The 72,089-nt window shown below is 38.4% G+C and overlaps 4 protein-coding genes across 4 annotated transcripts; 2 read left to right on the top strand and 2 right to left on the bottom strand.

The window, feature by feature from the left end:
- Positions 1–24,556: 24,556 nt before the first annotated feature.
- Positions 24,557–25,357, top strand: LOC113332934. Its single transcript, XM_026579429.1, has one exon. It carries the CDS (start codon positions 24,557–24,559, stop codon positions 25,355–25,357), a length of 801 nt encoding a protein of 266 aa, XP_026435214.1.
- A 330-nt stretch (positions 25,358–25,687) lies between these two features.
- Positions 25,688–34,227, top strand: LOC113333346 (K(+) efflux antiporter 3, chloroplastic-like). Its single transcript, XM_026579856.1, has 19 exons — positions 25,688–25,936; positions 26,945–27,337; positions 27,647–27,748; positions 27,917–27,997; positions 28,334–28,435; positions 29,027–29,104; positions 29,534–29,602; positions 29,739–29,789; positions 30,440–30,553; positions 30,642–30,743; positions 30,829–30,963; positions 31,598–31,779; positions 31,851–31,986; positions 32,132–32,200; positions 32,292–32,393; positions 32,657–32,818; positions 33,102–33,191; positions 33,284–33,445; positions 33,694–34,227. The coding sequence occupies exons 1-19, from the start codon at positions 25,901–25,903 to the stop codon at positions 33,988–33,990; spliced, it is 2,463 nt and encodes an 820-aa protein (XP_026435641.1). The 5' UTR covers positions 25,688–25,900; the 3' UTR covers positions 33,991–34,227.
- A 258-nt stretch (positions 34,228–34,485) lies between these two features.
- Positions 34,486–36,391, bottom strand: LOC113333347 (ubiquitin-fold modifier-conjugating enzyme 1). The gene is made up of 3 exons (XM_026579857.1): positions 35,930–36,391; positions 35,759–35,820; positions 34,486–34,789 (listed from the first exon to the last, which is right to left on the bottom strand). Exons 1-3 carry the CDS (start codon positions 36,260–36,262, stop codon positions 34,660–34,662), a joined length of 525 nt encoding a protein of 174 aa, XP_026435642.1. The 5' UTR covers positions 36,263–36,391; the 3' UTR covers positions 34,486–34,659.
- A 496-nt stretch (positions 36,392–36,887) lies between these two features.
- Positions 36,888–41,312, bottom strand: LOC113332709. The gene is made up of 8 exons (XM_026579225.1): positions 41,227–41,312; positions 40,521–40,615; positions 39,937–40,004; positions 39,694–39,834; positions 39,121–39,162; positions 38,729–38,868; positions 37,730–37,831; positions 36,888–37,214 (listed from the first exon to the last, which is right to left on the bottom strand). The coding sequence occupies exons 2-8, from the start codon at positions 40,598–40,600 to the stop codon at positions 37,083–37,085; spliced, it is 705 nt and encodes a 234-aa protein (XP_026435010.1). The 5' UTR covers positions 40,601–40,615; positions 41,227–41,312; the 3' UTR covers positions 36,888–37,082.
- Between the last annotated feature and the right edge of the window lie 30,777 nt (positions 41,313–72,089).

The raw sequence follows: 72,089 nt of genomic DNA, 5'->3' as shown, positions 1-72,089 counted from the left end.
TCTTTCATATCGCCGTTTACAACTCCTCGAACTGAGCCGGCACACTGAACCCCCCAACCAACACATGACCTGCACGAAGGATATCAAAGGGAGGATCGAAGATAGCCCCAGGAACAACAGGTTGCCTTGCCAATGCTTCATCATAAACCTTGTCAGCTGCAAGAGTCCTTTCAGAAAAAGTCACCATGGATGCCTTATCAATGGGAACCGGCTCAAGAAGATCTTTAAGGGGAGTCGCCTCGACAATAACGATAGAAGATGTTTCTTCTCCCGCATTCTTCCGGATGTCTACTTCACTCTGAGTGTTGATTTCCATCACGACTTCGTTTACAAGCTCACTAAAGTTACCACTCAGGGAAGCACTCCGTCCAGTCGAACTTGCGCCATCTCTGTCATCTGGAAAAGGACCGGTATCACCAGACTTCTCAGCATGAGGATCAGTGTCACCAGACTTCTCAGCATAAGGATCAGTGTTACCAGACTTCTCAGCATGAGGATCAGTGTCACCAGACTTCTCAGCATAAGGATCAGTATTACCAGGCTTCCAAGCACAAAGGTAAATATCGCCAGACTTCTCACGAAGATCAGCGTTATCAGACTTCTCGTTCTGAATGCGCGCCAATCTTGTGAAAACATTCTCTTTCAGAATTCCCTGATTTCAAGCAAGGGTCACTCTTAGAAGAAATTACTCTGGAAAAATGAAGGAATCGACAGAAAGAAATTTGAATACCTGCATATTGGAGGAATTGAGGATCACCGAGCCACATGCCTGCTTCTTAGACCGCACTCCTGCTTGGGGACTGCAGTCGTCAGCTCTGGTTCGTTTACCTGGGAGTGGTTTTAATCGAGGATGCTCCTTCAAGACGTCAGAAGATGGCTCGCCGCGGGAATCTGTCACAACCTCCTCCGAGAATTTCTGGAAGGTTAACAATTGCTCCCTCCAAAATTCCTTATACCTGCTAGTTATCGTCGTATTTCTTCCGATAGGAAAGAAAGGAAGTCTCCACTGACGAAAATGTGTCAGCATTAAGAATATCTGGGAAAAGTTCTTTTGGAGCCTTCGACGGACGAAGAAATGGAACACCCTGGTCAATATTGTACGGAGTCACGATAAATTCTTCGTCAAATAAAGACGGGACATATCCCGGAGTGCAGCCTCGCAAGTAAATAAGTTTCCCAAGACTCGCGGTTTCGGCATCAGTACGCAACACAGCATCAGGAACAGTAGCAAAAGTCTTTGGCTGAACAATGGAAGGGTGGATCGGCCCCCATGGACGAAAATTTATGTAGGACACGTTGTCAAAAACATCCACAAGCTTCACACCGGTTTTTGGACGTCTCTCCTGCCAACGAAGTATTCTCGAACCACCATACAAACTGCTGAGTGAAGTTGCAGGAACAGGAGCATAGCTTTTGAAATGTTCCCACAAAAACGCCTGAAGAAAACCAATGTGGATATGCGACTCCACCTTCTTATACCCATTGGAAGCATGCATGTCCATCGCTAAGGCGTCCAGATGAGAATACAGTGATCCAAGAAACAAGGCACCTAGGGGAAGGACCTCACCTTTTGCCAGATTTATAGCAAACATGACGAGGTCACCTCTTATGGTCTTCCTTCCAGAACCGTCGTCAAATATGTCTCTAGATAACCACAAAGACAGGAATGCAATCATGCTGAGCTCGTCTTCCAACTCCTGACCGGGTTTCGGGTCTACAGGAGATCACTCTGACACCCACCAAGTGTAAAAGCATTTCATGTCTTTCTTCTCCTTCTCCAGATCATCGAATTCTCCCGCCTTTCGAAGTATAACGTTATAAGACCGACGTTCTGCATCAGTAAGTTTGTAAAAGAAGCTTCCAGCAACAGGCAGGTTTATCAACGCAGCCACACTTTCCAGAGAAATAGTCATCTCTCCCCATATGCATATAGATGTATGAGTAGAAGGACGCCACTGAGAAATGAAAGTGATCAAGCCTGCAGCATCTTTCTTAATCTGAAAAGTGGCGGACGCCATGACCGCATCAAGAATTTGCGCCTTAACTAAATTAGCCTTAATATTTTTATTACTCAGCATGCGTCTCATCCATCCTTCGTAAGAGCCCAGCGGAGTGTGACAAATCTTGAAGTCAATGGGTGAAGTCGAATATTCATTTCTCCGAAGACAGAACCTCATCACAAGTGCTGAAGAAGAGGATGAATCAACTTCCATATTTTCTGAACCAGAGCGCAAGACTGTCTTGTGACTAGGATGTTTCTTAATGTTCGGAAAAGGCACAGTGAACAACTCATCATCTATGTTCGGCATATCTTTGAAGATGTTAACACTCCCTGACTTGGCACCAGCATTATCTTCAGAAGGCATTTCAACAGGAGTCTTTTTGTTCATCCTACAAAAGACGAGAGAGTCAGTGCTTGTATAAAAAAGCATGAGATGTGTAGTCACACACGACAGAACACACATTCACGTTGGAGTACACAAGGCTGGTATTGGGTCCAAACACCGGTATTGAGCCACGTCAACAAATGAAACCGTTGGTCAATTCTACAAAGCCATGGCTAATACCCCCAAATGAGGTTGATATCACGTAGTCGAGCAGGTATCAGTCCACGCAAGAAAGATCGATATCATGTTAATAGGCTGGTACTGGGTCATGTCAAATCCGTATTAGTCAGGTCCGGTCAAGGTCACCAGTCTGGTATTGGGCCACATCAGCAAAAGACGAAGTCACAAGGTTGGTATTGCTCAAGTTTCAAGTCTGGTATTGATAAAGTCACAAGGTTGTATTGCTCAAGTTTCAAGTCTGGTATTGATCAAGTCACAAGGCTGGTATTGTTCAAGTTTCAAGTCCGGTATTGATCAAATCACAAAGGCCGGTATTAGTCAGGACATAAGGCCTGTATAATATAATAGGTGCAAGATCGTCCACGTTCAATCAATTACACGGTTTCACTTTGTTCATGGGGGTCGTGTCTACGAAATTCAAGGGAAAGGTTTTTCAAGCCATAACCTAAAAGCTAGGCTTTACATGCAACAATGGAAGAAAAGAAGCAAAAACAATATATTCATGGATTCACGTCTCGTTAAGCAATCCTAGCAAATATCGGCGGTTTTTGCTATCAATTTCGGTGGAAGAACTAATCATGATATATCTTGCCAAAGGGTTTTTACCTAAGAAATTAGGGTTTTTCCTTTTAAAAAAAACGGAAAACTTACCTTGCTTCGGACGGACGGCGGCGGCGACGACGGCAAGGTCCGGCGGCAACGTTGGCGGCGGCGTGAAGATCACGGACGGGACCTGGACACAACAACAAAAAATCGTGAGAAAAGAAAAAAGGGGTCGGCCCCTTTTATAGACAAAAAATTGGAAGAATCCCAATAGAAAAAGGATTCCTCTTTTTGGATTCTTCTATTGATTCAAACACCCAAGGAAGGAAACCGGTCCCACCAAAGGATTTCATGCTCGCATGATGATATTTTTCAATGATGTTGTAGTAATATGATTCGTTCACTCAGATTTGTTGAGAATTTTTTTTAAGACTTAATAAATAAAATAAGGAAAAAATATATATACACAATTTGTCACAAGATGAAGAGATGCTGAGACGCGGGATTCCACTACTTTTCATATTGTTATGGTTAAGTCATTAACTCTAGACAATATAGCTCAAACAAAAGAAGTTGTGACTCTAGTTTTTTGCCAAAAATAGATTTCGTAAAATATTATTTGTAAGTTAAAAGCATGACGCATCTAAAGTATATAGAACTAAGCATGCAGCATCTAACAAAATAACAAATAATTAATAGAAATCATAAAGCAATTAAATCTATGCAAAAAGTCAATAAAAGAATTAATTCATTTACCACAATCATGAAAAGTTGCTTCCTCCGTCGTCCCAGCGATGGGGTCTAGCTCCTCATACTCAAAACACGCTCAAAATAATTTTCCATAGCTCAAAAAGGTGTTTTATTGAAGAAAAAATATAAAGCAGTGTGTTTGTAACAATTATAATTGTTACAAAACCTACTGTTACAAATGAGTTGTTACAAAGTAGCTGTTACAAGAAAACTATAGCTCAAAACTGTCGCAAAACAACAGTCTTATCTGGAAGAAAACGTAACGGTTTTTCGACACTAGAAAACGACGGCTTTTTGCAGTCTATTGTTCTTCGTGTTCTTCTCTCATGGCAGCAACATCAACTCTCTCCAACTCTAATTCCTACACTCTGTTCTCACCCCTTACACTTCATCCCCCTCTTTGAGTCCCCATCACCCTATATACTCCACATGACCAAAATATCTCGCAGTAATGTCTCCAAATTCTCTCACAACAAAGCCATTACTCGGGAATATATTATTTCCAAAATTATGGTTTTATATCCTTCTTTACTTCCTTCACGCGTCTATTGCAACTAAGAGTCCTCCATACACGTTCAGTACACGAATTAGAGTCCCAGCAGCACACACAATTCATAGGAAATCCCGTGAAAAACTCTCCCACGAACGTGTAGCTCTGTTTGCTTCAATCCCACGATGCAGCCAATTCTAACCGAAAACATCGACCATACCATCCCTGTTTGGTCTAAACAGTCCCAAAGAAACCAAATCAAGTGCCCGAGTCTCATTCCAACGTGACCAAAATCTTAACAGAGTTTCCGCAGGAAGAAAACCCGGGAATATATTCAACCCTTAAATCCACTGTTCTAGCTAATTCTGGTACAAACGACGACCATTACCAGCTCTATTGGATCAAAATAGACAAACCCAATGAGTTTCAGCCCTTGAATCTCCCTAGAACACGATCAAAACTTCAACCCTAATTTTGTATGCGTCTGCACTATCTCCCGCCAAATTTGCAATTTGAAATGAAGAAGAAGATGTGCCCTGATCCAAAACACGGGCGCCTTTAACGGCATGGGGTGACCTTATCCAAAATGAGGGTGCCTTTAATACTTTTCTCCGGGGGTCCAAATAACACTTTTTGAGCAACTTTTTCCACACAAACGTATTTCTCCAAAAATGCCTACAAACACATAAAATACCAAAATTAGTACAAAATCGAGTGCCAACAATATATAGTATTGAGAACAAATTAGACACAAAATGTGTCTATCAAATACCCCCAAACTTATTATTTGCTAGTCCTCGAGCAAAACTAATAAAAAATAAAACCGAGTTAATCTCGGGAGGGTTTACCAGAGGTGTACCCACAAAACCATGACTTCTAATTGGTCACAAGTATCCAAAGAGCTATGAGGACAAACATATTCTCAACCTATCTCCAAGTAACTAAAATGCCAGAGAAATTAAAGGTACCATCTCTAAAGCTGACTAATGAAAAGGGGAGACACATTCGCAACACTGCTAGATAAAGAGATATCTGCTACACTGCTAGATAAACATTGTAAGATGCATCCGCTTTACAGCTGGATAAGATTAGGAGAGAGATAAAAATGAGAGGGACATATGCTACACAGCTTGACTAATTACGTGTGATGAGTTAAACCAGTGCTAGAAAGATCTTGTGCCATATTGAAAGCAGACTAACAAAGCAACCAAAATGCATCTTTCTTCGACTCTCTCACAGTGCTCAGTAGAAACAACGCCTTCTTCGGTCTTCAATTGTTGATGATAAACTCTCGAACCTCATAGAACCTTGACAATTAACTCTTCTCTTCGATTTCTTGCTTGACTTATAAATTTCTTCTTCCCTATGGCCTTATTGAACAAAACGTAACGATGATTTATTTATTTTTTAATTTTTTTTTTTCATTTTTTTTTTTTGGAAACAAAAATTACAAGACAACAATTTGCATGGCCATGAGAGAAGGACTTTCAAAACTTGGATCTTCGCAACTTGTGATGTCTTGGTATCATGGATTCTAACAACTTATATCATTTTCTCTTGTAACTTCAACTTTGATTTTTGAATTATTCTTTTCTATTGTTGCTTCTAAACCTAAAACGTCTTCAACTTTGTTCATAGATTTTGATGTCGCTCCGCTTGTTGATAAGTTTCTACTGAGAGAGAGTCGTAATCCAGTAACTATGATTACATTGTGAGGTTGCTTTGTCTTTCTGGAATTTCCTGACCTACTTTCCTTTCCATCATGGATGGTTAGGTCCATCACGGTTACCCTCAAAAAGGAACAAGTTCTCTCCTTAATTTCAAAGATCTCAATGTCTTTTTCTCTAATGTCTCAATAAGTTGTTATCCCTAGCATTCCAATTTCTATCTTTTCGGTGAGAAACAGTATGTAAACTTAGCTAACCGGATACCATGTGACGCTAGAAGTTTCAAAAGTGCAACTAAAAAGTTTCTCCCGTACCCCCATACTTAAATATAAGATTGTCCTCAATGTTCTAAAGATAATATTAAAAGCATATGAACAAGGAGAAACTGTTACCATTTGAAGCAAAAGAGTTAAGGAAAGATATTACCGTGTTGCATGAGATTGGGTTACCTCCCAAGAAGTGCTAAGTTTAAAGTCTTCAGCCAGACATCAGAAGGAATTAGTCACCTCATAGAATCATATAGAAGTAGCCGGAATAATTGTGGGTCATCTGGATCAAAAAGTGCTAACTACAAGAAGAGGAAACTGCAACAGACCAAGAAGATACCGAACATACCCTTATTTAAATTTTTGTTTAAGACAACTATCTCTAGTTGTGGCTCAGGTTCAGGCTCTATAAAAGGGTCTAAATAAAATGTTTTCATAGGCAGGACTTCCTCAAAAGAAGGATTCTTAAGATCAGGTTGTAGAGTCTGGAAATACTCAAGTAGGAACTTAGAAGCACATAACAATAACCTGAACAACTGCGGATCCTTAAATTCAATTAGACTTGACTCACAAAACTGACCACAATGAAAGAGTTGGTCTTCCTTAAGCAAATGTGTCGACTCTATTCTCCTAAAGTAATTAGGTTTAGTCTCAAAACTTAATAACCGACACATCTTAAAATCAAATGTTCCCACAATTGGAAGAAAAGTATTTGGTGAGAAAACAAAGTCAATCTTGGTAACATAGCCTAGGTTAACCACATCAACCAGAGGATGGGTTTCTAACAACTGAGCTTCCCTCTGGACATCATTAGGTTCAGGGAAAAGTACGAAGATAATCTTGTAAGATGGTTGAGGCACAAATGTCAAGTCCTACACGAGGGAACTTTCTAAGAGTTAAAGCACACGGAGATTGATAATCACCCCCAAACTTAGAGTTTTCTGTGTCTCTAGAAAGACTAGTCACAACTTCCCTAATTTCTAGGTCATTGGATTCCTGAAAATGGTCAATTGATTCTTCTAAGTCGGGTTCATCCTCACTCATTTCTACGAGTTCATTTTCTTTTTCTAAGTCTAATGTTTCTAAATTTCTAGACTCTAAAACAATATTCTCCGAATAAACTCGTTCCTCAAAACTATCATCGGCTTCGTAGACAGGAAATATTACATCATCTAAAACGGGGGTATCTCTAGTCAAATCCTCGTCCTTTTGAATAGGTGAATAATTAGTAAAATTATTTGGATTTGTACTAGAAACAGTACTATCATTATAAAGCTCAATTGGTGTAACAAATTCGTGATCACTTTGCCTACATATTTCATGTTCTTCATCGATCTATCCTCATCATAATCATCATTATAATAACATGAAAATGATCGAACCTCATCAAAACAAGTAGTGTTACCAATTCTAACCTCGTCATCTTGATTATGCAAATAACTATCCTCATTTTTAAGGGTATTATTGGAAACACTATATTGGAAAGTAAGATTATTTCGAGCAAGTCTTTCGTTCGTTTCAGCCATCAACTTGAGGGATTCCTCTATAGAAAGTTCTCTTTCGTCAAAAACTAAGTTATTCATTTCTGCTAACTTACGTGTTGACTCATCTAATTTACGTGTTGACTCTAGTAAAGAGGAATTATCAGAAGGATCATAAAAAGGACTACTTTTCAATAGTTTCATTGCATCCTCCAAAGACGAGGAACTAGTGTTATAGTCTTCTTGCTCGTATAACCGGTGAGCATGTGGATAGTAATTGGTCTCACCATGGTATGACCTGTAACCTTCAAAAGTTTCGCGTTCCCAATCACTATTCACACTATGGTCATAAAAAGGATAATGTCTAAGCTGCTCAGTCGGATACTCATTTTATTGGCTATTATAATACCAGTTCGACATCCTAACTGCAGGGGAATTCTAAACAAGCACAAAGAAGGCTGACTCGACCACAACAAGCCTATTTTATCTAGCAAACAAAAAGCATGATGGCTCCACTTAGATTGTTTCTAGACCAGCTTCTAATCCTTCGAAAGGGAATTCGTTACAATTTAAGCAAACCCCTCTGGAATCAATCCGAGTCAAAGCAAGTTGAATAGGGGCGAGGGAAGCTCAGTGGAGCTTTGATACCCAAGGCCTCACCGCTATTACAAGGCGGCGCAGTCACGCATTCAACTCACAGAAACCATCATGAATTTCTAAGTATGCTTAAAAGAGTAACCAATATTTCTCGAATGACTTTCCTATTAAGCTCGTTACCCTAACGGTCTCATTCTAGTCAAAATTTTAGGCTTAGGTTCGCGTTTGGTTTCGTTTTCCTAAGGAGGGCAAGAAGAGAACGGTGATGAAATCCGAACCCTTATCTTGTATGGCCAGGCCTTTCCCTTTACTAGGAAATTAAAACAGCCGTATTCGATTCCTCAACATATATGCATAAAAAATCATCCAGTAAACCGGAGATTCGCGGGTGGTTAGAATTTCTACCTCCCGTTCCAGACGGGGGATGAACCGTTGAAGTCGACTCAGGCCACAACTCCAATGTTGTGTACGAACCCGAGGGGCCGAGGTGATATCGTAATCACCGTCCTTCTCTGCAACTAGTTTATTTAAAATTACCCTTCCATAGGGTTTTTAAAAAAAATAAAAATGTCCAATGTCCAAAAATAAAAAAGTCCAAAAATAAAATAAAAATTACAAAAATAAAAACCTATTTACAGTTTCTAAAAAAAAATTAAAAAAAAAATCTTTATATACAAAAATATTCTTCTTCACTCCTCTTGAATTCTCCTTTTCTTTCCTTCTTTGGCTTAGCTTTTGTTTTCAACACTTTCTTCTCTATCTTTAGCTTGGCTCCAAATCTGAAAACAAACAAGAAATACCAAAAGGCGTAAAAAAGAACAAAAAATAATAAAAATGAAACCTAAAAACAAATCCGCGTCGGCGGCGCCAAAATTTGCAATTTGAAATGAAGAGGAAGATGTGCCCTGATCCAAAACACGGGCGCCTTTAACAGCCTGGGGTGCCCTTATCCAAAATGAAGGTGCCTTTAATACTTTTCTCCGGGGGTCCAATTAGCACTTTTTGAGCAACTTTTTCCACACAAATGTATTTCTCCAAAAATGCCTACAAACACATAAAATACCAAAATTAGTACAAAATCGAGTGCCAACAATATATAGTATTGAGAACAAATTAGACACAAAATGTGTCTATCATTGCACGGCGGTGTTTACATGAACAATTACTAGCGGTCGGTCAAAATTCTTCCGGGTAAGCTTCCTTTATCATGTCTTTCTCACATATGTATGTCACCATCTCATGCCTACCCCACAATAGTGTAACCATTATGTGCTAGGCAGGGGACTTAATGTTGATGGTGGATTTTCATTTAAGGCTAAAATTGTAAAAGCCAAAACTATGCGCTAACATCCTGCAAAGATAAAGCCACTGATAAAGTGGAGAATACTTCTTCACTATAAACTTATAGCATTACCAATTAATGCATGACCAGCCTTGTATTTCCAGTATTCTCATTATTGGTGCGGCATGACGACTGAGTCATCGCTCTCAGCAGAGCAACACGAATCTCCAAGCATTAAATAAGGAGGCATGTACGAAATACCCGTACATGCTATAACTCTCGGAGTGTTATACTACCCCGACTGAGCATCTGGACTGTCCGTATCAGTCTCAGAAACGATCATGACCATCCAACTTCACCAGCATGATAGGATGGCTTAGATCGGATCCATAACCCTCAGGCAGGTATTGGAGTATTCACCACCGACCCAATGCGGGCCCCAGATGGTCGGCCTCCCCAAAAGGGTAGCATGGATTGCCAAATCGTCCAGCCAAAGCAGCGCGGACGAGAAACCCTAATTTAGGGTCTGCAACACATTACTTGTGTCACAAAGCAGTCTCAACCATCCATCTTCGCAGTCATAGATGGAGGATGTAGATTCAAAGGGCCCAGAGCATGTCAACACAATCACCGTGGGCCCGCCTACATACATGACCGATCGGTCAGGACCAACTATAGTTGGTCGTTCCAGTTCGTGTGCCCAAACAAGGAATGACGCGCGGCCGGTGAAACCCTAATTAGGGTTTAAAAATCACGAGCGTCCATAATCGTCGTGGGCCCATCTATCTCCACACCCGATCGACCAAGGTATATCATGCCTGGTTGCCTTGATTCGCACGCCCAAACTAGGCGTGGTCACACCTCCCAATTGCAAACTAATCTCGACCACTCAACTTTGTCGGACAAATTGAGTGGCTTAGATCACGTTTCTATGGGACAATGAAATACAGGCGTGTACACCAGCCCTTCGTCTGCACACCAGACTAATCGGCCAAGACCGACCAGGCTTGGTCGTCTCAAAACGCGCGCCCGAAGTTGGCATGACGCGCGGCCTTTGCGGCACCGGATTTCTGTCGCAAATTGATCTTAACCACTCATCTTCACCGGACAAATCGAGTGGCTTAGATCACACTTTCACGGGACAATGAGGTATGGCCATGTACACCGACATGCCGTCTACACGCATGCATGATCGGCCTTGTCAAAATCGTGTCCCAAGATTGGATTCGATCAAGCTGAAGAGTGATGCTTGCGCACCTCTTCATAAACCCTAATTCCACTAATGGTCGCAGATGAGTGTAACGATCACTTGAAGATGGCTAGACATGCATCTATTTTAAGACCCTTAATCGTGACTTACTCCATTAAGACTGAAACCGGCGATGCTTCACTCATACTAAATACATTCAATGCATTAATGCATAGAATTCACATGATATTTTACAAGTATCAAGTTCCCAAATAACTTAGTTATTTAACCTAGCATTACATGCTACTTTTTGTGGGTCCCACGATCCGCACATTCGAGACATCAATCATGTCACAAACTGGGGGATACATACCGGGGTATTGATCTGGCGGTTTACAGCGTGCAGCGCACAACGCGCCATCACAAGAACGTGTCAGGAAGTCATGGACGGTTAGTGATGATGGGAGAAGTGGGAAAGACTGATCGTGTAACACTAACACACGCAACTCCACTACTCCATCACTCCACTTTTTCCACTTCCCATGAGAGACGTGGGTTAGGCTCAATGAATTGTATAAATAGTTTCTCCTCCCTATTTTCAAACAAGACAAGACAACAGAAGCAAGTGTTGATACAACCGTATTCAAACACCGGAACTGATAGCTTATATTCTGCAAGCCAGTTCAGCTTTCTGATACAAGTCGTACATAGCCTACACCTTCACAATCTCAACACCTTCTTCGCTTCCCTCCCTAAGATCAACCCCATCTCCTTCACTTTGTGACCGAAGCAAGTCTGGAACGGTCATTTCTTGGTTTAGGCCAGAATTGTATAGATTGATTTCTCGAATCACAAAGCACTCCCGTGCAGTGCCTTTGTTTATGGTTTAGATTCATTCCTCATCCACACACCCCAAATTACCAAATTCGCAGGAATAGTTTTCACCCATAAACAAAAGGTAAAGAATACATTCATTTACGTGGTTCGGTCATGAATGACCTATGTCCACTGAGGTTTTAGGTTATTTTCCATTGATGGAAGTTTGGATTTACGAGATAGAGTTTTACATGGTTTCTCTCAGTAGAGAGAAAACTCTAGAAATAATAAGTTAGAGAAGAAATGAGAAGATCTCTCACTTATTTTTGAAAGTGGGTTGTTATATTAAATACAAAGCGGTTATCTTAAGGAGACGAACTATAAAATTAAACTTATGTCCTTAGCTTCCATGCCTTGATTCGTGCAGATGATATCATTCAAACTTTCTCATCAAGTAATCTTTACGACCTTGAATTGATATGTGGCTCTAGTTGGATATCAATTTCATGTCGAGCTCAGTAAAGGTCGAGATCACATGTGGAGGTCGAGACCATAATGGAGATCGATCTCATAGGTGGAGCTCGAGCTATCAGTTATTGGTATATGTTGTATTTTGTCAGGATCAAGAATTCTTAGTAGTGATTAGTTTGTGAAATTGAAGAGTAAAACTTTATAAAGTAATGCTCGGTTGAACCCCACAAGTTTTGCTATCTCAAGCTTGTTATCAATGTTAGATGATGAAAACTGTTTCTTAGTTTATAGTGTATTAAGTCAAGTCTCGGACTAAGTAAGAACTTGATAGTTGAGTATTAGACATCACCCCGAAGAATGAAGATCGACGAAGACATTTGAAGAACTTCTATATCAAGTATGTGAAGACTGAACTATTCTATTTTACTCACTAGCTTACTATTTTATCTGTTGAGACTCGCGTATGACTTCTCGTATATTTACAAAAGAGAAATTTCAAATCAAGCTTGTCTCGTTAAAAATGTCGAAATATGATTCTAGCATAGATGTTCAAAGGTCCTTAACAATATTAGTTTGAAACAATTTATTGTTTGAGAATTAATTTGTGGACCAATTGAAAATCTCCCATATAAGTGATTTTATCATTTGATAATGTTTCAAACATCTTAAGAGATAAATTTATGAACTTTGGATATTTATGTTCAGGGTAGGTTGGCAAACCAGTTGCAAGCCATAGATATTTGATTTCAGTAATACAGGGAAGGTTGGTGAACTAGTTCGCAAACCACAAGTTAAGTTGGTACGAACCGTGGTGAACTAATTTTTTCGGTTATGGTATAAAATGCTTAAGGTTGGCAAATCCGGTTGGTGAACTGTGTCCATCAAAGTTTACGCGAACAATGTACGTCTGAGTTCTCGAGCCGAGTAAGGGTGGGCGAACCCGGTTCACGAACCATAGCTCCCTGACTTGTGAACTAGCCTTACGGTTCACGAACCGTCTCACCAACTGTCCCGGTAAAATCTAGTAGATACTCAAGGAGTTATTTTTTAAATATGTTTAACATTGTTATGACTCTCTTAAACACTTCTAAGACTTCATTGATCACTTAAACATTGCATCATGATTAAACTTTTAGGTGCTTTAATGAATATCAATTTGCTTATTGTTCACATGGCATATTTGCCAAACCAAACAAGTCACTATACACGACCTAAAGTGTTTGTTTGATTCTCAAGTTATCTTAGCTTGAATTCTAAGCAACCCTCAGTCTTAAGAATCAATAAATAGAAATGCTCTTTCAATTGGGAAATTTAATCCCTGGCACTTTGTGTCCTATTTGATAGCTAGAGTCGTCCTCTATGAACCTAGGTTTCCTTTAAGCAACATAATTAGGTTTAATACTAAAAACTTCGTTTTAGGGATTCGTGAAGGTAGGTCCGACTATCTTTACCTTCACAGTTCGTGTATCCTGATATTTATTTTCTGTTATCGAGGTTTTCGTAATCTCTTTCAAGCAAGATAGATAGAAATTACAAAGTTCTCTTCCTCTCAGACTTTGTAATTCCTCAAGATAGATATCTGAAAATCGATCTTAAGTGATCTTTTGAAGATTGTTCTTGAGAGGTGGTTAAGAATCTAGGATGCACCTTGGGATTCGTAAGTTCCGGATTTGTGAGGTTTGCTGGCTTGTCTATTACAAACAAATCTCCACATCTTAATCTCTCGATCTAAACGGAAATCAAATAGGATTATCTGTTAGAGGAAGATTGGTATTAAAAGTCTTCACTGAGGCTGGAACATCTCTTGGGCTGTAAAGGACGTCAGCTAAGGGAATCAAGTGTGGAGCCTTGTGAGGTTTAAGTGACGTAAGGACCGCGGTTATAACTAAATAGCTTGGAGGGCTGCTTCGGTCTCATCTTCATTCCAGTCCGAAGTCTGATAGTATGATAGTATCTGAAGTTGGTTAATACAACTCGATATTCAATCCGGACGAGGTCCCCGGGTTTTTCTGCAATTGCGGTTTCCACGTAAACAAAACTTCCAGTGTCTTGTGTTTTTCCTTTTCCTCATTATATTGTTTATCTTTAAAATTGGATTTACGCAAGTTGTACGTATTCAATCTTAGTAGATACGTCCATCTAATTATAATCGATTACGAGTTTTTTTGTATAATTCGTATCTTGAAACATAGATAACAAGTTTAATTACTTCGCAAAATTCCAATTGGATTATTTGGATACGACTAGATTGATATTGGATATTGATTTTTGATATCTTCCAAGTACTCTTCTTAAAATAAGGTTCACGGACTAATTGTCTTAATATACTGATTGAGAAGAGGTATAGATATAAACTTTATATGCATATTGTCAAGGATCATTAAGTTGGTCTATTTGGAATTGTATTAGGTCTTTTCCATACAGGTTGTCGAACGAAAAAGTTGGTGGTGTTTTTAATACCTACGCGTTTTCAAAACCAATTTATAATCTAACCCAATGACCAACAAGAACCCTAAATATTAATTAAAACATAAAATGAGTAGATTCACTATAGAAGGATAAAGTTGGTACTTTAAATTAAAAATCATTCTAAACTTATTTTTGCATTTAAATATTGCCTAAAAAATTAGATAAACTTGTTTTAAATATAAATAATATATATATATATATATATATATATATGAGAAAATAAACGTCCTACGTAAAGGATAACTCAATGATTGTATTTTGTAGTGTTTCATTTGTTCATGGTTTGTTATCTTGGATACAAGTGCATCGGTGATTCAATGTGGCCAAGATCAAGTATCCCTTCAACAGAGAAATGGATCTTGTGCTTTTGTGTTAGTCGCTATTGATAAAGAATTTTTGGAAAAATCACTCATCTCTCATATGAGAGCATCTTCTTTCCAAGAAGAAAACAAATAAAAATGGTCGAACTATAATTCGAGTATCATTCTTTCTCCAATCTCTGAGTACAAGAATTAAGTATTATCATTATAAATCATTCATTCTCTTCACAGTTTATTGCATTTTGCATCTTTCTTGTATTTGTTTTACGTTTATGGTATACTTGTTTTTCTTGAAAACCATCGTATAAAATTTCTTAATTGGAATAAAATATTGGTTTGGTTATTAAAATAAATCTCATCAATAATAATAATATTAAATAAATAAATATGAGAGATGATCGTCTTACATCTTTATTATCACACTATCTCACATTTTGGACGTCATTTTTGTGAATAAAAATCAAAAGGTAACAGAATTAAAGCTAATATTTTGGGAATATGTTCCTTTTACAACGCTCTAGGTTCCTATCAAAAAAATGAGTGTATTCCTAGATGTATAACACCTTAATCTACTACTTTGAAAATGAGTTATTAAAGTAAGATTGGTAGATTGTGAGGTTTAATATTTTGGAATGCATTCATTTTCTATAGGTATGTAGAGATTTGTAAAAGAAACATACCACCAAAATACTAGCATCTTATACAATTTGGTTTTTATTCATATAAAAAAACCTTTAAATAGTGAGATAGTGTGAGAATAAAAGTGTGAAGCGATCTCCCTCAATAAATATACTATAATTCTCACACTATCTCACGCTTTGGACGCCAATTTTTTGAATAAGACCAACGATAAGGGATTTGAAGTTAATATTTTAGGTATATGTTCCTCTTATAAAACTCTATATACTTACCAAAAATGGACACATTTCGAGATATATAACACCATCATCTACTACTTAGAAAATCATTTTTGATAAGTATATAGATTTTTGTGAGAATAACATATCATATAATATTAGCTTCAAATCGATTGCAGTTTAGATGTTATACTAAAAAAGACATTCGAGTGTGAACTTTAGATGTTGGCTACTTTTTTAAGGGAACAAGGGAACCAAGTTCAAATAAGTGCGGAGTTTGGTGTTCTCTCTCCTCTCTAAAAAAAAAAGTTTATTTTTAGTCTTCCGCCATGGAAAAGTAATCATCTTAGCTAACCATTGGGTGACTAAATGGTACATGAGCTATGAGGAGCGGATTGGAGTGTCTTGTGATTGACAAAAATGTGATAAATTATTTGTTTTTTTTACTTGTTTTCATCTTATTATTGCTTTAATTTGATTTCTCACTTCAGTCCGAGTAAGAATGTAAGTTGTGGTTCTCATTAACACAGATATTTCTCTGATTGTTGCTCTTGTTTATGATTTTGGAATCAATCTATTTTCCCCTTCTCTAGGTTGCTATGGGTATTGTTGCATTATATACAACAACAACATGGGCTCAGAGTCTTTCTGTCAATTTCTGAGGTTTTAAGCTTCTTCTCCCCTTTCTTAGGTTGTTGATTGGTATTGTTTGTAATTGATACAACGACAACAGGGGTTTTGAAGTTTCGAACCATCTTTTGCATGATCGCCTTAATCTTTCTTTTATTGCTCTTATGTGTGGATTATGATCCATTCATTCACGATAATATTGTTCAACCCCAATGAAGATTGGGTAGCTAGATTTAAGTTTGTTAGTCGTTTAAATCACAATGTTGATAGAGTTAAGTTTATCCTTTGGATATGTAGCCATCCACTTGTTTGATAAAAGTCCTATCCTTTGATGTTTGTTTTTAATCTTGTCCCTGGTTTGATTGGGTACTCATGCATCCTCTTCTGTCTTTCCCTTATAAATCCCTTTGTTTGTGGTATTTTTTAACTCCATTTCTTTCTAAAAACCTTTTTGAAGTTAACCCATTGTTTTAAAATATCATCTATCTTTATATTTAGATCTTCTGTTAGTGTGGTTGAAAACTTGTTTCTCTTTTTAATATTTAATTGGGATCTAAGAATTGTTTGTACTCTTAAGTATTTCAGCGTTATTGATCGTTGTTCAAGTGTATGTGCACTTGACGGTTTTTCTTTTTAAAAAATATCAACTCTTTCTTTGTTTGGTTCGTTTTATGGAACAAGTATACGTGCACTCTGTTTAAAGAAAAAGAAAATCCTTCAAATTCCTTTAAAAAAAGAAGAAGAAGAAATCTGTGAATTTGTGTATTATCGTTCATAAAATGGGTATTCGGCCAAGGAGGATGCAGAATTGATCAATAGAATGAATCTTCTTACTTCTATGGAGTGAAAATTGGTGTTACCGTGGTTTCTCTGGTCATATTATATGCTTTGGTCTGATATGAAATAGTGTGCGATTACATTCGTCTAAAGTTGTGTTTTTTAAAAAGTTAAAGAATCTGTTGTGTTCCTTTTGAAAGTTTTAAGAGTCAACTGAACATGAAAGGGACAATTTCGAGCATGAAGTAAGTTGTAAGTCAGTTAGTGCCTATATTATGGGTGGTTTATCGAATTACCATTACCATCCTTGTTTGTCCAGTCTTCTTCAGGAGATCTTACTAGGAGTTAATCTTATGTAGACTAGAAGTTGTCATATCTGCGTAAGTACTTTTTGTCATATAAATTTTTGTGTAATCAATTGAATGTTTTTTTCCATCTCCGGTCAATTTTATTCTGTGTAATGGCTAAACTTACGAGATGTGTTTTCGCCTTTGCTTGATTGTTTTCCATTAAGAACCAACGGTAACCTCCGTTGTTTTAACATTCTTATTTCTGCGATTTTACAAATTAATTTGAATAAAATCATCACCACTTGTTTGCAAGTCATAAAATCACATCTAAACCTCCGCTCCCCTGACCCGATAAAACCCAGAGGTAAGCTGACTTCATCTATTGATTTCTCTCCTTCATTTACCTCCCGTCTTAATCTTATTTTTATTTCGTCGTATTTTCTTTTATTCAATATTTTTTGTGTATTTTTCTGGTAATTCAATCTGAAGCGATTTCTACTGCTTTAACAAACAAGACTTTACAGCAGGAATACAGGTAACAAAAGCTTGAGGGTTGTACTCCACTCAAGCTTTTGACTCCTAACCCTTTATTCAGGATAGTCTGTTATTTTATCTTGAGTTACAGTTTTACAAAATTCGTATAATCTTTTGCATACATGATTAGATCTTATTTACTGCTTTCATTACTAAAACATATGTAGCTTGCTTTTTAGTTTAGGCTTATAAGCTGAGGTTTCAATACTTTTTTCTCAATATTCCCTGATGTTTTTAAAACCCCTAGTCATCCTAAAATCAAGCATATTATTAGTTTATATTTTGTTTTCACTCACAATTTGTTGTTGTTATATTACCTTATTTTGTTTTCTAGTACAAAACTTGTTAATGAAAATATTGGCTTGGAACACACAAGGATGTGGTAAAAAAAATCAGGCAGCATCTAAACCACTTAGTAAATACTGAAAAATCAGATGTTCTTTTTTTATCTGAAGCCAAATCTTAAAGGTGCTTAATGAAGCATGTGCTTAAGTTTTTCCCAAACACCTACATTGTTGACCCAAATGGAATAGCTAGGGGGATAGCAATTTCTTGGGTAGATGGTTTTCATTTCGAAATAGTTCAATGGAACCTTAACATGATTAATATCATTGTTAAAAAGAATTTCCATTCAAATGAACGACTTCTAACTTGTTTTTATGGTTCTCCGAAGCATGAATTTAAACTACAAATAATGGGTTACTTAGAGAACATTGCTAATCAAATTAATTTGACTTTAGCGCCATGGTTAATAATAGGAGACCTGAACATTATCTTCAACAGTGATGAAAAAGAAGGAGGTCTTCCTTTCAATAGGAAAAAACTGGAACCAATCTTGAATTTAATCCAAAGAACTGGATTTGAGGATATAAGTTTCAGAGGCAATATTTTTACATGGAGTAAAAAAAGAGAAGGGCATGCCAATATTAAGCAAAGGCTTGATAGGGGCTTAGCTAATGCAAAGTGGATTATAGAATTCACAGATGCATCTATTAAAAATTTGGTGGCAATAGGATCTGATCATAGTTCTATCTATCTTAATCTCTTCTATGGTAGTTTAAATTTAGTTCCAACTTTTAAGTTCTATGACACCTGGCTAAAAGAAGCTTCTTGTATAGAGGTTATAAAACAATACTGGAAATGTGTACTAGTCTTAGTACAATTAGATCATCAATCGATACAGAAAAGTAACTCTGATTCAAAGAACCAGCCTCAGATATTATTTATCAAATTCTCATTAGTTCTTACAAGCTCAGGGAAGACCAATTAAATACATTATTGGATCTAGAATAACCAACACACACGCGACGCGTAGAGAAGACGACTAACTAGATAACTAACAAAATCTTCAGGTAGCCATTGATAACTAACGAGTAGTAACTGTTGAGGCACACGCCGGAATGGATGAGGGCCACTAGACAAAATAAGGTATAGTCTATCCAGAGAGTATGACATTACCTCCCCCTTTAAGACATCCTTGTCCTCAAGGATAAAAAATCTGGAAAATGAGCTCTAATCACATAGAGATCTTCCCAAGTAGCATTTTCTGGAGAGGAGTTGGTCCAATGAATGAGCAGTTGTTGAACTTCATAACCATTTCTGGTGATAACTCTGGAGTCCAACTGAGAATGTGGAACCACCACCACCTGACCTTCATGGTCCACCACAGGAAGAGTTGGAGAAGGTACTGCAGACTGACTAATCTTCAGCTTCAATTGAGACACATGGAAAACATGATGAATCCTAGCTTCAGGAGGGAGATCAATTTTGTAAGCTACCTGACCAATCCTCTGCAAAACCTTGAAGGGACTATAATACTTGGCAGAGAGTTTAAATTTTTTTCTCAAGGCAATGGAGACCTGTCTGTAGGGTTGAAGTTTCAAATACACCAAGTCTCCAATTTCAAACTGTCTATCAACCCTTTTCTTGTCAGCATAGAGTTTCATCCTTTCTTGGGCATTTGCTAAATTTTCTTTAAGGGTATCCAAGACGGCATCTCTCTGCTTCAAATATGTCTCCACAGCAGCAACTGAAGTAGTGATGGTAGAAGGAAAGCCAAATGAGGAGGGGTATAACCATACAAGGCTTTGAAGGGTGACATTTGTAAGCTGGTGTGGTAACTTGTATTGTAGCACCATTCCGCTAAGGACAACCAGTAGTGCCACTTCTCTGGCTACTGACTAGTCATGCATCTGAGATAGGTTTCCAAGCAAGAATTCACCCTTTCATTCTGCCCATCAATTTGAGGATGATAAGAAGTGCTCAGATTGAGGCTGGTACCCAATGTGGTGAATAAATCTTGCAAAAAATTGCTGGTGAATACTCTATCCCTGTCAGAGACAATGGAAACTGGCAGTCCATGTAACTTGAAGATGTTATTCAAGAATACCTTAGCAACAGAGGCAACAGTGTAAGGATGAGAGAGACCTATGAAATGATTGTACTTTGTCAGCCTATCCACCACCACTAAGATAACATCTTTTCTCTCCCTTAAGGGAAGCCCTTCAATAAAATCCATTGAAATGTGCTGCCAGGCTTGCTCAGGTATTGGTAATAGCTGTAACAATCCTGCTGGAAAGGAGTGAGAATTTTTGTTTATCTGACAAACATCACAATTGTAACACAAGCCTTTAGCCCTTCTAGCTTGCATTTGCTCTTGAGTTAATCTTTTAATGGGTGGTAGAGTGGAAGAATTTGTGGAAGTATTGGAAGTATGAGTAGGAAGAGAAGGTTTGAAGGTGGATGTTGGGGATTTAGGTGTACTGGGAGTGGTGAAAATTGGTTTGGGAGGAAATTGAGTATGAGAAAAAACTATGTTGTTAGAAAAAGAATCAGTGATAGGTTTTGAAAATGTCTTAGTGGTTTTGCGATAAAGAGAGTACTTCTGTTCCTCTACACGAGCTAATGAAAAAGCCTCCATGAGAGATTGTGGATGAAACATTAAAACAGAACCACAGATTTCCTCTTTCAAGCCACTAATGAAACTTAGTATAAAATAATCCTCTGTAAGATATTGGTTCTTGCTTAGTATAAGGGCCTTAAGATTTTCGAATTGTTCAAAGTAATCTTCCACAGAAATAATCTGCATCAGTTTGTTGAAAGCTCCAACATAATTATCATTAAATGGGTTTTCAAAACGAGTACAGATACCAACACACAAGTCGTTCCAAGTAATAGCAAATTTACCTATCTGAAAATTTAAGAATCACTGATCTGCTGGACCATCAAGATGAAGAGAAGCTATACTTACTCGTCGTCCATCATCAATTTTATGGATCTGAAAGTAACGCTCACATTTTTGAATCTATCCTCTTGGATTTTCACCATCAAAGTGAGGGAAGTCGAGATTTGGCAGACAATAAGAGTTATGGTTGTCTCAGTGAGAAATTAATGACCCAAAATGAATTTCACCATGATGACCATTAGATCCAGAAGCTCTATTAGATTCACCACCATTGGGAGACACATGAGTCTAATGTTTCACTAGAAGTAATAGTTCAGATAGTTGATAATTTACCTGAGAGATTAGAAGATCATTAGCTTCAAACTTATCCTTGATATGAACATAATTTTCCTCCAGACGTTGGTTGAGTCTCGCCAATTTGTCTTCAATGGCAGAAAATTTCTCAGTAGTGGTTTCAGATAATTCACGCACAATCGGAACGCCCATCGTAAGATCAGAACGGATCTGATGCCAATTGTACTAGTCTTAGTACAATTAGATCATCAATCGATACAGAAAAGTAACTCTGATTCAAAGAACCAGCCTCATATATTATTTATCAAATTCTCATTAGTTCTTACAAGCTCAGGGAAGACCATTTAAATACATTATTGGATCTAGAACAACCAACACACGCGCGACGCGTGGAGACTAACTTGATAACTAACAGAATCTTCAGGTAGCCGTTGATAACTAACGGATGGTAACTGTTGAGGCACACGCCGGAATGGATGAGGGCCACCAGACAGAATAAGGTACAGGCTAGCGACAAAGTATGACAAAATGTTTTTCTGATTCTCCGGCTTTGAATCTAATCCAAAATATAAATATCTTGGGAGAAAATTTGAATTTTTGGAAAAAAATATTTTTGGAAAACCAAATAAAAGAATTAAACATCTAATCAAACAAATTGAGAATCTCTTAGCTAAAACATCTCAGGGGAGTATTAGTGAGCTAATAAACAAAAAAGGTTTGGAATTAGAGGCTTTGTACGACACTGAAGAAGAAATAGCTAAACAACAATCTAGGAACAATACAATTTCCTTAGGAGAAAGAAACAAAAAAAAAATTCATGCCACAACTTTAAAAAGAAGAAAAAGGAACAATATAGATTGCATTCAGGATAGAGATGATAAAGTGGTTACTTCTAGACATGAAATTAAAGATGTCCTCACATCTTATTATTCTGATCTTTTTTCTGAAAACTTCGTTAACACAGAGGATGGAATTTTTAAACATATTAAGCCCTGCATCTTTTTGGAAGAAAATCTAGCTTTAACTGCTATCCCAACTTTAGAAGAAATTTGGAATTCAGTGAAAATCTTAAGTCTAACAAATCACCTGGTCCAGTGGCTTCCCAGTGAGCTTCTTCAAACATAAATGGGAAACTGTAGGAACACAATTGATAGCAGTAGTACAAGATTTTTTCAAAAATAAACAACAACATGTGGATCCAAATAAGACTTTCTTGTTTTTAATTCCAAAGATTAAAAATCCCAAATCTCCTGCAAATTTTAGGCCAATTGGACTTTGTAACACTCCTTACAAAGTCATAGCTAAATTAATGGCTAACAGGTTCAAAAAATCTTTAGAAAACATCATTTCTCCCCCCGGTATGCCTTCCTCTCTTCTAGACAAATCTCAGACAACATTATTGTTGCTCATGAGATTGTCCATTCAATGAAGAAAAGTAAAAAGAAAACAATAAACATATGAGCAAAAATTGACATGTCTAAGGCATTTGATAGAGTTAATTGGCACTTCTTGATAAAAAATCTAAAGGCCTTTGGTTTCTCCAGCCATTGGAGTGAACTGATTTATCAATGTATCTCAAGTTCCTCCATATCTGTTTTACTAAATGGGAACCCCCATAAGGAGTTTAAACCAACTAGGGGGATCCTTTATCTCCCTATTTATTTATCCTGTGTATGGAGATTCTTTCTATACTCCTGTGTCATTTGGAATCAGTGAAACCGGTAATAGGTATCAAACTCACCCCAAAATCAACACCTACGTCTCATTTATTCTTAGCTGTAAAAATCTTCTAGAAGCCATTAATCCTTTTAGTAAAGCCTCTGGGCAAGTAATAAATTTTGCAAAATCTGGTCTGTTTTTTAGTAAAAACGTTCATAATAAACACCAAGGTATTAAAAAAAATATATCAGAAACACCCATTTAGGAGTACATTTATTCATAGATAAATCAAAACTTAAGTCCTTTGATAGCGTTATAGAAAAAATGTAATAGAGAGTTAAGAACTGGTTAGCAAAAATCTTATCCCAATCAAGTAAGATTGTTCAAAATAAATTTGTTCTTTCTAGCATGCCAATTTTTAGCATGGGCTGTTTTGTTTTGTCTAAAAAAATTACCAGAAGAATAAATGATATTCAGAGAGATTTTTGGTGGGGAAAACATACTAACTCTAAAGGTATTTACATAAAATCTTTTGATTTCTTATGTAAACCAATTGACCAAGGGAGGTTAAGTTTTAAAGGCTAACAAAGTGAACCAAGCTATGATTAGCAGGATAGCCTGGATATTTGTGAGTAGTCCTGATGATTTATGGGCTCAAATATTAAAAGGAAAATACTTTAAAAAAACATGAGCTCTTCAACCCAAAAAGAATCAACAACTTCTTGGATTTAGAATTGCATTTCACAAGGTATTCAGCATATAAAAAAGTATAGTGTTTGGGAGGTAGGAAATGGATTCTTTATAAATGTATGGGATGATAAATGATTACCAAATAGGGAACAAACTCTAGCTAGTTTTGTCCCTAGAAACTCTAATATAACACGTGTGGCTGATTTGATAAATCATAACACAAAGAAGTGGAATGAGTCTTTGTTACTTTCAACTTTTGATAGATTTTTGGTCAGTGAAATAATGAACATAAGATTATACACACAAAGGGATGGAAAACTGTAAAAGGATAAATTGAGATAGTTACTTACTAGAAACGGTGAATTTTCTGTTAAATCTTTATATGCAAAGTTACTGAATCCATCTAGCACCATCCCTGACAAAACAAAAAAGTTTTGGAAAGGATTATGGAGCATGGATACTTCGCAGAGAATCAAACTGTTTATTTGGAAATGCCTGTAAAATGCATTACCTACTAAAACAGAACTTAAAATCAGTGGACGACAAATGTGTTTTTTGTAAGACTGTTGTGGAATCTACTTTTCATATGTTCTTTGAATGTGACTATGTTAAAGCTGTGTGGAATCTACAACCAATGGCAGTTCAGGGAGTACCTCACAACTCAACTTCTATTAATACTTCTTTCTTGCATAAATATAATGAATGGTGAGCAGGAGATTTTAATTTCATCTCAATGACACTAGCTGCAACCAAGTGCTGGTTTATTTGGAAAGAAAGGTGTCTTCGGATATTTGAAGATAAATCTAGAACACCAATTCAGTTAGCACTAGATATATCAAAACACTATGAGTACTGGTATCCAATGACTTTAAATAGTTTGAATCAAACACAAGATAAAACTATCAAAGCAATACCACATTGGACCTTCCCAATCAAAAATACTTTCAAACTAAATTGTGATGCTTCTTCGTTATCTGAAAAAACTAATGCAGGTTTTGGTTTTGTTCTTCGTAATTGGACAAGAACCTTCAAAGGAGCAGAATCAGGCATCTTCAGGACTTCCACTGCTGAAGAAGCAGAAGCTCTAGCTCTTCTTCAAGCAGCTAAGTGGGCCAAACTACATAACATACAACATCTAGTCATAGAAGGAGATAACATGGCGACAATTAGGTATTTACAGGGGAAGGAATCAACTATCCAATGGCAAAGCATTGCAATTCTAGATGAAGTTAAGAATCTAGTAGAACAAATGATCTCTTTTTTGGGTTTCCAGTACGTAGACAGACGAGCAAACAAAGTGACAGGCCAGTTGGCAAAGAAAGGAAGAATAAGTACCACTGCAACTTCTTGGTTTGACCAAACTCCCTTATTTCTAATTCCAACAATTGCTTTTGACACTGTTAAAGCTTACGATTCTTGTAATATAAGTACAAACCTTGTATCAGTTCAAGAGGAGACTAATCTTACATATTCAATCATCAGCAGGACAACTCTATTTGAGCTCGCTCTTAATGAGAATGAATCAAATGTTTAGTCAACTCTGTTTCAGTAATATATTTCTATTTTCAAAAAAAAAAAAGAATAAGTGTGAATAAAAGTGAGCGATACTGCCTCTTTAAATTTTTAATTTTTGTTTTCGAAGCATTTAAATTTTTAATAACATGGTCGCTATCACATTATCCACAAAAGAAGAATAACAGGCGCCTATTTTCATTGGACGTTAAACACAATACAGTTTTCTCTGGAAAAAAAAACAAAATAAAGTCTGTTCGAATTTTCTCCACGCAAGCTTCCCAAGTCTTAACGTTTCTCTCAAACAACACTAAAAACATGTGGTCTACTCTCTCCCTTCTCTTCCACCCATACAAAATTGAACATACATATTACAATTTCTACCAATTTCATCCTCTTTTTGTTTTAGGGTATTCAAACAAGGAACAAATGCTCTTCATTTTTCCTTAGAAAATGAAATATTGTAGCTTCAGTAATAAACAATTCGATTCTGAAGTAGTTGTTTCCAATCAGTGATTATATTCAGTCCATTTGAGGATTTGGCTACAACATAGTGCTTGGAGCTATGGCAGCTTCATTGGCTTCTCCACAATTTCTTGAGGTAAATTTTTAACTTCTTTGAAATGGATCATTGGTTTTCTATAGTTTTAAGTTCACTTCTTGAATACTTAGATTAGCTCAGGTAATGTTTGTGGAGGGGTTGAACAATACTTCTTTACTGTATTTTGGTGTTTTGAACAAATCTCAGTCTAGTGTAGATATGTCAAATGTGGTACAGGGAATCATAGATTAAGTTGTTGTATGCAGAGTCTGATTTGTGGAAGCTTAGCTAACAACTCTTGACAATGAGTAGAGATTAGGGCAGAATTTCGACACGGCAACAGTTTATTTAACTCATTGCAAAATTTCTATTCCATACTTAAGCTCCAGACACACTTGCTCACTAAACACTCATGCGTTCCACTCTCCCACACCACCACTTTCTCTTACACAACCCAGGGTGAGGAGAGCTCTTGTATCTCACTCTTACTTGAGGAGGAGTCAACTCTACTTGATGCTTGAGTGATAACAAATGAGGACATTTCCCTATTTATACTCAGTCTTAACCGAATAAGAACTATTGAGAGAACCGATTTCCCAAGGCTAGATATTTCCAGCTCCTAACCTGCCTTTGCACTCTAATAATTCTTGAGATTTACCAACCCGGCTTAAATTTTGTTGGCTTCTCTTAGTCGGTGTTACATCTCAATATTGTACAATCAGAGTTGAGAATAGAAAATTCGACATGATGACATTGAGAGCCTATGCTGCTTATAGTAATAGTGGGGGCAATTCACTCAAGAGCCAATTGGCTTTGAGTTGGATGGAGACGAACTTTGCAAGCAGCAAAAATGCCTATTAGCTTATTAATGTATTTGGTATTGACAATGTAAGTGAAGGAGGCAGATAGTACTACTTCATGGTAGCTTTATTCTTATGTAACCTGTGCATACATACGGATTTACTTTCTCCCACAATAAATTTGATATTATATTGTTTTCCATGTTATTCCCCGTGCTTTGGGACATATCTGTTCTTACAAATGCTGATTTATGGCTATATCTTGCAGGGGCACGCCACCATGGATCAAATTAGCTTGACGAGGAAATACCCTAAGGCCTTTTCAAGTTCGAGCAGGCATTCCTTTTATGTCCAATCTTCTTATAACCAGCAAGTCGGTCATCTGTCATACAAAATAAACCTCAGAAAGAATCATTCCTCATTTATCCCGGGGAGTAGCTCTGGGGGCATAGCATTTTTAACTCCATATGTTTTTGGAAGGAGAGGTAGTAATAGTTGCCGACGCCTTAAAAAGGTCCAGAAAGGAAAATTCAAGATATGTGCTCAATATGATGTCGCCAGTGCTGTTGATGTCATTAATGATTTAGGATTCGACACTTTAACGTTCCTGGGCGTGACTGTTCTGATTGTTCCTGCATTCAAGCTCATTAAATCTAGCCCCGTAAGCCAGCTTTAACCTTTCCAAAAATTTTCTTTGTGTTTTTCTTGTATCTATGAGCAGACACTTCACACTGGTATGTGCTCTTGAATTGTCTTACATGGTTTGTTCATGTGCATGATCCATCATCATGAATATAATCCACACAATATTACCCAATCTTCGCTTCTGGTCGCAAAAAATTCGGTTACACGTATACGGCGTTTCGGCCCTTTAAATCATCCATCACAATTTCAAATTATCATGGTTTGAAGTTGTAATTTCTGTTTATAATTGCACATCCCTCAGTATATCACTATTTTTAATTTGCAGATTCTTGGTTTCTTTTTTGCTGGAGTTGTGTTGAATCAGTTTGGTTTGATTAGAAACCTCACAGATGTCAAGGTTCTTTCAGAATGGGGAATTCTTTTCCTGGTGAGTTAAAGTTCTTTTACAGTTTTTACTCTTACATGGTTTTATCTTTTGTGCATCTCTTCTTTTCGAAAACTAAACCTCCTCAAAATGGGATTATCTCCATAATATTCTTCATATTATCAAATCCTATTATGAAGCATGTGAATTATGTTATGACGTTCTTTTCAGCTATTTGAGATGGGTTTGGAGCTTTCGTTTGCAAGGTTAAAAGCCCTTGCGAAATTTGCCTTTGGGATGGGATTGTCACAGGTATATCATATCTTAACTACTAAATGTAGTGTGGACTAGAATTATGCACAAGTTAATACTACTGGCCTTGCATACGTTAGGCCTGTTTCACTTTAGCTCATCTAGATCAGAAATACTGAGAATGCTGCTTGAAGATTGGTTAGATTAACTTGTTGTTGGTTTTCTGAAAAGGTTACCTTGATTTATGTGTTCACAATTTGTTTACGAATTTTCGCCTTTGAGAGCTTTGGTGTGTGTGTGTAGAAATAAGCTAATACCTTCTTCCATCATTTTTATAAGTTTCTTAACTTAAAGCATTCTCTTATCTCTTTTTTTTTTTTTACTTTTCATGTGAAGGTTGTCCTGTCTACCCTTGCTTTTACATCATTTGAACTTCCACCAAATGGGGCTATTGGAACCCAAATTTTGCAGTTTCTATTCCACTCGAGATCGGATCTGGTAAGATAGAACTATCCTCTTTAGAATGGTATTTCCCAATTTGTAAAGCCTCATAGAACTGGGATCATTGAACAAGATAACAGCAAGAAGCAAGCAGTTCTATAAAGTATCTCCGGACTAGTTAAAAGTTTTGTAGGTTGGTAGTCTTGAACGGTTGGAAGAGGAAAATTGTAATGAATGTGTGATATAATCTGCTGAGTTCAGGCAATAAGGGATAGACATACACCTACATCAGAGTGTCCATTTTGTGTGTGTGTATTTTTAATATGTATAAATATGAGTTGTCATGTGAAAGTTGTGGGTTTTATAGAAACGTGAATAATAGATACTAGATACCCACCTTGACATCAAACCTCCAAACCATTTAACCAGGTACGGGATCTTTTTTTGTTTTCTGCTACTGATGTCGAATGTTTGATACTTCTCGAGGACAGGCATCATCATATGTGCTTAGTTAGTTGTCTTAGACAGAAGGTCGTGCATGCTACTGCATTAAGGTGTTGCACCTTAAAATTTCTTTTTTGATAGTTGTGACAACTGACGAACTATCACACATATTTTTTCACTTACCATGGTTTGTAAAAAATACAGGTCAATATCAGAACAATCGATGAAGCTATAGTGATTGGGGCTGCTCTCTCATTGTCGTCTTCCGCTTTCGTGCTTCAGGTATATAGATTCAGCCAGTGAGATTGACTTTGTAGAGCAATTAATTCTCAGTTTAACTTAGCCCGTTGGCAATGATTTTCGGTATATGAAAGAATGAGCGCTATCAATTTTTCGCTGGGACGGGATGAATGTCTTAATGTTTATTCTTATTTCTCTTTATGCATCACCGTGGAAGAAGCAGAAATACCAACTGACAAAAATGAGATTACAATAGATGCCGGTAGATCCAAAGTACTGTATGCATCTTCAACCTTCTGCTTCAGTCAGAAGCTCACGACATATTCCTTGATCATGATTATTTTGATCCAAAGTTGTCCATCCATATGAACATAGATATCCTTTCATTCACTTATATTGCAGAGATAGTAATAATGCTAGCAAGATTAGCTGTATCTCTTGTATAGATATCTTACTGTATTCACTTTATAGCTTCTTGCAGAAAGAGGTGAGCTCCCAACAAGATTTGGCTCAGCAACTCTGGGAATACTTTTGCTGCAGGTTCTTGCCAAAATAAATACATTCATTCTTGTTTGTTACTATTATATTTCTAGATTGGTTATGGATGATGCAAAGTGCTGAATTATAAAACAACAAGTCAATGACTGTTTGCCAACCAACTTGTTGATATTTGCAGGATATAGCTGTTGTTCCTCTCTTAGTCATCCTTCCGGTGCTAGAGACTCAGGTATGCAAACTACGTGCTAGTAATGTAACCTAACTGAACTATTGGTGAAGATAGATAGAGATATTCAGTGTATATGATCATGAGCATATCATGCCGTTTAGAACTCCATTTCACTTATTCCTCTTTTGTTCTCTTATTTGTAATATTGGTTATTTCATGAGATAGTCTTGTTTAGTAGCAGTTGAACTTTGACCACATTAGTTCGCAATTACTAAGTGAGCTTAGTCATCTAATTGAGATTACTAGTTCCTCAAATCCACTTCACCATCGTTCATGATTCCGCTTCCTAGACTTGCCGTTCATCTAGAGCAGCATTATCATCCAAACACGTTCTTCTACAGCTTCTAGTTGGTTATGAAACCTCAGCAAACAAATGCACTGTATTCTTATCCAATATATTTGGTGACCAGAATAGGAGTCTCGCTTCATTTTTCAGGTGTGACCATCAAACCGTTTCTTTTTCCCGGAAGTCACCACCAACCCTCAACATAAACATTTTGCAGAACAAAATCTATGTACACTAAGCTATTACTTCTTTGTTATTATTTGATAAAGAACTGAATACCTTTTTGCTCTATGGTACTCCTTGCTTTCTCTTCATATTCGTTAGTTAAACCACACACTCTGATGTTATTTTTTGGTATATGTAGAATCTGGTAGGGGAAAGCATTTTGCCGCAGCTTGCTGCTGAAAGCTTGAAGGCTTTACTGGGACTTGGTTTGCTTTCTCTTGGAGGGAAATTAGTTCTCCGGCGTATATTTGAAGTTCGTACACCTTACTTAGTTAGCTGCACACATAAACGTTGGTCAAGACTCTTCATACGAGATATTCAGGTCACCTTTTTTATCACAGGTGGTTGCAGAAACAAGGAGCTCAGAAGCTTTTGTTGCTCTCTGTTTGCTTACAGTGGCTGGGACTTCACTTCTTACCCAAAAGTTGGGCTTCAGTGACACGGTTAGCAATATGTTCATCTGGAAGGGAATATAGGATAAACATGTTTACATGTGGAAATAACTTAGAACTGGTTTTCACTGTACAGCTAGGAGCCTTTTTGGCTGGGGCTCTTCTAGCAGAGACTAATTTTAGGACGCAGATTGAAGCTGATATAAGACCTTTTAGAGGGTTACTTCTTGGGTTGTTTTTTGTGACAACAGGGACGTCCATTGACACACAGGTATTATACAACTCCATATGCATGTTGTTATGCGTACAAGACCTCATTTCTTGTTCTCGTGCATTTTTGTTTATATCTTTGTTACAAATTTAGCTATTAAAATGTGAAGAAGTGTGAATCATAAAAGAGAACATTGGCGTATATCGAACTATCCTATCCATATGTGTAGTGAATTGTCCATTTTTCCTATACACGCTAATATTAAGAACTATGCAGCAGCTATAGCGGAGTCGAATGAAAACCACCACAAACTTTTAAATTTTAACACCATGCCTCTGCATTATCTTTGGTATACTGAAGGATGACGTATTTCACTTTTGACATCTTCGGACTTTGGGTTAACTAGGTGCCTCGGACCCTTTGTTTCAGGATTTCCACTTATTAGGATCTACTGTTCAAGTAGACGAATGTGGAAAATTGTTAATAAAATTCGTTAGATAATACACATGCGCATAAAATTGTGCATTTCTGCTACTGATGTGGGAGAAGAAAAAATGTCCTCCAACTCCTCTTTAAGCTTTAATGGTTGATTTCATTAGAAAACAAAGATTATGTGTAGCGTGTCTTCCTATAAAATGAGCTCCTCCCGAATTTAAAATTAATATGTGTTCTTTCGTGGTTATCTGTTATACAGGTTCTGATCCGAGAATGGCCAAATATACTTTCGCTCTTGGCAGGTCTGATCGCCATCAAGACATTCATTATAACAGCGCTTGGCCCCCGTTTCGGACTAACTTGGCAAGAAAGTATTAGGACAGGATTACTTCTTTCCCAAGGGGGGGAGTTTGGATTTGTGGTATTCTCGCTGGCAAATAGGTCTGTCAGAAATAAGCAGCAATCAATTCCAAGTTTTAGTGTGTTTGTCTCATAGTTGTTTTATTGTGTAGGCTTGGAGTGCTGCCGCTTGAGCTGAACAAATTGCTCATAATTGTTGTTGTCTTGTCAATGGCGTTAACTCCCCTGCTCAATGATCTTGGAAGGAAAGCTTCTGATTTCCTTGATGAGAAGCTTGATGCAAAGGATGTATGTATCTGAAGCATAATATTTTGGAGAAATCTAGGCTTATCATGTGAAAATTAATTCTTACTGCATTTGAGTTTCCTCATTTTTGTTTCCCCGAACACCAAATTGGTATATACTCTGAGATGCAACTGTTTGGTCTTATCAGAAAGTTGCTGAAGTGGACTTCAATGTTACTGAACCTGTCGTAATTTTAGGATTTGGACAAATGGGTCAGGTACGAAATTTATTTATGGTAAACTAGCTTGTGAATTTGACTAGTGTATTTATTTTCCATATTCAGGGCTTTTAATCTTTTCCTCATATAGGTTCTTGCGAATTTCTTATCGACACCATTGGCATCTGAAATGTATGGAGACCTTGTGGGGTGGCCTTACGTAGCTTTTGATATTGATCCTCGAGTGGTTAAGGTGAGAGCAAAAAAATTCTAATACTGCTGTTATCCTTCAAATTTAAATATGATGTTCGAGACTCCATTTTCTTGTTTCCATGAACTTTATATATCTATCCAGTTGAGTTGCATAATGTTGAAACTTTTCCCCATACTGCTGTTATCCAGTTGATGTACACGTGTTTTTGTTTTTCTGAAACCCGCATGTTCTTATATTGCCAACCCATTCTTGGGAGACTACTCTTTTATATTAAGATTTGTATACAAGATTTTCATGTGCAGAATCAACGGAAAATGGGATTCCCAATCCTATATGGTGATGGGTCGCGTCCAGCTGTTTTGCAATCAGCTGGCATTTCTACTCCAAAAGCTGTGATGGTTATGTATACAGGAAAACAGAAGACTGTTGATTCTGTTCAAAGAATTCGCCTTGCCTTCCCAGCGGTACTTTCTGCGACTTCCCTGCTTTACTGGAAACTCTTTTTGTTGCCCAGAGCTACATACTTATTAGAGGCCAGTAAATTACAATGCTTAATGCTTTCTTGAAGTAAGACAAAATCTAGATAAGCATGGCAATCTAGAAAGAAAAAAGAAACTGAAGGTGTAAAGGCCTTGGAAACCCCCCTTGTAAAATAGCAGTATCTCAGGACAATGTATCCCCCTGTGATGTCTAGAGTAATCTTTCGAAAAGAGAAAACACTTTATAATTTCTCTAAAATTGAAACAGATCCCAATATATGCCAGAGCACAGGATTCTGCGCATCTCATAGAATTGAAGAAAGCAGGTGCAACAGACGCCATTCTTGAAAATGCTGAGGTACCAAACAAATCTATCTTTCCTTTCTTGTTGGTGGTTCTTAAGCTTGTTAATTCTCTCTTCACTGCATATTAACTGATTTCTGTTTCCAGACCAGTCTTCAACTGGGGTCTAAACTATTGAAAGGGCTCGGCATTATGTCCGATGACGTGAACTTTTTGAGCAACATTGTTCGAGATTCCATGGAGCTTCAAGCTCAAGACAATTTGAGCCGAGATGTTGACCGAGAATTCGGTGTCATGAAGCCTATACAGGTAATTGTGTGACGAATGAGTCAAACTTCTGATTGTACAGTAATTACAAATAAGAAAACCTATACTTGCAATTTTTGAGGAATCACCATCTACAAATGAAGTCATTTTCTAGGAAAAGTTCCATATACTTGGGATTATAAAGGTCTTGCAGTGTGACTGTAATATTTAAGTAAACAGTGACTATCTTTCAGCTGTAGATTTTTTTCCAACAATACTAACGGGACAAAGCAATGGTTAATTTGTATCAGGTAAGAGTTACGGACTTGATGGGTTCCAGAACAACTAACTCATCAATCCCACTTAAAAAAGGAATGCAGAAGCAGCAGAACCAAGAACAGACAGAGACAGAGCCACCTTACATTTCAGACGAACCATCAGATATAAGGGCCATGTCTGGTCTAAATTACCCTAAATCTATTACAGATGTATCTGAGGATGTTGAAGATGGAAAAGGTGTAACGTACTGTGAGTTGGATGTAGATGACGGTGCGTCCAACAAAGATAAAGAAGAAAATAAAATACCAACCACAATTGATCGATCTTAGGATATTTGTCGTATTTTTCCAGTAAACAAAATTATCTGGTACATATGTTTTTCTAGGAAGATCCTAAATGAGTTTATTTTGTTGCTTCTGTAGTAAATGGGCACCGGAATGAGTTTATTTTGTTTCTGTTGTAAATGGGCACAGGAAGTTGAGTTTATTACTTGGCCATACATTTGTACATTCTTCTGTATATTTATTGATGAAATAAATTAACCGATCCGATCATTTGCATTTTTATGCCAAACCCAGAACAAGAACCCTGCATCATGATGACTTATTGGGTAACCCTCGAAATTGAAACCTATAAAACCCAGGGGACACTGAAAACGGTAGCAATTTTGTGGTAGCAATTTTGTGATAAGTAAAGAAATTTCCAGGCATCAAGGCAACTGATGGCGCGTTCAAGACTAGGTGCAAAAAAAAAAGATGCATTCCCAGATGACTTGTATGAAATACCCATACGCAACCTAAAAATCAGCAATGCAGCGATGAATGTAAGAAGAGTAAAAAGTCCAAAAAGACGTTACTTTGGAATATTGGCTTAATACATAATATTGTTTCAAAGGGAGATAAATCCCGATAATGCACATCGACATTTATTTATTTCTCATGTAGGTAAAGGGGCTTTTCAAGTTAATTGTGATCATTGCAGTTTTAGTATCATTAATACTATGATTCACCAGAGGATGAAGCATCATCCTTGTGCTTGATCATGCCAGAGTCGACAAGTATAGGAATCTCTGCTGCAAGCCAAGGAGCAAGACCTAGACAAAGAGCATGTGCGATACCAAAACGAGGACTGCAAAGAAGAAAGAATCTGATATCAAATGGATGATCAAGGAGGGAATGCCGTAATGTAGAAGATGAAAACCAATATAATTCCATGGTCAACAGAAAATAAGCTTTCAAGTCTGAACCTAGATGTCATTTAAACTATGCATGAGTGAAGGGTGTTTTTCTTGATAACGAAAAAAATATTATGTACTCATCCAACATATGCTTTGCCCAGGATAACAGACAGCACAGATGCAAGATTAAGAAGAGAAAAATGGACCGACATTCTAATATTCTATGATAGCAATGTTAAAAGAAATCACACAACAATAGGTTCCCTTGACCACAAACTATCCTAGTCATTGTGGTGGGCTTCTGATATCCTACACATCCTTTCAGGGGTATGAAGCTCAAGCTAGAGCACCATGTGCGTTTGTGATTTATGCAAGCCACTTCTCCTACAGTTTACCTCACATTTTCCTTCTACAGAGTCCTAGGTTTTTGTCTGTTAAGCTATCCCAAATCATAATGTAGAGGTATCCACAAAACAAAGCAATTTAACCAACTTACCAACAACAGATCAAATGAACTTTCCTTCAACATCACAATCCTACAGATTCAGACTGACATCTAAATCATTCAGAATCTAGAAATTTCGTGAAAGTATATTTCCCATCTAATAATTGAATTAGTACACCAATTCAGAGTCCCAAATTTCATCCAGCCAAACTAGAGGATTAAAAAATAAAAAACACTACCACTTCTACTGCTAGGCAATCTCAAACAAGCTCGAGGTCAAACTATTACAGCAACAAAGAATTGCAGCATCAGAAAACAAGAAATTCAACATTTCATTAAACGAAAATACTTCAAAACACAACAAATTCACAAACAAACTGAGAACCTAAGAGTAAAACCATCCAATTCAAACTCAACAACCTTCATGCACTAGGGAAAAGAAAGGGAACCAAGTAATTAAGATAATCCCACTCACCAATTTTTTGCCCAAAGTGGCTTGAAGTGAACAGTCAAACAAATCTTACCACCTCTATACATCTGAAGATATAGGAAAAAAAACCCAGAAAATTAGATGACAAACAAAAAAAAACACCAAAAATATTACAAAGAATTCAACAAAGTGAGAGAGACATGGAGTCATTATTACCTTGTGGGTTTTCCCATCAAGTTGCGGAAGTTCAAGTTCAGGAGCAGTAGATGGATAAGTAACAGGAATATCAAATTGAAGATCAAATTCATATTTCAACAGATTATGAACATACCAACATTTACCAACCCATCTTGTCCCTTCAGGATTAGCAGCTGAAATCCTAAACCAATCATTATCATTAGATTTGTTCATACCTGTATATGCTATCAATGACTTGTATTCTTCTTTCAATCTTGCTGTCCAAGCTGCTCCATCTCTTGGACCTGCTTTTGTTGTCAATAGAGGGATTTTTGTCAGTGCTGATTTCGTATTTGGATCCCATCCTTCCATTTTCTTTTTCTTCTTCCCTTGGTTGGTTGTCTCTCTTCTCCCTTCTGCAGCACAATTATAAAACCCTAGCCTAATTGAGAATCTTCAAAAAGAAAGAGATGGGGCATGGGATTATGTTCTTTTGGCAAGTTGATGCTTCCGCGTCTGACTAGTCAATGAATACATTCTCTTCCAGAGGGCTTTTAACAGCCCATTGGGTCGAATCTGGAAGCACTCACACGGGCTAAACACACGACACAACAAGCCGCAATAGTTTCGATTTTTAAAAATAAAAAAATCCAAAGCTAGTTTGGGTGTATATAAATTGACTTCAAAGGACAGAACTTTTTGTGAAGCAATACTCCTAACTGGACACGGCTTCTTAGGAAGATTAATTTCCACCTTCTCGTATTCCTAATTGGATAGCTTAGGAAGTTAAATTCTAGAAGTAAAAAACCAAAAATTAGTTTAGGACCACAGTTTCAACACCCTATGTTATTTCTTTTGAAGTCATTTATGTCTACCCAGAAAAATTCGGAACATTATGCAAATTTTAGGCCACCATGTTGATCTTAATGTGATTTTGAGGACCAGTAAAATTTTGGAGCACAAAAAACAATAAATTCCAAGGGAAATTTTTTCAAAATGAAAGATAAGGAAAGGTAACTCTTCATTAAAAAATTAAAATAGTATATTTCTATTGATCAAAACCGTGCTCAAGCGGACATCTAGGAAAGTATATGACCAAAAGTGTGGTCGACAATTAAGATAGCAGGGTTTCGATATGAAACTAGGCACAAGGGTTATTCCGTAGTAGTATATACAGTAACGACTCCGTATGTCAGGTAATAAGTTTCCAAGCCTCCGAGATGATTTCATCCTGTATGTAGGGCCGCAAAGTCCACATTGTTGAATAGCTCCCCAATTCCTCTGATGATGGATGGCAGATTTCTATTGAGGAAGTAATCTTTTCCTGAAAAACAAAAAACAACAAACTAGGATAAACATAAAAGCAAACTTTTATTCTTTGTTATAATATAATGTTGCTCATATCTGCTGACACTTAGGCTAGCGTTTTCGAGTACTTCACAAAAGGGGCATGTTCCGCCTACTTTATTGCAGAACTCTGTTCCTGCCTTCCCCTGCCCCTAGTTAATACTCTATGAGACAATGATATTCAGACATCATGTCTCTGGCCCGCCAAAACCAGACCTCTCTAGGTCCTAAAACTCACACCGCCAAAGGTGGGAATAGGCGGATAGAGTAGCATAGCTCATCAATATTTATAAACTAGAGAAAAATGTGGTTGAGTTACTTGAGTAATCTTTCTTAAATACCCAGAAGCAGACTTAAATGATCATCCAAGTAGCTTCCTTTTCCATCTGTTTTAGTTTAGCAGTTTAGTTGTATGTTTACAAAGTGTCGACAACTCTCCTAAAATGTAGACATGATATATCGATAAGGACAGTACAGCATTTCGACTTATACCTGCATTACGTAGTCTTGCTTCATCATATTATAAATGGAACACATTATAGTGGCGTAATCTGATATACTGGGTCTTCTTGGACGAATAGACTCCATTTCTTCCTGAGAGAACGGGTAAAAAGAGAAGAGTTGGTCAGTTTAATAGAGGCAAATCACTTAATAAAATATCTGAGATTGGATACCATATTTAAATGCAGATAATAATCATAAAGGAACCATGTTTGCAGAGGATTCCTTAATTGGGATTGCTGCCTCTCAACATATCCCATATCTAGTAGGTTGGAAGCAGACACAATTGACGGACCCTATCCCTACTTGGTAATAATCCGGATCCATTGTAGCCGGCATGTTAAAGCTCAAGACCCTCTATAAATTTTCCACTCCAGAAAACAGGCACAAAGGGCACAAAGAGGTGGACTAGAACACATATTTTTCCCGAGTTCGGCATATGTCATGTATTCCTCGAGGTGCATATCTCTTGCTACAATTTAGAATTCCACTTAGCCGGAAATTGAATGCTAGTCGAGAAAGTAAGGAAGGGGTCATGATGGAAGAAGGTAACCAGATGACTTTGAAGGAACAGAAACACACCATAAAGTGAGAGAAAGAAACCAACTGAGAATAGAAATATCAGATATGGCATTGATCAATGTTCAGAAGGACAAATCATTGAGAGGCTCTAGAAAAACAAACAAACATCTCTTTTATGTCACCTTTGTGCAAACCTCTGACCCATGCAAAACGTAGTTGCTCCACCCTGCCCCAATTTACCCCCACACACCATGAGGTATTTCAGAAATGAAAGGATCAAACATTCTACAGCCCATCTCATTCTATATTAACCAGAACAAGCACCGGAATGCTAAGACAAAAGAAAATTTCAAGCACATAGGTCGACATTTCAAGACATGGTAGTATTTTTTAGATACACATGAATTATCAATTATGTAAAATCATGTATACCCTACTAAAACCACAGAACTTTTTAAGCACGCAAACCTTTTCAACTTCATCCCGATGAATCAAAAAACCACCAACAGCATGCTGACCCTTGTAACTAAATTTATTTTCACTGATAGACCTTAATACTTTTTGTACAGCAGTCATTAGGCTTTCAACTTCGCTAAGCAATACTCTCACTGTGACCAAATGCAAATTAAAACGAATAAGTCAAACCTCGAACTAAGCAGCTATATGAATTACAGAGGATATATATCAAGAAAGAAATAGTAGGCACTAAAAAAGCATGCATACTGCAAAGATGAAAAACCTAAATTTTATCTCTCTCTCGAACAAACAACTATGAAGCACTGATTTCACATCCTTTTTTGTAACAATTATCTGTCATTTAGAACGAGAAAGAACTTGGGCAACGATGGAGATGGATATACCTTTGCTCATATGCTCCTGGAGTCCTTTTTGGCATTCATTTACTTCCATGTGCACATGCACCACAAAATAAAATTTAATTATCGCCATACAAAAGATATACCAACTAATCACGAGAAACACTAACACTGAAGTTCAAAGTTAAAACAAAAACTGTTGAAGACAAAATAATACTAAAGTTACGAAAGTGAGCCAATGGTCCTTTTCCAAAAGGATAAGAAAAAACTGCAAGTAGTGTAGCTTGTTTACTAGATCTATTTGTGATACACTTTCGGCAAGAAAAATAAATTTTTATTCATTTATTTCATTATTTGATTTGAGCAAAAAGTATTATTTAATTTGATCTTCCATGATATAATCTTTCTGCAAGTGATATATAAAGTCCCAAGAGTCACGGGTCTTCCATCTTGCATCACGGCAGGAATTTAAGAAGTCATCATTGTTGTGGAATCATTTCAAACATGATTTGACACATCAATCCGTTTTGCTACCAGAGTCAACTTTATTAGCAAAGGTGTGGTAAATGTTGATTTTGGTTATGATGCAAAAATTTTAAGTAGTGACGGGATTCTTACACTTGCTTACACTTTGGACACCTTCATCAACATTTATGCAACCAGATTTAAGATATGCCTTCAACCTTTTGGTCTCATTAGCCTTTATGATACCATCGACCACATCAGACGTTTTATGTATTGGATGTCTTCGAAGCAACTCTGCTCTCGCAAAAGAATCATACCAGTAGAAAACTAAGCTCGAGTTTTCAAAGTACATATTAGATAAATGAAAATTACACCCTTTGAGTTGAAAGCACTCACCTAAGTGTTGGTGCAACCCAACAAGAAAGCTACTTCCTAGTGAAACCAATTCCTCAAACTTCATAACTCTGTAACAATACAACTTATTAGTTGCAGCACTGAGATAAAAAAATCTTATTTGCAGGTCGATTTGATAGGAAATAATCAAAACTATATATGCCGTATAGAGTCAACACCGAGCAAGCTGTCGAACTGGCTTTATCACGTAGCATGATAGATACAAGTATTTCACAATGATATGGTAACAAACTAGTTCACACGATGATGTACAAACCAAGGAAAATGAAATTCTTAAAAGAATCATGTGGCAAAAAGTTATGAAGTAAACAAACGACTACACTAGTCTACTGACATTACTAACCTCGCTCATATAGTCCAGACCAACTACAATTACAAGTATCAGCACATGTTGCAATTTCTGTATGAAATAAGATACTTGCACACTTGCATCAAAGAAGCTCCTAAAGAACCTTGATTTTTTAGTTACAACTGATTGGTGTCACGTCACCTCGAAGATGTTTCCATTCTGAAGCAGTAAAAAATGACAGTATAGTATTGAGCACATGGTGATTAAAGTTTTGTACCTCATCATGAAATCTGAAAATATTTGATATACTTTTTTATCCAAATCCAACATCACATCATCGTTCTCCATAAAATCCATCTCCCTCAATGTCAACTAACAATTAAAACATCACTGGTAATTAGATTGTGTAACCATCTATCCGACAGTAGTATCAAATAAATTAGTGATAATAATCAACCCCACTCAATTTTTGTTCAGTACTCCTAAAGTGTTCAAACATATTGGCAAAAGTTTGGAAGCATTTTCCATTTAGGCATTTCTACAAACATGATGGAGGACAAGCTTAAAACTCAAGGTTTTATAACATTTCTTTGAAACCCAGATTTTAATAGGGTTCATAGAGACATAAAACAAACAATTTGATGTAATTCTATACACAAAAATCCATTTCATTTTTTAGCTATAGCGAGAAGCAACAATCAATGGAATCAAATACCAAAAAACAATACACAGATGCTTGTTTTTAGGATACAAAATCAATAAAAGTTTTGAACATATACATCTCTAAATTACTATTCTTTTCAAATGGCAGGTATTTCTCTGTAGCTATCATGCCTACACGGCTACACTTACGCTCCCCTTTCGAGGTAAGGTTTATGAATTTTGTGTCTGTATGAAGTTTAGTGGAAGATTATAGTGAGAAATCCATAGAGAATCAAATAAGTTGTAGAGCGACGAACAATGAAAGGATGAAAATCATTTACCTCACCTTTGATTCTGCAAAGTGGGATTGAAGTTTCTCGATTAATGAAAAAGAAAACCAAAACCCCTAATATCGGGAGAAAGTGAGACAGATACAGCCCTGGTTAATAAGGCAAAGCATAAGGCCGGTTATTATGGGCATGACTAACCCTCATTTTTGCCACTTTTGCCCCCACTAGGGGCATGGTAAAGCGGCAAATTGGCCTGGCTAAATGACAAATTTGCCATTTAGTCAGGCCAGGTCAAGTTTCTACCGAGCGGTCGAGTCTACATTGTTCGGTGTTGTTTAGACCGGTAGCGGTTTAGACTAGCCGCTCAGTCGAAACAAGACCGTTCATTAGATCTAATCCGAGGGATATAAATTCATCTGTCTATAAGGCATATTCCTATGCACATGCAAAAAAAAAAACGGTTTGGCATACCAGGTGGCATGACAAACCAATTGCGCCACTATCGGAAAACCACGGAGCGACAGACTATCTGGCGGACGTTGTTTACACAACGCTGTCGATATTATGAGTATCGTTGATGTTATACGTTACATCGAGCGATGTAAATAGTATCGCTGGCGATATTAAGATTATCGACCACTAGATATTTTGCAACGGCTATTTCCCCCTACTGGTTCTTATATATACGCCCTCGTATTTTTCCAAGTTGCTCAACCTACTTCAACCAATATTTCACAAATTTCTCTATCTCTATTCTCATTTTAAATTTCATAATCATCAATGGCGATATCCAGTGAAGAGAGGAATTTTATTATAAATCGGTTTAGATTACAGCAAGAAATGCATAGAAGGAGGTTGCAAGAACTTGATGATGAGGAAGCTGAAGATAATAAACTAATCGACGCTTGTACATACAGGCCAAATACCTAGAGTTCCAGAGCCACAAGAAGTATTCTCAATAAGGTATACGTATCGAGGGATTGAATTTTACCATCAGAAGCTGATGCACGATTATTTTCTTCCCAATTGTGTGTACTCTGATCAAAATTTTCAAGGTCGATTTCGTATGCCTCGTCATCTGGTGATAAAGATTATTGAAGAGTTTTGTCGAGTAAAACCTTAATTTAATTATCAGTTTGATGCACTCAATATTAGAGGTCATAGTCCTGAACAAAAAGTTACTTTGGCTTTAAGGACTCTAAGTTATGACACTCCAGCGAATGCGAACGATGAGTACCTTCGTATGGGTAAAACAACTTCATTCACTTACATTTCATTGTTGTGTGAAGTAATGATTAATCATTTTGGTCTAACATATTTACGAAAACCAACCAAGGAAGATGTTAGACAAATATTGACGGAGAATGAGGAAAGGGGATTCCCAGGAATGCTAGGTAGTCTCGATTGTATGCATTGGGTATGGCAAGGATGCCCTGTTTATTGGGCCAGTCAATATAAGGGTCATTATCCAAAACCAACAGTTATCCTTGAAGTTGCTGCTTCTTATGATTGTTGGATATGGCACGCTTTTTTTGGTCTTCTGGGTTCACAAAACGATATCAATATTTTGCAAAAGTCGACTCTGTTTGAAGATTTGAAGCATGGAATTTGTCCTCAAGTCCATTTCATGATCAACGACCATCAGTACACTCATGACTATTATCCTGCGGATGATATCTACCCAAAATGGTCCACCTTGGTTCAATGCTACCGTCAGCCTCCTGCCGGTGCATTGGGCCGCTCATACCGGCATTTTAACGATACCCAAATGACATTGAGAAAGGATGTGGAACGCGCTTTTGGAATTTTGAAGAGAAAATTTGCTATCATTTGTGGCTCATAACGTGGGTTGAGTCCTCGTGAAACGCACAAGACTATGCTCACTTGCATAATTCTTCATAACATGGTAATTTAGGAAACTCGTCGCCATTCGCAGTGGACTAACTATAAAGATGAAGATTTAAGGTCAGAAATTCAACCAGGAAGAGGCATCCCTGCAAGGAATTATGCACAAAATGACTAATTACATTCAGAACCGAAATTTGTATGACAATTTAAGAGATGATATGAGATTGAATCTTTGGGTCAAGCATGGAAGACAATGATTTATGTAGTTTATTAAGTTATGTATTTTAATTTAAGCAACCGACTTATTTAAGTTAACGAGCAACAACATTTCAAATTAATCCACTTTTCATTTCAAACTAATATTAAGTAGAATGCAACAACAACAACAAATCAAATTAAAATGCAATACTTCAAATTAAAACTTAAATTAATACATCAATCATCTAAAGGAACTACTACATCAAACTCGTCATCAGTTTCATCCTCATCATCATCACCATTGTTAGTAAATCCAGCTTGTTGTTCAATCTATGCTTGAATCCTGTCAAATTCGATTTGCTACACATGTTTTTGCTGGGCGTTCATAATTGAAGTGTTATCTTGAAGAACGTTATGCTTGTCATAATCAAACCCAATTTTTTCTTGAGAAAGATGACTTTTTTTACTCTTCCTATTTTGAAACTTCCTATCAACTGTTATTTGCTTCTCGTCAGTCTTTTGATGTTCCATAAACTCCGTCATGTTAAATCCATCGGAACCCCCTCCTTCTTGAGCTAATTTTTTATCTAGTCTTGCATTGTTCCTCCATGGAAGTTTTCTCTTACCACCATCATAATTATTAAAAACTAAGTTACCATTTGGGTTTCTTGCATTATCTGGTGAAGAATTTGATGGACCTGGTAAAAATGGTGAAGAATTTGGTGTTGAGGGAGAAGAATTATATGGTGACTTTTCAGGTACTTGTTGATTAGTTGCTAAGAAATCTGGATTATATTTGTTCAACACCTTCAAAATATGATAACAACTTTCGTAAGCGAACTGTTTACCATGTTTTCGCTGCCAATCTGTACGAACATGTCTTTCAAAATCAACATCCACCTGACCACTCTCATTGCTTGCTCACTTGGCTTGCATTATCAATGCAACATAAGCGGCTACTTCCCTATTGATTACAACGAAGTGTTCTGCCAATCCTTTTGTATCACGACCATTGATGTTCATGGTTCGTTCTTCATATTTATGAAATATATTTTCCTACATGGTGTTACCATGTTGTTGTGCACCATCGATACAATCTTGGTTAAAAAAAAACATAATTACGACAAATGCATTCATCTTCTATCATGTTGTATTTTGCACCACGGACTTTGGTTTTCTTAGCTTTTCCTTTGCCTTGACTTTGAGATTGTGAATCCATATTACAAGAAATAAAAAATTATAGAGAAGGTGTGATTGTTTTAGATTTGAAGAAGAAGATTGAGAGATTGAGAAATTCTAGAGAGATTTAGAAATTCTGGTGTGAGTAGAAATGAGATTGAACTTAGGTATTTATAGAGGGGAAAAATGGTAGCCGTTGGATGAAGATATGATAAGCGATGATCAGACCTGCAAGCGATAGCTTGACTAGCGCTGGCGCTTTAATGACCAGCGAGCGTTATTATGACCATCGAGCGATGGACACTCTATTGCTCGCTGGAAACTCCATCGTGTATGCCTATATGTTATTCCTGACATATAGGCATATGAGTTTGGCAGTTTGGCATACCCACAGTGGGTGCATTATATGCCAAATATATGAGTTTGGCATGTGCATAGGAATAGGCCTAAATACTTAATTCCAATTTCATTTTAACTCACACCTTCTTCCTATTTTCTTAGATTTTTCAATGGCTCAAAATATGTCTATGAATCAGCTCATAGAATAGCAACATGTGGCCGAAAATCAAATAGTTGAACTTCGAGCTAGTGTGCAAAATGAAGTAAGAAGAGCAAGAAGTGGTAGAGTTGCACAACAACACAAATTTAGCACGTTAGAAGATGAATGCATCTGCAAGAATTATGTTTTCTTCACTAATCATCCAATCGTTGATGGCGCATTGCAGGCCATGCCGTTTCGGGGACGCGTTTTACTGAAATTTGAACAAGAAACAACGAACCTCAACAATCGTGATTTCATGGTGTTGAGTGCTCGGTTCTCCATAATTTCTAAGAATGTTAACAAGTATATTGGTATGATAAGGGAAGCGGTTCGAAACATGAGAAGTGGTGAAACCCTGTTGGAGAATGATCAAAGGTGTCGTGCAAAGTGGCTCTGTGACAACGGAAAGGAGTTCCGATATGGAAGTTGTTATGAAATCTTAAAAGTGTTGCCCAAATTTAATATAATTTATATGTTTTAAGTTCTCAATTTGAACTTAAATAGAAAACTTTAAAAGAAGATTATTATTTATCAAACAAAAGTGTAATTACATTAACGATTCAAACCACGATTCAAATTAACGATTAACATTTATCTATCAAACTATCGATTACCAAATATATATTCCCCTAAGCCTGTTTGATCCTCTGAAAACTCACTATTTTGAGTCTGAGATGGTGATTGAGTAGTATCAGGCGATTCATAGCCTGGATATTGTACCGGAGATGGTTGAATTGGAGGTGCTTGGAATCCGTGAAATGCTGAAGTTGGGGTATAAATTACGGATTGCCTAAATGCATCCATATTTACGCCACTACCAGGAGTAAGTACAGAACCTCAGGGCATGAAACCAATAGGAGACTGGAACTCCGTCATCTCCACATATGTTGTTGATGTTGCTCCTGCTGTTGTTGGTAGATGAGTCTCCTCCACCATGGTTGGAGTAGAATGACGACTTCTTACACTGTTATCACCAGGCATTTGAGAAGTTGACCCTAACGGAGTCTCAGGCAATTCATAACTCAAATTATGCCTCTGTATTTGCATCTGTCTCAAGTGAAAACTCTGGAATTCATTGAAAAGAAACGTTAAATTGTTCAACTGGTTCTGATACTCTTATGGTGATGCCACCACACCATAATATGGATAGTTCTGCTGCAGACCTTCATTACTAAGTGGAATTGTAACAATATCTCCACCGGTGATAAAGTCTGGACTTCCCAAGATATTGGAGGCATATTTGACGACCCCATTTGACTGCTAGGATACGTATATGCTTCGCCCGTCGGTGGTGGAGGTTAGGATGGAAGATATGTAAGTGGAAAATTTCCAATTGTTGGAAAGTAAACACTACCTAAGTTTTGTGGATGAACAACAACATTTAGCTTGCATACCTTTTGAAACCAATTGTAGTAATCAAAGTCATCATCTGGGATTTGGATCAAATCTTCAGCTTCTTCCCAAGGTTCTCCATTATCTATCAACATAAACCAATCATCCTAGGAAATTATCGAAGTTGGAAATGGGTTGATTGCTTTTACCTTTATGTCTTGTATCTGAAACATATGTCTTTATCTGTAGTACCAAATACCATGTCCTATAATAGGACCGTAAAACACAAGTCACATAAGGCTTAACTGTAGCATGGTTTGTGTTATTGGTTCATGGTACTCGTCAGTAGAAGTATACGACATTGACCTAATGTTGATACTAGTTTTGCATAGTTGTTGCATCCTCTGAACAACAACGATATTTTGACCATCATTAATTTGACCAATCCAGTTATCAGCTTTGTACTTGTACACGATTGGAAAAATTAATCGTGTTTCGTGAAGATCAGGTTCGCAGACCTTAAATTAAGTATACCCCCAATACTGAAAAAATAACATCGACGAACATTGTTGTGTTAGTACATTCACCACCAGTTTAACAATTAACTTGATAATGAATCAAATAATATAAAGGGATTGTAGTTCTTACCTCCAATACGACCCAAAATCCATTCAAGCTATCTTTATCCTTGCTCGAGCATTCACCGAGACTTATGTATAACTCAGCTAAAATTGCAGAACCCCAATCATAATTTGGCGCTTTAGTTAAATATTCTAAAGAGTCGAGAAAACCAATTAATGTCACTGAGCTAGCATTGGGGAAAAAAAGTTGTCCTAATATCCATAACACAAAAATACGTTCAAGCTCGGGATAATCTTCAACTCTGTGTATCCCCTTGGCAGCATAACGGTTCAAAAAAGCTTTCAACCCATACACTCTTAATCCATATGAGTGTAATGGTCTGGATTCTGACTTTCCTTCAGTATCATTTGAGTACAAGGGAAGTAGTTTTTTCCATCTTCCTTCTGACCCTCACATTTTATTCCCGTCAACATATACAAATCCAACGGTGTGAACCCTAAAAAAAACATGGTCATAAAATAAAAGTTTGTATGTGGAACTAAAATTTGAATCGAACTAAAAAATTGAATCTCTAAAAATTAAAATTTGTTTCTGAAATAAAAATTAAACTATTGGATGGATAAATAGAACTTACCACACTCGAAATCCTTGAAAAAGAACGTATTTGCAGTGTTCCACCAACGTTCTACTATAACTCGCACAACTTGAGTCCTGTGGTTTTTTCCTTTCATGAAATATAAACGCTACTAAGGATATATACGCAAGGATTCTTGAACAGCTTTTGGGAGGAACCCAAACACTTCGGTTATCTCAAACCACCCACCTCTTAGTTTAGGAAAACCAACTCGCTTGGGATGGTTACATAAATGCGCAGGTAATACACCAGGTCCAACTAGTTGCCTACCATTTGCGAACTCTTTTTCTTTATCCTGAACCCATACGATATTATTATATGCAGCAGATTTTCCTTTGTCTTTCATGTTTCTTTCTTTGTCTATTTGTTTTGGAACTACTCATTTTTAAGAAAAAAAACGCTTTGCTTTACTATCTAGAAAGGAAAGAAAAAAAATTATGAATGAAAACTGGAGGGAATGGTGGTATTTATATACGGTAGCATCGAACACAGGAGGTCGAGTTTAAATCGCTAACGGTGCAAACTAGACCGCGCGGTCGAGTTGAAGCCGCTAGCGGCGTAGTCTCGACCGCTCGGTTGAGACTCGGTCGCTTAACTTTTTTCCCATAATGGCGCGACCAGTTTGCCAGGCCAGCTGGCATGGCAAATGGATGGGTTAGCCACCCCCATAGGAACCGACCTAAGTCACAAGTAAAGTATTTTTGTTCGTCCAAAGTTGAGCTTTCACTTTTCGAAGTCGTTCTTCAATTCTATACCCAAAACTAATAGGGGTAGTCAAATGAAATTTATATAGACTTTCATAGATTTTTTTTGAGTGTCTACTGGAGACTTTCTGAAAATCTAGAAATTTCTAGTGATTTTCATAAAGTATCTTATGACTTATAGAGACAAAAAATGAGATTTTTAAAAAGTCTTTGTGATTTATAGAGACAAAAAATGTATAATATCTAACGGAAAAAATCAAAACATCTACTGATTTTTTTATTATGCAATGTTCATAAAAATACCATGAATACCTAGTAAAGTATTTGTTTATTGTTAAAATCCTTAAGACAAGCGATATACATTTATTTTCGAAATTAACAAATACCAAATGTATTCCAATTATTAAAGAGATGTCACTCGTATTCGACAACTAATACCAGCTAGCACACATTCATGTGATTTAATAATATGGTAATCTATGTGATAGCAAATCTCCGGGATATGGAAAGCATATAATTTCGATAACAAAAAAAGAAGTTACCAAGTACACCACCAATTTTTCGTCCGACAACCTGTATGGACAAAACCTAATACAACTACAAGTAGACCAACTTAATGATCCTTGACAATATGTATATATGGTTTATATCTCTATATCTTCACAATCAAAAAGTCTAGACAATAGAGTTTGTGAACCTGATTATTTAGAAGAGTACTTGGACGATCTCAAAAATCAATATCCAAGGTCAATCTAGTCGTCTCCAAATAATTGAATTTGAACTCTGCCAATATGAAACTTGTTATCTATCTTTTAAGAAACAAATCCTACGAGAAAAAGTCTCATAATCGATCACAATTAATATGGACTTATCTACTACAATCGATTACTTACTACTTGTGTTATTTCTATTATAAAGATAAAATAATATAATGCGCAAAAGTAAAACACACAAAACACCAGAAGTTTTATTGGCGAGGAAAACTGCACCTGAATTAAAAAAAACGGGACTTCTTCCAGATTGGAATACCGAACAGTATTAAGCCGCTACAGACACTAGCCTACTATCAAACTTCGGGTTGGAATGTAGTTGAGACCAAATTCACCCTTCAAGCAATTTAGCTACAGTCGTGCTTCTTACGTCTCTTGAACCTTGTAATACCCCGATATTCGACAGTGGTTGGCCGAATGGAATATAATTAATGACTTGTCCTTTCCTAACACCGAGGTCTTTTCAGCACAATTGTCTCCAGAGATGGCAAAAAACTTTGTAGTTCAACGTGCTCAGGCGGGAGTAATCTTGGAATGGGTGACTTCCCGTGAAGTTGCTGCTAGATGACCGCAGCGGTGCCGATTGAAAACCCTACTCTGCCGAATAACCGCAGTGGGTAAGAGGGAACAGTATCGGTGGAGGGTCGGGTCATTACAAATGGTATCAGATCCGACTGTGGGTCACCTGCCAAGGGTGAGAAGGTACGCTGGATGGGGTTGATCCAGGTACTTGTCTCATGAGGGTCAAGGAACGTCGGATATTTGGGCTTGAATATATTTTGTAGCCGAGGAAGGCTCTAATTTAAGGTGGTGGTGTTGTAATACCTCGATATTCGGTAGTGTTTGGCCAAATGAAATACAAGTAATGACTTGTCCTTTCCTAAAACTGAGGCCTTTTCGGCACAATTGGCTCCAGAGTTGACAGAAAATTCCTTAAGCGTGCTCGGACGGGAGTAATCTTGGAATAGGTGACCTCCTAGGAAATTACTGCTAGATGACTGCAGTGGTACCCGTTGAAAACCCCACACTGTCGGATAATCGCAGTGGGTAAGTGGGGACAGTATCGGTGGGGGGTCAAGTCATTTGAGACCTCGTAAGGGTCTACGCAATTGATTCCCTAGCTGACGTCTTTACAACTTAAGAGTTGCTTCAGGCTAAGTGAAGACTTTTGGTACCAATATGCCTCCAACGCATAAGCCTATTTGATTTCCCTTTAGATCGAAAACATGTTTGCAATAGACAAAGCTAGCAAACCTCACAAATCCGGAACACTTACACTCAGTTAGATAATAAACATGGATTATTAACCACCTCTCAACAACCTTAAACAAATCGATTCAGATGAGTTTTCATATATCTATCTCGAGGAATCATAAAATTAGTTTAAAAACTCAAACAAAACCTTATCTATTACTAAAGAATTCGAGAACAAAAAAAATCAATTCCTTACTCTATGTGGTAATGATCTCTTGCTAATAACTACATTTTAGATAGTATCTTTAAGCAATTGAACTTAATTATTTTGGCTGATGATAGCCGATCCATTTGGCGACTAATGAAGAGGCAAATATTCACAGACCAAAAGCAATGATCTTCTTAAATTTCAGAAATTAAGATTAAAGATAACAAGGAAACCGGTGTACTAATTAGTCAACTGATAGTCAATGCATAATAGTGAACTAAATAATAGTAAGAAGAAGTGTTTAAGTATAACGATCATTTTCGCCGGAAAAAAATAAAGTCGTCGTTTATTTTATTTCTTTATTATTTTTAAGAGAATAAAAGTTTGTAGATCCATTAACTTGAGTAATTACCAAGTATTAGTTGGTACAACAACAACGAAATTCTTGTGGAGTATGCCGATTAATATCAATTTGCTCATCACCATTTACACTTGCATATTGTGTTGAAGTAGGCCAGAGACATCTTGATTTCTGATAGCCAAGTGGTTTACACTTATTCAAACAATCTTTATTATTTTGACATGAACCTATGTAGAGACAAGCACCAATATATCTTCTTCTAATTTCATCTGCATAATAATATAACCATCGTACTTCTATTAGCTACTAAACCAATCTAAAAAAAATGAAGTGGCAATTAAGAATTATATATACTGACCAGTAATTGATCTTCTAGCTGCCTCAGCATGATAAGAAAAATCGAGAAGAAGCAAGCATAAGCCAAATGCAACGATCATTTGGGTATAAAATTTAGTCATCTTTATTCTCTAATCTTAATATTCTTTAGATTTTGAGGTTGCTTTCCAGAGTTTTCCATTAGATATGTTAGTCAACTCTTTTATAAAGAACTCGCATGTTCATGCACGATGTTTTTGGCACTAATTTTTGGAGATTTTTTTAGGAATCTATAAGATTACAAACATTAAATAATACAAATTAAGAGCATTTACAATTACATAGTGTAAAAGCTATCATCAAATATACAAAACAAAGTTTGGCTAACTTAGCCTACTTAAGTTTTTACGATTTTCTTTATAATTTTTTTAATACCCAACGGGTACCCGGGATTTTAAACGGGTCAGGTTCTAGGTCCACAAATTTAGGAACCGACCCGGAACCGTTAAGAATCGGAACCGATCTTTATAAGTAGTGTCCGGGTCTAGTGATACCTGGGAGGACCCGGACCCATTGACATCCCTAATCCTTAAGCACAAAATCATGTGAAGAAGCTTGGTTATTTTATTCCCCTCATAATTGCAGTTATACCTCAGAAATCGGCTTGAGGTAATACTTTAATTTCTTTTTTGCTTCCTTCTCAAAATAAAAACTTTGTTGACCGGCCTACTCAATTTAATTCTCAAAATTACGTTACAAGAGAAGTATAAATTCCTTAAACCTTTTACCATTCTGTTGTGGCCTTTTTTTTCCTCGGCAACTCTAAGTTATGCTCTTTGATATTTAATTCAGCTTTATTGTTTTGGGTGGTTGATTCAACCCAAAAATTGTGTCTAGCTTATGTTATTAGAGAGTAAATGGACAATGTGAACTGACCAGACAAAAAAATAAGAGCATCATATATGTTTTATGGTAACAAAAATATTAATGTACAATAAAACCTCCATATAAGAATACTCCATAAAGGAATAAACTCCTTATAAGAATAAAAAATTATAGTCCCAATTTGGCTTAATCAGTGAAAAATTACCTCTATATAAGAATAACCTCTGTACAAGAATAATTTGGTATTCTTATATAGAGGTTCTACTGTATTAATAAAACTATCGTAAATGACACCACATGTTAAAGTTTTACTATCATCTTCAGAGGTCGAACAAAAAAAACGTAATTAAATGATCTCGTATTAATTTCAAGTTATTTTTATAAAGAGTGTTTAGTTGATGGAATTCCTAAAATTTGTAATGGGTTGTTGCTATATTCATATGGCTTCCAATCAACAAAGGGGAACCTAATTATATATTCGTATTGTCACTGAAACAATTATGGCGGATATAAATGTAAACAATTTTTCTTTGGGGGGTGGGTGGGGTGGGGGGGTGTGTGTGTCAATCAACATATTTCTATTCATTCAAATCAAAATACTGATTACATGATCGCTTACAAGAATAACAAAAACATCAAAATACAAGGTAATTAAAATCCTAATACAATTAAATATATCAATTACAAGTATATCGCAAAGAGAAAGAGACATAACCCGTAAAGATACCTGATTTTTGTTTATGTAGTAGGGAAGAATGATGGTATTATCCGGAATCAACTTCGGTCATTTGATATGATTTTTTTTTTATAATAGATACTCCCAAAAGAAAGGAATACTTTTCCCATAATCGTTTAAATCCAGACGAACCCGGATGCCCTAAACCTCTGAGATTAAGAATAGATTGAAAGCGATACCGTTGAATGATTGATGTTTTTGAATCGAGAATAACAAGCCACGATCCAGCCATGAAGATTTGAAGAAATCACCCACAAGTTTTTCCCTCGCATCTTGGTCACTTTTACGTTTTCGTTATTTCGTAATCTACAGGGTATGATACCTTATAGCTTCACAATGACAAAAGCGAAGAGACAATCGCCCCAAACTGCGAAGAAATATGCCAAAAGACATCAAAACAATACAAAAGATGTTTTATTTGATTAATTATTGACTAAAACAGTTCCCCAACGCAAGGCTAAAGGTTATATGGTCATATTGTTACTAATATGTTTATTCTTCTTCACATGCAAATTTCTTGACGTCTTATGGTAACTTATGTTACATGTTCTTTGACAGGTTCATAGATGGACAATTTGGCCTTAAAATATACTACCTCCATTTTTGGAAAAGAGACATTTTCATTTTTTTTCATTTTAACCACTTGATTTGGATTACTAGATATAGGTACACATTTTTCATGTAAAATAGGTAATCTATATTTTATTTGGTATCCAGAAGTAAATTTGACCTATTATGTTAACATGTATAGTTTTGACCCAACAAAACAAAGAATTACGTTCCCAATACATGGTAATGGTTGAGTGGGTATGAATTTCCTCCATGGATGGTGTCTCGGTTTGAAGTGTTCTCCGATATAGAAAATGGTAATTTATTAAATTTTAATTTGAACTATATCATTATCTATTTTTACTTCGGCATGATTCTTTACATTAGTTATTATCTGAATTTCTTTATCGGATTTCTGATTTTAGACTTTGACTTTCCATATTAGGTTTACAACTATACTAGGTTGGCATACTTTCATTTTAGGTTTTACTGTCCCATCTAAATCCCTATCGCAACGTCTAATTGAAGGGAACTATCTAGTCATCGATGTAACATGAAGGTAGTATTGTGTCGATATCAAGGTTTAAAGTAAAATTGTCGCAACCTTACTCGTAATTCAGTATTGGCAGAATGTTAGGGTGCATCTTCGGGAAAAAAAAGCATCCAAATAGAGGTGGAAGTACGAGATGGAACTGACGAAAACAAAACCCCGACGCAAAGGCAGAGGATGAAGGGAAAATACGAGGACCGACACTACCTACACCATAATATAGGTGCATATACTACAATAGGGGAAGGGTACAACTAGATCCTTTGAAGAGAGTTAACTCCCTTATGAAGATAAATGAATTTAAAGTTTTAATGTGCAAGACTTCATTGGATTGGTAACATCCTCTTTGATGTACTCTCATTTTTAAATTAGCATTTCAGAGATTTTATTTAATGTGATGCGTCATTATATCAAGTGAATACCATGTTAGGTGTGTAAAATGTGAATATGTAATCGGAAGATGAAAGATGAAAGAAATTGGTTGTTTCATGCAAATAGTGGGCTGCATATCGGCTGATTTTATCTACGGTAATTTAGTAACCATGAACATAAACCCAACAAAAAGCTAAGATCTTTCAGTGAGGTAATTCAATAAAAATTCATAAATAATAAATGAACGGTTGACCATTCTTTATGAAAATAAATTTTATTTTCCCGTGCAAGTATTTTTGCCATTACGGCACGGGTTAAGCCCTAGTAAAATAATATATAATATAATACCATGATCAGATATAACTTTTTATGTTTTTCATGGTGGTAAGGTTGTTATTTCATTGTGAGCGGATTTTATAACCCTATGTGAAGTTTAAAACACAGCACAACGTAAACTTGGTTATATAGAAAGGTGGTTTAACACTCATCAAAACCTGAGGCGGTAATACCTATAAGTTTTAAAAATAATAATAACTGGAAGACTAAAATTAGCGAAATGTGGAGCGTGAAGCTAGTTCGTTGTGGCCCGATTGTGAAACACTTGATAATTTGACTGAGAAACTATGATTCTCTTTGTGTGAGCCCGCCCGTAACTTGTACGGATGCTAACAAAAGTTATTTATACTTGAATTTACGGCAAAACGACACCCGCCTAGTGTATGTGTCAATTTTAAGTTAAAAGAAGAGCGTTTTCAGACTTTTTGCCTTTTTTAATACTCCCTCTGTTTCAAAAAGATAGTCCGCTTTGACTTTGTCAAGATATTAAGAAGACCGCAGTAGTTTACATGCCTACCCTCAAGTATTTTCCTAATTTTTCAATAAAAATGTTAGTATAAAAACTACCAAAAATTGACATGGGATTGTAAATAGGAAATAAAAGAAAGAAAATTAAACATATACGATTTATGGAAACAATATCGCCAGAGTAAAAGAGAAAATATTCTGAAAATATTGTGAACATTGTGCGGCAAAGTAGGTAAGCTAGCTTTTCATATTCCATGGTGTTTGGAAAAAAGAGAGATGAAAAGATTATAGAGATAAAAAGATTGTATATTTATGGAGTATATAACCTTTATAAGGAATTTAATTTGGACCATATACATTGTCTTCGAAAAGGAAAGAAGGATATATTTGTTTCCTTCATTATACAAATTTCATTAATATTTTAAATTGGGTTCCATTGAATAAGAATTTATGAACATAAAAAACTTAAGGGTATATTAGAGAGGCCATAGGAAAAATATGACTATAAACAGAAGCTGGACATAATTTTGAAACAGACTAAAATGGAATAGAGGACAGTCTTTTTGAAATGGAGGAAGTAAATATTTTCTCCTGAATTTCATTACAGAAACTATTTCTTCCTCTTAAATCTCTAAGTTCTTCTTCCTTCAGCATAAAAAATTCTTATTTAAGTTTGGAATCGAAGCTTAGTTAACATTTTTTAATTAATTATTTCATGTTGGTTGCTTTGGAAGCTTCAATTGCATAAAAGTTAGGGTAACTTCATCTTGGTTATTGTTTTTGAATTGATTTTCGTGAGTTTAATTATCTGATTTAATATTGAAAGGAATTCATGCTCTTCATGCTCTTATGATACTTTTTGTGATGAATTTGTTTCAAGCTAAACCATGCTTGTTTTTTTTATCAAACATCATCGGGAATTGTACCCCTTCAAACCCCTGGTAAACTGTAAGATCTTTGCTAAAAAAGCTAAATGTATTTTCCAACACGTGGATAAATAGACAGACACTTACACGAAAGATGAATACAGTATTAAAAAACAACAATTTAAAGTCAGCAATAGCAAGCTTCCCATTAAGAAGGCTTCATCTTAGATAAGATCACCAGTAAGTATCATATGTTTTATCTTTATTCGTGAAAGAGACTCTGGCATCTCCATAGGTTTTCGGTCAAGCAAAGGATGCAAAGTTATGTAAATTTCTTTGCAGTATGCACAATAAAACCATTACCTTTCTATTTCTGGCATTCCGCTAATACATGCATGTTGATGGTGGTTTTTAGCTTAGGGTTAAAATTTTAAAACCTTGCATCTGATGTGACGTCACTCTGTAAGGAAACGGTGATGTGAGTGCTAACCTATCCACTGACATATTTATTGAGCCATTCAATATATTTACATGAAATTTATCCAGACTGGCGCATGTAGCAACCATCCCAGACGTTCTGTAAATTTCGGCGCCTTGCCAATATTCACTTAATATGAAGTTCTTTTGAATGCCTTCTATGCTATGTTCCCCGGCTGAACCCTTAATGTTGATATGGCATGACGATTTGTGTTCACTCGCAGCAGAGTAACATGAATTTCCAAATATCAAGGATAAGGTCTTTGCATAAGGTATTCAATCAGAAAAGCATGATGCTCTCTGGCAATGAACTTAAAAGAACTTTGTGTCAACACATAGAATTCAATCAATTGCCCTGATTAACTTGCAAAAGTTAGGGTTTTGCGCCTTGCGCAGTATATCAGACCTTGCTTGTCGAAATTAAGCCTATGCAAACTAGGTAATTAATCCGCCATGGATTAGCAGGTGAAAAACCTTGCCCAGAATCAGAAAACAGGGAGCCGCAACAGCAAAGGGAGGTGTGGCCATACCTTAGGCCAACTAGCGCCACTTTCCATCGGTCACGCCCCTTCATAAACCGGCCCTATTTCCCTCGACCAATCGTGTCGCCTCAAATCAGCCACGCGCACATAAGTTGTGGTTGGGCCCATACTTGCCGGCCCCACTTCCCATCGACCAATCAGGTCGCTCTAAACCCACCACACTCTCACCAGAAGTGTAGCCACGCCCATGCTTGGACGACCCTCTTTTAATCGACCAATCAGGTCGCTCTAAAGCCGCCACACTCTCACCAGAAGTGTAGTTGCGCCTTATGTTTGGCCGACCTCTTTTCTTGGCCAATCAAGTCGCTCTAAACTTGCCATCATACATTAAAGGCCAAACACACCCTGCCGCGCCACCGTACTAACTGGCAAGCCAAACGCACCCTGCCACAACAACATATTAATTGGCATGCCAACATGCCACTCAACCGCGGTAACATACCAACATGCCACTTCGTGGAAACCTGCCATAAACAGCGCCCTATGTGCTAACCTACCTCATGTTCGTGGCCAACGCCATGAAAAGCTTAAGATTAGGGTTTTCTGGTCAAAAGCATGCCTACGCATTTATCAAAGCCCTAATTTTCAGTCATGGCACAAATCATGTCACTTCGACCCCATAACATGCCACGAGCCGTGTGGGACCCGGGAAGCCCTGAGGTTGGCGCCATATCATAGCCACCCACGACAATCCCTACTCCAGTGGTCGTTTCCACACTATGGCCTTGCCATAACTCCTTTTGCATAGCTATGACGCCATTTACACAAAAGTATCGCCATGTCGCGGCCGCGTTCCACACACACTAATTAGGGTCTCGACATGCCAAACCGTAATTTGGGCAAAGTGGCTACGCTAACCAAAGCCAAATAATGTTTCCCAGAGCGATGGGATTGATGTGGCAACAGGGCCAATGTTTCCACGCCACACGTGGGTCCAACACCACGGCGCCAAGCCCTAACATTGGCCACGGAGCCGACTTTTATCTTTGGCCATGCTACAACGCCACAGACGTGGCCATGCCACAACGCCACTGGCATGTCGTTATGCCACGGCTACTAGCATGCCGCCATGCCACGGCTACCTACTGGCATGCCGCTATGCCACGGACACACCATTGGCATGCCGCTATGCCACGGACACACCACTGGCATGCCGCTATGCCACGGCCACGCCACTGGCATGCCCCTAGCATGTCGCTATTCCATGGCTCCACCAGGCACCACTATGCCAATGGCGCCACTCCCACTATACAACAAGATGCGTCCATAATCAATGGCCATCCTTCCTCATGAGATGCAATCTCGGCCATCCAAGTTCGCCACTGAACTAACATACTTGTGGCAAGTTTCAGGCGACCAGCTGCCTAAATCTAGTGGCCATGGATACGCCATGCGCCACTTGCACCACCGTGCCACCGGCATGCACGAGCCACGCCAGCCATACCACATTGCCACTGGCGTATACCACCGCGCTATTATCAGGCGCCAACACAAGGTAGCCATAATCAACGGCTGCGCTCCTTCATGAGATGCGATCTCAGCCGTCGAAGTTTTCCATTAAACTGACAAACCTGTGGCAAGTTTTAGGCCACCAGCCAAAACGAGCCTAATAGCATTACATGTTGTTTTCCTGCGGTAAGTCCCTTGACTTTGACTTTCCACACGTAGTGAAGTGCTACATGTTTTCCACGAAAACACCCGAGATATCAAACATGTCACAAACTGGGGGATACTCATCAGGGTATTGGTCTGGAGGTTTACAGCGTGCGGCGTGCAATGCGCACGTTACAAGAAAGTGTCATGAAGTGGGACAATTAGTGGTGATGAAAAGTAACGGTGTAAACAAATTCATTTCCTTCATCATGGAAGCATAATGTCTGACGGTTACACGAATTCACTTCCTTCATCATGGAAGCATAACGCCTGACCGTTACGCATTACTCTTTTCTTCCACCACTCAATCGTTTCCACTTCCTACGAGACCAGGGTACGTTTCGATATGACTTGTATAAATAGGCTTCACCTATTTTCACCAAACAACAAGTTTTGATCGGCAATAATACAATATATAGAAATCACCTGGTCGCTTTCCATTCTGCTAGCCAGTTCTACTTTCAGATACAAGTCATAAACAACCACACCTTCAGAATCAACTATTCTGGTCTCAACACTCTATTCGTTTCCCTCCCTAAGACCAACCCTTCTCCTTCACTTTGTGACCGAAGCAAGCCTGGAATGGCCATTTCTTAGTTTAGGTCAGGATTGTACAGATTGATCTCTCGAATCAAAAATACTCACGTGCAGTGCATTGTTTAGGGTTTAGATTCGTTTCTCATCCACACACCCAAAATTACCAAAATCAGCAGAAACGTTTTTCACCCACAAACAATTGGCGACCACAGTGGGAGATTAATCTCTCGGTTGCAAATTCAACTCTCAATTCCATCATCCTACCAGTAACATGCAATGTTTCGAAGCGCGTAGTCCAAGAAAAGATGGATCGAGGAGAATTATGTCTGGGGACTAGAGATTCTCCGCCTTACGGTGGATCGACATAAAGATGTTCCACAGACAATAAAGAATGACTGGGGACTTCTCACGGCAAGGAGGGCGTCACATGAAGACTCGGATTTACTCCCTGAAGATTCGTTTTTGGTGGGAGACCCTAAAGTGAGTAAGTTTTGTCAGACAATGTTTACACGATCCATTGTTTGGGTTTTCACATTTGTAATGGAATCCGATAACCTAATCATCCCAAAATTTCATATATTTCATTTTCTCATGCAACATTCACGGTTTCACAATTTTCCCGAATGACTTTGCTACCTACATTCGGAATTCAGATTTTAACATATTGATTGATCGAAGGGCCATTATTCCAAAATAATCCAAAAACTCTTATAAGAAACAATCATCTATCAATCCAAAAACCAGAAACCAAACCATAAACTAGGCGTTTCTGTTGCCTTTCAAAAAAAAAAAGAAAACCTAAGAAAAGGAAATTCGGAAAATAAAAATATCCAAGGAAAATTGTCTAACAACGACTCGTTCTTCTTGGAGAAAATGTCCTTCATGCTTTGAAGAGCCGCCTGTTTCAGCTTCAGCTCCCGGGAAAACTTCTCGACTTCTGCCTCCTGTTGATTAATCAAATCCGCGGAAGGACCATCAACTGCTTCAGCCTGCAACCTTTGGATCTCAGAAAGACCTTCACAGAACCAGGAGACGTTGAACTCAAAGCCTACACACATATCCCGGTGAAACTTCCAGCTCGAGATTATATCTTCAGAAACAGTATGGCCAGTCACGTTGCACATATCATGAATTGAAGATAATGTTTCTTCCACCCGCTTAACCAACGCAAACCGGCTAGTGATCTTTTTGGTTGTTGCGATATGACCGTACCTTTCCCATATTCTGGTATACAACTCCGCTTAATCAACATGATCTTCATGAGGAGTCAAAAATGGAGGGTCGAAAGTGGCGCCTGCAACTGATTCCGCGACCAGCAGGGATTCCTTGGCAACAATCGCACCTGTAGCCGTGGGAGTGTTTTCCGTCATTTGAAACGTAGCAACATCTTCACGATGATCAGTCTCCATCTCCGGGTTGCTAACAGGTACGACTTCCACGATTAGAGACAAAACCACATCTTCGTCACGACGAATCTCCATCTCAGGGTTATCTTCGATGGCCTTTTCCTGTGATAACACCGATTGAGTATTTATCCCGAATAAATGATTGGCCTAAAAAAAAGTGTGGCAAACTCACCGACTCATTTGTGGGCCCACTGGAAGAAGAATCACTATTGCATTCAGAAGTGCTCCTCTCACTACCGGATCTCGAACTTTCTTCCTCCTCAGATTCTTCTTCAAGGGATCCAGTCTTGTCGTCTCCTTCCTCAGGAGGCGCCGCCTTTTGGCCGTGGGAAAGTCTAGCAAAGATATTCAAGTTGTCAAGACCCTGAGTCAAAAAAAAAGGGGAGTCAGTGACGAAATGAAAATTTGTATAATTCAGCCAAGTCAATGGGGGAGTCGTATACACCTGCGTGTTGAAAGAACTGAAAGTCACAAGAGCCATCGAATCCGATTGGAAGCCACCTGCACAATTTTTTGACCTTCGCTCCTTTTTCTGGGTCCTGTCTGCATCCAATCTAGAAGATTTTCGCTTTCCCGAAGGAAGCTGTTTCAACAATTTATGCTTCGCTAGAACCGCAAAGGAAGGTTTTCCACGTGGCTTTGTCACAACATCCTGCACGAACTGATGAATAGCGATAAACTCATCTTGCCAGAAGACATTATATTTGGGAGTCATCACAGGTTTTCGTTATGAGAGCAGGAAGGGGAGACTTGTATCTGGTGCAAAGACATTGTAATCAAGAATGGCGGGCAACGATCGTTTGGAGTTGTCAGTGAACGACGGAATGGGACTCCATGGTCAAAGACCATATGTCGAGCATCCCTGTCAATAGTGTAAGAGACTACTCCGTAAGATCCTCTGAAAAAATATGGCACGTACCCAGGTATGCAGCTTCCCAAGAACACAGTTTCTCCAATGCTCATGTTCCCGTCAGCAGAACGCAACATCACCTTCGGTACGGAAGCAAAAGTGTCTGGTTGAACTATGGAGGCGTGGACTGGTGCCCAAGGACGAAAGTTAACCGCATGTGCATTGTCAAGAAAATCAATGAGGTTTGAACCAGGTCTTGGGCGCCTCTCCAACCAACGGAGTATCCTAGAACCGCCATATGCATCAGGGAACGAGGTTCTCGGGTTAGGAGCGTAATTTTTGAAATGCTCCCACAACCACGCTTGAAGAAAGGCGACGTGGATATACGAGTCTACTTTCATATATCCATTAGAGATGTACATGTAAGTGATCCAGATGAGTATACAAAGACCCAAGAAACAAACTACCGATGGGAAGAGCAATACCTTTCGCTAGTTTGATAGCAAATTTGATGAGCTTCTACCTTATCTCCTTCTTGCCAGAACCATCATCAAAAATGTCTCTGGATAGCCACAAAACTAAAAATGCAGCAACATGGAGTATATCATCCAGCACTTGATCCGATTTCGTCTCATCAGGGAACCACTCAGACACCCACCAGTTATAGAAGCACCTCTCCTCATAATTCTTTCGAACATATCCTGCCGCTTTCGTGACCAAAGCGACATGTATCTCTTCTTCTTCCTCAGATAAGACAATGTCAAGTTTCCGAATTACTGGAAGACTCAACAGAACGGCTACGCTTTCCAAAGAAATATCCATCTCACCCCATCTACATATAGCCGTGTGAGTTTCCGGGCACCATCTGGGGATGAAAGTAATCAAGCCTGCAATATCTTTTCTTATTTGAAGTGCCGCAGACACCATGACAGCATGCATGATTTGCGCCTCAATTAAGTTGGCCTTTACGTGGTCGCGGCTCATCATAAATTTCATCCACTTATCATAAGAACGCAATGGACTATGAAAGATTTTGAAGTCAATTGGAGAAGCTGAGTACTCTTTCTTCTAAAGGCAAAACCTCATTATACGCCCTGGAGTGACTGATTGAACTTCTCCATCATTATCTGAATCAACCAGAAGGGTTGCCACAAATTTGGGATGGGTCCTCGTAATCGTAGCAGACTTCGTAACAAACTCATCATCTGCGTTCGTCTTGGAGTTGTTGGCACTTCTCGATGCGGCAGCGGAACTGCTTTCAGGTGACATCTTAACAAAATTCCTTATGCTTTTGAAGTAATTACAACGAAGCAAAACAGAAAAATTACTACTTTGAAGGAAAGCATAAAGTCAACGACATATTTTCTACGGAAATTTCCCCTTTGGCCACATGTTACAACACTCACGTCAAAAAAGAATGGGGACTGATGCTTGCTCAACGAGATATATATGTGATGTCGCGGGAAAATATGCTCTTAGCCAAGGCCCGACAACATCGTGAGGAATATGTTTTTGTCCAAAATCGTACAAGGCCGCGGGAAGTATGCTCTCAGTCATATCACGTTTTTCCACGGAAGTCATGCTCACGAACAAAAGGAATCCCTACAGCTAGTTTTCATGGAAAAGGGAACAGACGGCGTTGTCCGCACGAACATGCTTGCCTAACATGATGATTGTTTTCGTTGTGATTAACGCTACTACAATACTATTAGCGAAGAAGAATTATTCATATTGAAGTGTTATTACAAATTCATGGAGGTCATGCTTATGGCTAGGGTTTACACCAATACAGAAGAGAAAGCAAAAGAAGAAACGTTAAGAAACATACCTAAAATACGCTCGCCTAGTTTTGCTGTTGTTCTCTCCGCTGATCCAAGTCTTTGCCGCTAGCACCAAGATGTGGAAACAAAGCCAACAATACAAAAGTAAGGAAGATGGGTAACGCCTTTTATAGGCATGGTGTTTTGGAGTTCGACTAGAGAAGGGTTTCCCTTTTGGGACACGAACGAAAGAAGACAGCTGGGCCCGCGGTGTTGACGTTCCACGACGCTAATCTCCACGGACAAGACAACACTACGCCAACGCTCCGTGGCCCCATATTTACCACTCCTAGTCGACGCCATCTCTACCCACTCCGCGGCAAAGACACGCCATCCACCATGCCACGAACGTAGCTAAGCCAGCAGCACCATACCCGTACCAGAAGTCCGTCATTCCAAGCTAGCCGCGCCATCAACCACTCCAAGCTAGTCGCGCCATCTACCTTCCCTAGCCAACTAGCGCCCAATCCGTGGCCAAGTTGCAATGTCACCTCTACCCATCAATAGTTAAAGTTTCAACGCCGATGCTAACACCAACATAGGATTACGCAGAGCCGCCAACACAGGGATCACGGATTCCTCATGCCTTCCGCTAAAGGTTAGTTGAATATCCTTGGAAATCTCTTCATGTCTTGCCCTTTCGATTTTACTCTTGTCCATCACCATCTCATGCTTACCCCGCAACAATGCCACTATTACGTGCTAAGCAGGGGACTTAATGTTGATGGTGGTTTTTAGCTTAGGGTTAAAATTGTAAAACCTTGCATCTGATGTGACGTCACTCTTTAAGGAAACGGTGCCGCGAGTGCTAATGTAACACCCCGTGTTTTTAGTATGGCGCATGCTAAAAGATGCGCCATTGCTCGAGATGAAGCTTCATCCAAAGCTTTCGTTGCATGTGAGATGCATTTGGCCCAGGCCCAATATCCGGTGCCAAGTAAGGCACATCGCGTATGCATATTGGCTCAGGCCAATATGGCATTAGTTGGGGGCTACATTGTCCAAGAGCCAATCTTGCATCAAATGATGCATTAGGCCAGTTCGGTAGATGGCCTTGAATATGTACAACCAACATGGCTGGACATCGGGTGGAAAATGTACAGCCAACATGGTTGGGCATCGATTTGGTAATGTACAGCCATCACGGCTGGGCATAGGAGTGGCCTACGGGCCAAATCTATAATACAACCATACTGGCTGAACATCGAGTTGACATTTGAATGGCCTATGGGCCAAAGTCGGAAATACAACCATCACGGCCCTCCATCGGGTTTGGCTCAGGAAGTGTTCAGCCATCCTGGACGGCCATATGAACTGGCATGTGAGCCAGAACTGAATGTACGGCCATCTTGGCCGGTCATTCAGGAAAATACATGGTAACGACCATGAACAGTAAACGGGGAGTTGATGAATGATTTTTCCTCCCCCAATTCAACTTGTAAAAATGTCAAGTTAACATATATAGTGAGGGATAGTTGGTTGAAGGTGCATAAGCGGACCATGTACCAAGTAAGCTTCACAGCTTAGCCGGAATGCTATGAATGATGCCTAAGGCTCATTCTAAGTTGCGTAGCCTTACAAATGGAGCATATGATGCTGAGGCATCACTATGTCATTCCAAAGACTCGATGATTTGACGGAACGGCCTACACGGACTAGGCCATTACCACTATTCTTGGCCACGGCCATGCAAACGAGTTGGCATAAGTTTCTGTCTCTTCGAGGATGAACTACGGTCTGTGCTTGATCCCTTTAGAGTAAGAAATGGTACGTAGACAGCCGCAATAAGTTGCAGCATTGCCGGTACAGCACGTTGGCCCCTCATATCATCTAATCTCGGTAGCTCGACGCAAGAGATGATTGCGGCCAGACTTGATGAGGAATGTTGCATTCCAGCAAGTGGATGCTCATACTTCCTATCAAGATACGAAGAGTCGGTAAAGCGGAGTAAGGGAATGACAATAGGCTTAGAGCGGCCTATGCCTAAGTCCACGGCTTATGCCTTAAGTCTGGATATGACTCGGGAGCTGACAGTTGCTCATATAGATAGGAAATTTAGTGATGAATTACCTACGTTGAGGCACAACCAGTGATGCATGCAATACGCTTTGGACATAGCCTCTATGGATTGAACTCTTGGCAACGGCCTTATGGCCATATATCCTTCTGCGGACAAGGGTGACTTTGGAACGGTGTGGAAGCTAAGTTTGTTGCATCATGATCCACGGGTATGCTTGCAAGGGAAATATGGATGTGCATTTGCCTGGGGATGAGGCCCGGATCGTAGCTTCATCATGGCGCACCGGGGGAGTTACGGCCTGCGGGGAGACGCGCCAAAGGCGTAATTTTCCGGTCTGTCACAGTTGGTATCAGAGCAAGTTCCGAGAAAACTATAGGGACTTGTGCGGAGTGGACTCATTGACGAGTAGTTTCCTTAATGGAAATTTGAAGTTGGAGAGTAGGTCAACTTTTACGCGGAAATAATTTGTGACTGGAACTGCCAGTTACTTTGCAATTCGAGTTGAGCTTGGATGAGTGTTGTGAGTTTGCCTGGCCTAAGTGGCACGCCACTTACGAGTGGATATCCGGAAAACCGTCTGGGACGGTGGGTAAACAATGGGTCTCATCATCCCCACATGTTGGAAACTAGCCAACGGTGTGCGTTGTCAAGCCCGGCTAGCATCCCACTTACGAGTGGCAACCTGGATGACCGTCAGGGACGGTGGTCAACTGGAAACTGTTCCACAAAGTACTACGCTAAAATCTTGTCATTTCGATGACATCTTCAACCTTGTGAACTTTAGGGATTCTTGGGTGGTGGTATGGGACGCCATTCAGGATACCTGGTCGAGATATCCTCTTGGCACTGGCTAATTGCGATTCTTGGTATTGTTGTGGGCACTTTTGGATTCCTGGGCAGGTGGTATGACACATGTGCTCAGAAGGTCTAAATTGTTGTTCATGACAACTTGAAGAAACCCGTGATTTCTGAGCATCTGGTATGGGAATTTTGCTCAGGAAATCCAAACGGAAGAGATTGTCCACAATAGTTTTGGTTTTGAATTATGGGGACGGAATACTTTGAAGGGGTGAAGAGTGTAACACCCCGTATTTTTAGCATGGCGCATGCTAAAAGATGCGTCATTGCTCGAGATGAAGCTTCATCCAAAGCTTTCGTTGCATGTGAGATGCATTTGGCCCAGGGCCAATATCCGATGCCAAGTAAGGCACATCGCGTATGCATATTGGCTAAGGCCAATATGGCATTAGTTGGAGGCTACATTGGCCAAAAGCCAATCTTGCATCAAACGATGCATTACGCCAGTTGCGTAGATGGCCTTGAATATGTACAGCCAACATGGCTGGACATAAGGGGGAAAATGTACAGCCAACATGGCCGGACATCGAGTTGGTAATGTACAACCATCACGACTGGGCATAAGAGTGCCCTACGGGCCAAAGCTATAATACAACCATCCTGGCTGAACATCGAGTTGACATTTGAATGGCCTATGGGCCAAAGTCGGAAATACAGCCATCACGGCCCTCCATCGGGTTTGGCTCAGGAAGTGTTCAGCCATCCTGGCCGGCCATATGAACTGGCATGTGAGCCAGAACTGAATGTACGGCCATCTTGGTCGGTCATTCAGGAAAATACATGGCAACGAACATGAACAGTAAACGGGGAGTTGATAAATGATTTTTCCTCCCCCAATTCAACTTGTAAAAATGTCAAGTTAACATATATAGGGAGGGATAGTTGGTTGAAGGTGCATAGGCGGACCATGTACCAAGTAAGCTTCACAACTTATCTGGAACGCTATGAATGATGCCTAAGGCTCATTCTAAGTTGCGTAGCCTTACGAATGGAGCATATGATGCTGAGGCATCACTATGCCATTTCACAGACTCGATGATGCATCACTTGGATGCATTTGACGGAACGTCCTACACGGACTAGTCCATTACCACTATTGCTTAGCCACGACCATGCAAACGAGTTGGCATAAGTTTCCGTCCATTCGAGGATGAACTACGGTCTGTGCTTGATCCCGTTAGAGTAGGGAAGGGTACGTAGGCAGCCGCAATAAGTTGCAGCATTGCCGGTCTAGCACGTTGGCCCCTCATATCATCTAAGCTCGGTAGCTCGACGCAAGAGATGATTGCGTCCAGACTTGATGAGGAATGTTGCATGCCAGCAAGTGGATGCTCATACTTCCTATCAAGATACGAAGAGTCGGTAAAGCGGAGTAAGAGAATGGCAATAGGCTTAGAGCATCCTATGCCTAAGTCCACGGCTTATGCCTTAAGTCTGGATATGACTTGGGAGATGGCAGTTTCTCATCTAGATAAGAAATTCAGTGATGAAATCGCTACGTTGAGGCACAACCAGTGATGCGTGCAATACGCTTTGGCCATAGCCTCTATGGCTTGAACTCTTGGCCAATCAAGTCGCTCTAAACTTGCCACCATACATTAAAGGCCAAACGCACCCTACCGCGCCACCGTACTAACTGGAAAGCCAAACGCGCCCTGCCACAACAACATATCGATTGGCATGCCAACATGCCACTTAGCCGCGGTAACATAACAACATGTCACTTCGTGGCAACCTGCCATAAACAGCGCCCTCATGTTCGTGGCCAACGCCATGAAAAGCTTAAGATTAGGGTTTTCGGGTCAAAAGCACGCCTACGCATTTACCAAAGCCCTAGTTTCCAGTCGTGGCATAACTTCGACCCCACAACATGCCACGAGCCGTGTGGGAAGCCCTGGGGTTGGCGCCATATCATATCCACCCACGGCAATCCCTACTCCAGTGGCCGTTTCCACACTATGGCCTTGCCATGATTCCTTTGGCATAGCTATGGCGCCATTTACACAAAAGTATCGCCATGCCCGCATGCCACACACACTAATTAGGGTTTCGACATCCCAAACCCTAATTTGGGCAAAGTTGCTACGCAAACCAAAGCCAAATAACATTTCCCAGAGCGATGGGATTGATGCGGCAACAGGGCCAATGTTGCCACGCCACACGTGGGTCCATCACCACGGCGCCAAGCCCTAACTTTGGCCACGGAGCCGAATCATAGCTTTGTCCATGCTACAACGCTACAGGCATGGCCATGCCACAACGCCACTGGCATGCCGCTATGCCACGGCTACGCTACTGGCATGCCGCCATGCCACGGCTACGCTACTGGCATGCCGCTATGCCACTGGCATGCCACTAGCATGTCGTTATGCCATGGATCCACCAGGCACCGCTATGCCACGGCCACGCCATTGGCATGCCGCTATTCCATGGCTACGTCACTGGAATGCCACTAGAATGTCGTTATGCCATGGCTCCACCAGGCACCATTATGCCAATGGCGCCACTCCACTATACAACAAGATGCAGCCATAATCAATGGCCATCCTTCCTCATGAAATGCAATCTCGTCCATCCAAGTTCACCACTGAACTAACAGACTTGTGGCAAGTTTCAGGCGACCAGATGCCTAAATATAGTGGCCATATCTACGCCATGCGCCACTTGCACCACCGTGCCACTTGCATGCACGAGCCACACCATCCATACCACATTGCTACTGGCGTATACCACCGCGCAATTATCAGGCGCCAACACAAGGTAGCCATAATCAACGGATACCCTCCTTCATGAGATGCGATCTCAGCCATCAAAGTTCGCCACTGAACTGAAAAACCTGTGGAAAGTTTTAGGCGACCAGCCAAAACGAGCCTAATAGCATTACATGATGTTTTCCTGCGGTAAGTCCCTTTACTTTGACTTGCCACACGTAGCGAAGTGATACATGTTTTCCACGAAAACACTCAAGACATCAAACATGTCACAAACTGGGGGATACTCATCAGGGTATTGGTCTGGCGATTTACAGCGTGCGGCGTGCAATGCGCCCGTTACAAGAAAGTGTCATGAAGTGGGACAATTAGTGGTGATGAAAAGTCACGGTGTAAACAAATCATTTCCTTTATCATGGAAGCATAATGTCTGATGGTTACACGAATTCACTTCCTTCATCATGGAAGCATAACGCCTGACGGTTACACGTTACTCTTTTCTTCCACCACTCAATCGTTTCCACTTCCTACGAGACCAGGGTACGTTTCAATATGACTTGTATAAATAGGCTTCACCTATTTTCACCAAACAACAAGTTTTGGTCGGCAACAATACAATATCTAGAAATCACCTGGTAGCTTTCCATTCTGCTAGCCAGTTCTACTTTCAGATACAAGTCAACCACACCTTCAGAATCAACTATTCTGGTCTCAACACTCTCTTCGCTTCCCTCCCTAAGACCAACCCTTCTCCTTCACTTTGTGACCGAAGCAAGCCTGGAACGGCCATTTCTTGGTTTAGGCCAGGATTGTACAGATTGATCTCTCGAATCAAGAGTACTCCCGTGCAGTGCATTGTTTAGGGTTTATATTCGTTTCTCATCCACACACCCAAAATTACCAAAATCAGCAGAAATAGTTTTCACCCACAAACAATGCCAGAATAATATTTCAATGTGGGAAACCTAATAGTACAAAGCACACATGGGGTTGCAATACTAAGGTCAAAATTGAAAATATAATAGGGTTATTAGATTTGATATTTAGTAGTTAGTTTTTGCCCAAAATTAAGGTTTGGTGTACCTTTTTTCCAACTAAGGAGTTGGTAGACACATTTTTGTGTCTAAATTGTCCTCAATTTTCTCTATGTTGGTACTCGATTTTGTACTTATTTTGGTGTTTTCTGTGTTTGTAGGTATTTTTGGAAAATAAACGTTTTTGGAAGAATCGGCTCGAAAAACTGCTAAAGGCACCCCCGGAGGACATTTGCTAAGCGGACCTCAGATTTGGCTAAGGGGAACCCGCGGTTATGTGCATCCCAAATTTGTTCTCATCACCCAAATTACTATCGGCACCCCAACAGAAGGATAAGAGGCACCCTTCATCTTCAACATTCAAAAAGAATATTTGCGGGAAATTTGGTTCCACCGGTAAAGGATTTATTATCTTTAAGATAAGAATATCTTCTTGCCTTATAAACAGGAAGAATTTGAAGAAAAAGGAAGTTATCTTGTATTAAACAAGAGAGATATCCTTGGAAGATTTTATCTTGGATTCTATTCTGCGAATTAAAGAAGATATGAGTTTAGTAAAGAAATATGGAGAATAAAGAGAAGGAAAAATTCCTGAAGATATTTTTAATTAAAAAGAAGAAGATTTTGGAGTTATGGAAGAATATATTTGAGTAATGTGTATTTGTGTGTATAAATAGAGAGCTAGAGAGCACATTTGAGGATGGAGAGTTTGAGGGATCGTTTAGAGCAAACCCGGTTTAATCATTATTTTCTCCCATTTCATCACTTGTATACACTTTTGAGCAATGAAAAAATATTCTGAGTGTGTCTCCAATATGCGGAGCTAGACCCCAATCCTTGGGGCTATGGAGGAAGCCGTTGTTTTGGTAAAAGTGATGCATTTCTATTTTTAATTAATTATAACAACTCTATTATGATTTTTGCTTTGAATTAAAACTTGATTATATGATTTTAATTAGTTAGGTGTATTTTCTCTTGATAGAATATGCTTGCTTTAGGGTTTTGATATTCTATGCTTGGATTAACATCTATTCTTTTGAAAATCTACATGTCTAGGCAATACTATTAGAATCAATTTGAATGTTGAGTTGCATAATTATTGTTTTATTAAATCACTAATATCGACCAATGGTGGAATCCTAGCCCCGGTCTCTCCATAATTTTTACAACACTTTTTAATTGAGTTTGTCATTTTTATTTATAAAAATTAAGTCTAAAAAAAATCTTCCTTCACAAGTCTCAACGAACCTTTTACTACAACATCATTGAAAATAACCATCAATTTTTGGCGCCGCCGACGCGGACTTGTGTATAAATTTGTTTTTAGGTTTTATTTTTATTATTTTTGTTCTTTTTTACGCCTTTTGGTACTTTTGTTTGTTGTCAGATTCGGAGCTAAGCTAGAGAAAAAGAAAAAGTGCTAAAAAGAGAAAGCAAGGCCAAAGAAGGAAAGAAAAGAGAAATCCAAAAGGAGTGAAGAAGAATTTTTTTTTCCTTGTACATAGTTATTTCTTTTTATTTTTAGAAACTGTAATTAGAGTTTTTATTTTTGTAATCTTTTATTTTTTTGGACACTTTTTAAATTATATTTTTGGACATTGGACATTATTTTTTGTTTTAAACCCTACGGAAGGGTAGTTTTAAATAAACTATTTGCAGAGAAGGACGACGATTACAATATCGCCTCGGCCCCTCGGGTTCGTACATGACATAGGAGTTGTGGCCCGAGTCGACTTCAACGGTTCATCCCCCGTCTGGAACGGGAGGTAAGAATTCTAAACACCCGCGAATCCCCTGTCAGCGGGTTTACTGGATGATTTTGTATACATATATGTTGAGGAATCGAATACGGTTGTTTTAATTTCCTAGTAAAGGGCAATGCCTGACCATACAAGATAAGGGTTCGGATTTCATCAACGTTCTCTTCTTGCCCGCCTTAGGAAAACGAAACCAAACACGAACCTAAGCCTAAAATTTTGACTAGAACGAGATCGATAGAGTAACGAGCTTAATAGGAAAGTCATTCGAAAAATATTGGTTACTCTTTTAAGCATACTTCGAAGTTCATGATGGTTTCTGTGAGTTGAATGCGTGACTGCGCCGCCTTGTAATGCGGTGAGGCCTTGGGTATCAAAGCTCCACGCAGCTTCCCTCGCCTCTATTCAACTTACTTTGACTCGGATTGATTCCAGAGGGGTTTGCTTAAATTGTAACGAATTCCCTTTCGAAGGATTAGAAGCTGGTCTAGAAACAATCTAAGTGGAGCCATCATGCTTTTTTTTTGCTAGATAAAATAGGCTTGTTGTGGTCGAGTCAGCCTTCTTTGTGCTTGTTTAGAATCCCCTTGCAGTTAGGATGTCGAACTGGTATAGCCAATA

The sequence above is a fragment of the Papaver somniferum genome, unplaced genomic scaffold (assembly GCF_003573695.1).
Source record: "Papaver somniferum cultivar HN1 unplaced genomic scaffold, ASM357369v1 unplaced-scaffold_132, whole genome shotgun sequence".
Lineage (NCBI taxonomy): Eukaryota > Viridiplantae > Streptophyta > Magnoliopsida > Ranunculales > Papaveraceae > Papaver > Papaver somniferum.
The sequence above is the reverse complement of the archived record's forward strand: the minus strand, read 5'-3'. Positions and strand labels throughout refer to the sequence as shown.

Bases quoted from the DNA above. Each gene is read 5' to 3' on its own strand.
- LOC113332934 (XM_026579429.1), top strand. From the start codon at position 24,557: ATGACACTAGCTGCAACCAAGTGCTGGTTTATTTGGAAAGAAAGGTGT.
- LOC113333346 (XM_026579856.1), top strand. From the start codon at position 25,901: ATGGCAGCTTCATTGGCTTCTCCACAATTTCTTGAG. The intron at 32,201-32,291 runs GTACGAAATTTA...TTCCTCATATAG, and splicing joins GATTTGGACAAATGGGTCAG to GTTCTTGCGAATTTCTTATC. The intron at 32,819-33,101 runs GTACTTTCTGCG...AAATTGAAACAG, and splicing joins TTCGCCTTGCCTTCCCAGCG to ATCCCAATATATGCCAGAGC.
- LOC113332709 (XM_026579225.1), bottom strand. From the start codon at position 40,600: ATGGATTTTATGGAGAACGATGATGTGATGTTGGATTTGGATAAAAAA. The intron at 39,835-39,936 runs GTGAGTGCTTTC...TTGCGAGAGCAG, and splicing joins TGGGTTGCACCAACACTTAG to AGTTGCTTCGAAGACATCCA. The intron at 39,163-39,693 runs GTAAGAATCCCG...TGCACATGGAAG, and splicing joins TGTCCAAAGTGTAAGCAAGT to TAAATGAATGCCAAAAAGGA.
- LOC113333347 (XM_026579857.1), bottom strand. From the start codon at position 36,262: ATGGAAGGATGGGATCCAAATACGAAATCAGCACTGACAAAAATCCCT. The intron at 35,821-35,929 runs GTAATAATGACT...CTATATCTTCAG, and splicing joins TTGATGGGAAAACCCACAAG to ATGTATAGAGGTGGTAAGAT. The intron at 34,790-35,758 runs GTGAGTGGGATT...TCTTCTTTGCAG, and splicing joins CCACTTTGGGCAAAAAATTG to TCCTCGTTTTGGTATCGCAC.